Here is a 71,562-nt window from a genome sequence, read left to right as displayed (position 1 = left end):
TCTCAACTTTGTATCAATATTTTTCCATTGACCAGGATCATATATATTTATAGAAATAGAACTAGTTTCATTAAACTCTACACTATCCTTATTTATCCTATCTTCATCTAATTTCTTATTGTGTTCTTCACTAGATATTGTTTGGTTGTCAATCTCATTTTGTTTCGTTCTTTTTATATCATCTTCTAACTCTATTTCGTTTTGAGTTGAACTTGATGTAGTGTTTTGTTTATTTGTGACAATAAATCTATCTAAAGCACCTTTTTGAGATTGAATGAGTTTTTCGATTTTTCTTTTCTTTTTGAGTTTTTCATACCCACATTCAAATTTTCTATTAGACATTTGAATCCAAAAATAATATTATCAAACCAAACAATTAAGACAATCACTACAAACAAATCAAAATAGAATAGAGTTGAAAATGATAAAACCCGAAATGCCAATAGAAGCGGTGCCGGACTCGACGACGAACTCAAGTCCCAACAAGCGGTGCCGGACTCGACGACGAACTCAAATCCCAACAAGCGGTGCCGAACTCAATTTTAATGGAGACCCTAGACATGAAAAACTATTATCAATTTTTAAGAATAGACATAAAATATATTTTCAAGAATCCGACAATAAAATTTTTGATAGCATTGAATGATTGAAATATAAATAGTAAAGTGGAAATGGGTGCAAAATGGAGCTATGTAAGACTGTAACAGAGAGTATATCATGACATTAAGTTTAAGAATGTTAATTGTAGTTTTTACATCATTAATTGTAACACTAAAAATAGGTTATCTCTTCATTCACCATAAAATGAAATAAATAATTTCTATAATTCTATTCTCTCTTCCTCCTGGCTCCTGCACAACTATCAGAAACAGGGAAAAAATGAAAAAAGTAGACCTTGGCCTATCAGATTAACCATTGAGTGAGTTCTTTTTGATAGGTGGTAGGGAGATCGCTGCCCATGATTCCTTGTGGTAGTTTAAGGCCTCAGAAGGAGTTTTTAAAATAATATCTTATTTAATCTAACAATTAGTGTGTTTTTTTTTTCAAAAGAAAATTCTGACTACAATTTATTGTCTGCAATGGTTATGACTGCAAATAAACAACTTAGATAAATCAATTATCAAACAATGTTGGCAATACACATGCTTGTGCAAGGAGGCAAAAAATTCACATCAGTCAAGTTTCAGTTCATTGAAACAAATGAACATAGGAAGATCGAAGCATGTGAATATTTATCTAAGATGGAAAAGATAGACGCATAGAGTTTAATGGTTTTCTTACAGAATGTAATAATAATATTACACAGTAAACAGTTATAAAATAGGTGGAAAGAAACAGTTGAAAACCCTCCATCCTGAGGTTCCATTGTTGCGAAGAAAAGGCCATTTTGGCTTTAGATATCATGCAAATCACGGCAATAGATTAAAAAGATAGTTTCTGAAACAGTGAAACCCATTCTACTTCCATCTTCAAAGCTAGAATTGCAAGTCTCACCGCGGAAACAGGGGAAGGAGAACTCACCGCGGAAACAGGGGAAGGAGCTGGAGAAGCCAGAGAGGACCGAGGACGGACTGCGGAGGCGGAGCCGCGGAGGGCCGAGAACGAGAAGGAGACCTGGAGAAGAGACGCCGGCGTCAAGTCTCAACTCTCAAGAACCGAGTTATCGAGATTCGAGATTCGAGGAACGGGGTTACGGGAAGCCGGGAAGGAAGAGGAAGAAGACGGTGGCTACGGGCTAACATTTAAGAAGTAAGAAGACTGAAGACGGTGGCGTGCCGGTGCCACTGTGCCAGGCGGATGGTTGGATGGAGAAGACGGGCTAGTTGGCTACGGCATGCTAGGGCTTGGGCAGCTGGAGAAGAAATGTCTTGTCCCGTACCCGTTGCCGTTGGCCTGGATGCCGGTTGCGGACCGTTGGTCGCTGCCCGCTGGTCGCTGGAGCCTGGAGGAGGAGGCGAGGAGCTCTCCCAGAGGCGGAGGCCGGAGGCCTTCCTTTGGTCCGAGGCCCTAGGCGACCGCCTCGATCGCCTAGGGCTCGGGCCGGCACTGGATTCATTACATATATGTGATATTTTGCAGTAATTTGCCAATTCTGCATGCTATGTAGATTATTAGATAACTACTAGATTTAGAGACATAATAGATCCCGTGGGAGTTTCGAAGGTGAATTTTGATGGTTTAAGGAGAGAGCATGAATCTGCTGCCGGTTATGTCGTTCGTGACAGCATATATCGTCTCATTTATGCTGGATGTCGTGAGTTATCTAAATGCTGTGTCCCATTTGCTGAACCAACCACTGCATGAGAATGTTTATGTTTTGCTCTGCTTGAATGTAAAGCTAATCAACTGTGGATGGAGGGGGACTCTCCAACTGCTATATCTTGGCTTAATGGGCAGGAGCTTTATGAACATCATTCTAACCCATTACCACAGGATGTTGTTGGCAGCTGATGCTTTTGGTACTTGTTTTGTAAGAACTTGATTATCTATAGGCAGCATGTACTCGTCATAGCCTCCAGCTGTATCTTTCGTGCAAAAGAATGATTGGCCTTCTTTCATGTCATCAACTGCTGAATCGCGCAATAACTACTTTGAAATCTTTGCACAAGGATGGAAGAATAAGATTGAAGTACTTTGAGATCTATGCAAATCTACTTTTTGATTATCTCATCAGTTCGGGGCATGGATGTTCTTCGGAAAAGAACAAAAATTGTTTTACTAAAAAAAAAAGCAAAAACGAATGTATTTAAACCAATAAAATCATTATGAGATAATCAAAAAAACTGACCATGCTGCACTTTTTTTTTAATTGCATACTAACCATGTCCTTTTGAATATAGGAAGTTTGAGAACTTGGGATTCCACCTGGCTATCTGGCATCACACTTTTCAGCTCTCCACAAAACTATAATTTGGTCACCAAACATCATGTCCTATGCAAAGAATAACATCCAGGAGTGTAACAAATTGTCGCATGTACTCTAACATGTTGTTAGGAGGGATTTACGGGCCGATAATCTTGAGTCAAGATCTTTTCTAACTCGAATGTGAATCAAAAATTAACCTATCATACTATGCTGGACCCAGTCAATCATGGTTATCATACAATATTAGGATAGTGCCATTATTAAAATACCGGAACTTTTATATCTGAAGTGGAGAGGACCCAAACTCTATACCCTTTTCATCTCGAATTATTAATGATATAGAAGTTTCTCCAAGTACCATTACTTTTATTGGAAAAATATATTATTATAACTTACAATATCCATAAAATAACTTGAACTTAGAGCATGATACTTCTTTGTTATAATTTAAGGGTTTTTTTGTCAGACTTTTGTATGAGCTCAACTCATTAAAATGTTAATTTGATACCATAAATTAATTTTACTTGAGAGCCACCACCTCCCTGCCTTCTCAAGATTTCGATAGTAGGGTGCATGATAAAGGGGCATATGATGGAGCAAGTTTCATCATCAAGAACCATAGTTGCTTCTCGTTGCGGTAGGTGTTTCTTGATTCTAGCATCCCAATGATTGAATTATGCGACACATGGCAAGAATTAGCCTACGACTTCGAAGGCCTTCCACAGTCTTCTAAAAAGAAACTTCTCTATCATAGTGAAGTGATTATCTATGTTTGTGCCCAATCATGCCAATCATCACACCTCTAGTTTTTTGGCTGGTGGTGGCTAGTCTTTACTTTTTTAAGATAAAGCATATCTACAGAAAAGCTAATAACACTTCCAACTGGATGGCCACTTATGTGGCTAGTCACAGTGGCTATACCATATAACTCTACTTCTGCTACTCCACCCTAGCTGATGGATCTTTGAACTCTAGCACTTATGAATATATCTATATTAGAAATGCGTAAAACTTCCATCATGCTCTAAGCAAAAAAGATATTAATAAATTTAAACATTGTTGTAGAAACTGCGTCCCGATAATCATGAATTCACCTAACTTTGAAAAATATTTTAGTTTCCTCATAGTTTTGTGGGCATGAACGGACGGAAAGACTTCGCAGCCCCATTCTGCCAATACGGCAGCCAGGCAAGAAAGTCAAGCGTCTTTCTACATAATCCTATTCACGATGCAACACAAGTTGGGATCAGTTATGGCCTTCAACGGGTTAGAAATTAAGGAACAGCCCAAGTGATGTGGCTGCCAAAGTTTTGTCGTGAAGGTTCCCCATAAATGCACCCCGTTTCTCTTTGTGCTCCCACCCATTCCTTTGGTTATCCTTTTGGGGAGGAGGTCATCACCAAGGCTGAGGCTTTGTCTTGGAGCAGTGAACAATCCAAGTGGGGTAAACAACCTCCAGCCCAATGATTGAAGAAATTATTAGATGAATCAAATCCAGTGAATCAATCCAAAAATCACTCACCATATTACCTTTTCAGTATTTAAACCCTTCAAGATCAAGGATGAAAATTTATCATGTTGTCCACCATACATAGCTTCGGGATTTGTATTGATTCGCTAGACCTGCTCCATCTAATAATTTCTTCAATAATTGAGTGAGTACTGTCATAATTTTTTCTTTTTTTAAAAAAAAAATATTAGGATAGACAAAGTTCATAAAAATTTTGGATTATATGACCTCTATTTGTAAGTGTTTACATCTTAGCAAATATCTTAGACCACAAGTCCCTGTTATAACTATCAAGAGATCGAACAAAAAAACCTATAGGCAGCCTTGAGCACTATCACTCTAAGAGTCTACATAGTAGCTGTTATTGTAGTTCTGAAAGGCTGCCATTATATGATACATTTATTAGATGGAGAATTTACATATGGCAGTTGTTCAATAAGTACCTTTTTCTAATATTTACAATTTGATGTTTTCATTATCTGTATCTCAAATTTTAATATCTTTTAGTGTAAAAATATATTCGTTAGGTGAACAGTGACATAATTAAATAACAACAATATTTTATTCTTATTATTTATGGTTTTATTGCAACAAACCATAGCACTTTCATAATTTAAAACCGAGTCAAAGCTCAAATGAAAAAATAATAGCTATTATTTCAGCGAAAAAAAGAGGGAGATACGCCTGCAACATAAGATGCACCATCTAAAGATCAAACTCAAGACCAGTTATCAAGTAGAGGGTGCACAAACCCTAGATTGTCTTAGAAAATACATTTAATTACCAAAAGACAATGACTTTATCAAAATTTTTGATCACAGAATTGAATGTTCTTGCTTCCAGGGCCACTGTGCCATGGATGTATGAAGGGCGGAGCAACTTGTTGAAAACTTCGAAAAATGGGCACTGTGGGGTCATTTTCGGGATAAAATGGTGAGCAAGACCAATCCAAATGGGTTGCACCCATAACTCACGGTGTGAAATCGCCCAGTGCACGAATAATGTCAACGGATGTACGTGGACTTGCGCACACGTCAGAAGATCAGCGACACCCATGTGGGTACGGTCACCACCAGGGCCGTTGTTGACCTTTCCAACTGAAAGCTAATGCTCATTTAAGCACAACGGGAAAAAAAATTATATATTTTTGATGGTAGATAACGATGACTAACCAACATGTATATATTTTAATCTTCCTTTTGTGAAAGAAATGATGGGACCTTCGCCAACTGTAATTATGCAAGTTAAACACTTGAGAATCAAGATTATATTATTATTTTACCAAAAAAAACCAACATTATCAAAAATTCGAGCTCAAACTCTCCTCAGCAAATTAATCATAGTTAATTTTTGTTACTCTTTTATTAACAGAGTCTTGCGAATCTGTTTTAGTGCCCATATTGGATAATTGAGATTTGGATAATCCTGGCAATCGATATAATGTAAAGCTAGGAGTAGTGTTACGATGCATTTCTAGCTCGTAAGTTGATGAATTACCCATGCAGCCTTTTTTTTGTTTTTTTGTTTTTTTGTTGAAACGGATGATTTATACATTTTTGGTATGGATACATTCAGTAAAATTAGAAAATAAAAGATTACAGAGCGCTGTAGGTAGCTCTCCATTTGGACCCACAGGGTGCTTCTGGAGTGATTGGTTACGTACGAAGCCACTCAATCCGCGGTCCCATTTGTCTCTCTGAATACATGATTGGCCTGCAACCTTTTTCATAAATAGTTACAGTCATGATATATGCCGTTTACACTTTACAAAAACCGCATAGGTGTTTGCATGCTTATCTCTATTTGATAAAATATAGGCAAACAACATGCTAGAATTTTCTAAATTTTTAGCTTAATAAAACAAATTGTACAGATAATGAACCAATATATAGTACCCAATACGATGGCCATTAGATTGTTTCAAATATTCTATTATGGTATTAAGGTTCATCAAACATTTGCTAGATCTACATTAGCCTCAAATTGGCTTCCAATCGACAACTTTGAACCTAAATCCAACCAATCTATTAAATAGGTCTAGCCATGTTGCTGGAACCTCTCAGACCCTGATAGGATGGATATAAGTTTTCTTGATACAACTTAGTATATGGGTAAAAAAATTATTGTCCAATTGGTAATAAAGTGCTTATAAGGCCATGTAATCGGGATGAAACATTAAAATTCTTGAGGATAGCTTGAAAGCAGAAGGCATGTTGTTGAGTAAAATTTGCATCACGTTCCTATCAATAGTTCCCTAGACTTTCTCTGCACTCCATTAATGCCTAACCAAAAAACCTTCCCTATTTGGTCGTGGGGCCAACCAATACCTGCTCTTCTAAACTGTAACAACGGTTCAACAACGGCCGTAGACGACCAAAGTCATAGATGGCTGGCAGTCTTTATTAAAAAGCAACAAGGGGAGATAAAAGTATGGTAAAAAAGAAGGAAATTTTGGTGTGAAACTTTGTCTAAAGTTGTTGAGGTCACAATCTTCCTTTGCTCTTCTTGCACGTTCCCTTACCAAGACTTTTGTTTCATTTTTAACACCCCCAACGCCCTCTACCCCACACCAATATAATACTTCCCTCTATCTCTATCTCTATCTCCCTCTCTCTTTCTGCATTTGTTTTCTTTCCTTTGGCTGTGTGTATATAACTACTTCAGGGCTCTTTCCTGATGTGCAAGCCCACCATCTCTTCACCCTTATGATGGAGGAGTCAATCCATTCTTCTTTGAACAGGTCTCTCAGCTCCAAGGAAGGGGCACCCTCTTCTGAGGAAAGTGGTTGGACCATGTATTTTGAGGACTTCCTGGCATCAGAGAAGAGGGAAGAAGATGGTTGCTCTTTTAGCATGGGGGGAGGGTCTTCCATCATATCTGATGCTGCTTCATGTGCTGCATGGAAGCCTTTGGCCGGCACCGAGGCCACGAAGAGCTGCAAGAAGCTCAGATTTAAGAAGAGGAAGGCCGGTGGTACCTTGGATGATGATCCTTTGGAAGATACTGCCAGCTCTCCGGTTAATAGTCCCAAGGTTAGAAGAACCTATGTTCTAATTTTGTTTCGATGCTTTCTGATTCTAAAATTACCATGAGTCTTCTATTTTTTAGTTTAGATGGTTATTTTTGTTTCATGTTGGTGTAGGTTAGTTATTTGAATCACTCGGATGTGCAACCAAGGGAAAAAGCTGATGATCATAATAAGGGGATTCCTCAGGTAACATAATTTGTTTGTGTTGATACCTTTTTTTCCCCTTTTGAGTGAGAAAGAAGGTGTTCATATTGTTGTTGTTGTTTTTTTTTTTTTTTTTGAACAAAGCTGATGTTCTTGTTGTTGTCGTTATTTGTTTCTGTTGGTTCGAATTAAGACCAAGTTTTCCCTCTTTGGATTTTGTAGGAAGAAGCTGTTGGTTGTGGGAATGGCTTGGAGATCAAAAGTAATATTGTAAATGATTTGGGTTTTGTTGAGGGGACCAATGAATGTACAGAGCTGAAGAAAAGAGGGCTTTGCCTCGTTCCTTTGTCCATGTTAGTAAACTATCTTGGATAGATCTTCCAATCAAATATATCCTTCTTAAAAAAAAAATCCAGCAAATATATGGAAACTCTCTCTCTCTCTCTCTCTCTCTCTCGCTCGCTCGCTCTCTTGGTTTGCTCATATATCTTTATCTTTGTAGTCTAATCTATATTGTCACATATCAATGGCTGCAGCCAGTGGCATGATATTGAACCCTCAACTTGAGAATCCCCTATTTAATAAGCAAAAGGTGCAAAAGGGAGCCACATGCTGGGAAGCAGTTAAGAAAAGAAACCAAATGCCTAAATGAAAAGGCCTGAAAGCTTAGTTTCTATAGAAATGACAATGAGCATCATGTTGTCTCTTCATGCTCCTCTTACATTGTTTATCACTGTAATTCCGATCCTTCTCCTACATTTTTATCTTTGTAATCCTAGTGGACTGTAGCAGTAGTATCTCTTTTGATGTAAATGTTGCACTAAATGTTATGCGTTCCTTGAGAGCCTGATATCTAAGTCAAGCCTACATGGAGTGTAATAGTTCATCACCCTTTACCTTCTCCATGTCACTGGCATACTAGACCTATGGAGATGAAGACCAATCTTTTTTGATGTAATGAAGACTGCATCCAAAACAAGAGATTCTATCATTCGAATAGCTAGTGATGACAGCAAGCCTTATCCCATCATGTTTTACTTTTGTTTCATTCATGTCGAGGGCCATATCATTCATTCAGGTACAGTAATTAAAGGTGTCATTATGAAATCACCTTCAGCTTAAAGTATACATGCTGCCACAAAACTTTACCTCTTTTTCTTCTCTTTTTCTATTTTCGAAAATACATTGAGAATGCGACCACTAATTAGATTCAGACATGGGACCTGTCCCCAGACCAAGTACTTAGGAGAGGGGTGCCAACCAACAGACCCAAGTCCTCCTGGCCTACTGCAAACTAATTGCAAACTATATTGCCAATGGCGAGAGTATTCATCTTCTTCATTGTCTTAACATGAGCATGGATGAAGAAGTTTTTCGAGTATGAGCTGCATTTTCAGATATCGAAGACAGATCAGTCCTCAGCAAACACACAGCTTCATTATGCTCTTTGTCAGGATTTTGTTTCAAGCCTAACACTCTCCATTTCTTTTCCCCCAGTACAGCTTAACATTTCCCATGACCATACTAAGAAGTATCTTCTTGTGACTCCATGCAAGATCCAGTGAGAATTTACACCGGAATAAATCTCTTGCATGTTTCAGTGTCCTTAAGCCAAAGCTGCTCTAATTCTAGTAGAGAAGATGCAAAATGCACTCTTCAAGAATATCCCAAACTCTGGAATCTAGAGTACAATTCAATCGATCATGCCAATTGGAAAACCTTAGATGAAACCAATATGTTTCTTAAAAATCCAAGGATGATTTGCTCAGATTCCCTTGATGTCAATAAGCCAATTAATTATTCAATTGTTGGTATATACCATGCTGCAGTTGAGAATTTAATCAAGCTGACTCTATTATAATATCTTAATTAGAATTTAAAACCTTCTCTATCCATAACTAAATCAATATTACACTCTAAATATAATAATAATAATAATAATAATAATAATAATAATAATAATAATAAGTCAGCCACTTGCTTGCCTCACAACATATAATTACATGTAAGAGATGTCCAAAAGAGAAGACCCCTCCATGTGCAGCTCATTAAGGTAGGTGAGTACAAAAAAATAAAACTTTGAAAGATATCAGGCAGGAATTCCTTAAATTTTTCAACTAGAACTCCATTTGGAAGCATTGTATCAAGACCTTTTCATCATTCTCCATCCATGGCCCACAATTACAAAATATTTTGCATAATAATCTACTTGGTTTCTTAAGTAATCAGAACATTAGGTCCAAACTAATAAATGGAAATCAAAGCAGGTTGATAGTTTCTTTGATGCAAACAAGAAAGGATAGATGAATGTCGAACAAAATGTAGCGATAAATGTACATCGAGGAGTGGTCCAATAGCTTTTCATTATTATCACCATTGAACAATTTTTTATTGTGGCAGTAATTACAATCACTATGGAAACCTAGGATCCCACTGCATCTACTTTTCCAGGCACACCACATGGTACTACTGGCTACATGCCTGGCTTTCTTATTAACATGTCCAAGTACTACTGTGTTTATTTATGTGGATCTATCCCCCAGAATATATCCACAAGATAGTATGGTTAAAATTTTATTTTATTTTTTCATATATTGGAGGATCTAAATATCATGATTAGCTCTAGTGGTTATTATATCCTATAAAACTTCCCATGCACAATTAAGTATCGCTCGACACTGTAAACATACTTATTTGCTTGAAGCTAAATCTTTAGTTTGATTTAGGGATTTTTATGGCTGCTCTCCATCTATCTTTGGTCTTTCATTCGATGATATTTTGTTCTCTAGCAAAAGGCTAATTAACAATGGCAGGCTTGTCAGAAACTTATATATGGCTGGTCATTAGCATGGGGCATACCTTGCTTGAAAAGCATGGAGAAAGGACTTTGGCAGGGACAAGCACGTGTGCTTGGATCTTGGTAGCTTTTGATGCTCATTTGAGCTCTCAGAGTATTCCCATGTTGCATAGTGTCTTTGGTTCTTTCTTCTCTGCCTTCAATTTTGGCGGGGACTAGCTCAGAGATGCATCTCTCAAGTAGGGTCCTTTGTTCATCTCTTCGAGTTATATGGATGTCATCAACATCCTGTTCCCATAAACAAGTGTAAACATAACAATCCCACAAAATCTTTTATGTCATTGTTCTCATTCTCTAAATCATATAGACCTTCTCACGGCCACACATTTAGAAAGGGAAAAAGAAGAGCTGTACTACTTATAAAATAAGATATAAATTATGAACCTCAAAATGATTGATGAAGCATGAGGTGGTGTAGGAGGGAACCAGAGAATTTATAAAAGATGGTAGGGAAGCATATAGTGATGTAGGAGGGGAACTGATGAATTTTTAAAAAGGAGATGGGAAAGGAGAAGGAAATAGATAAGAAGATGGAAGCTAGGAAGGACACACAAGTAGTGGCTTCATCTCAATCATTGTCGCATCCAAAATGATGGATAGATATGTAGGATCTGTGAAGACCATGTTTGTGGCTTAAGAATAGGATTCTGCCCTTCTCCCCCTACCAAAAAAAACAGAAAAAGAAAAGAAAAAAACTTTCGAAGAGATCATTGATTATCTATGTAAATAAAAAAATCTTTCTTGGAATTAAATATGCTTGAGGATCATTTCCTCCCAAAAAAGTCTGAGAAACACAAATTTCCGTAGTATTATTGCAGTAACATTCATTTTTGATGATGGCCAGCGAGGAGATGTTCATTGTTTTGCTCAAGGTTTCTACATGCAAGAGTTTCGAAGTTTGCTTATAGTGGCAGAAAGCAACCATGAACCTGTCCAGCCTTTTTGTCATCCATGTGCTACCTAAAACTATGCAATCCATGCAGAAGAACCTTTTAACCTCAAAAGCATTCACCAACCTAAGCAATTAGATGTGGATTTTGTCTATTTCCCAATAGTTAGCTTGTTACTAATATCTATCTTTTCTACTGCTTGATGACCCACTTAATGATTTAATGCCATTCATTCCTGCAATATTAATTTCCACTTTTTAGAGTATCAGCCAGTGATTGAATGCAAGTCCTTCACAAAATACCTGATACTGCAGATCAAATTTATGCAAATTGGACCACCAATGATTTCAAATTTTAGTTTTGGGAATCAAAAAATCCTATTCCAACACCTATATTTGTGTCATGAATTTGAATTTCTTGCTCGAAGGCCGCAATTAACTATCTTTCTTCAAATTTCAACCTTCAACATTTTGGTTCCACCTAACATTAATTGAAGCAGATAAGAGGATGACTTTGTTTTCCACCCATTGGAAATTTGGACCAGTTTCACGACATGAGTTCAAGAAGAAAGGCATGAAAAAAGAACCGTTATGTGATGGGCAAAAATGTGATGGAATTGTGAACAAAGATAACTTGCAGCAGATTTGATGTAAGGGATATGTCTATCAGACTAGCTATATCAGTAAGCTTGACAGAGAAGTAAGAGAAGGATATTGGTTAATTTAGTTTAATCGCCATGACCAGTCCAAGCTACAATAAAGTTTAGTTGGGATGTCATGCTGCTTTAATGGGCATAACTAACCTTTCATAGTCCTGTCTGGTTGAGCAAACTCCTCCACTGCTGCTTGCTACCAAAGCATGTCCTTTCCTTTCATGCATGAATATAAAAAACTGAGTCTATGGTGTGTTATGAATGATTTCTAAGTCTCCAGTCCTGGCATTGCATTCCTAATAAACTTCACCTAGGCCAATGGATCACCCAGCTTTACAATGCTGGTGCATATTCCCATGATGCAATTTTGAGTTACAGTGGATTTGGTTTACCCTTTTCTACCCTGTACCCACCCCACCTCTCAAGATCGGACTCTGAAACCCTGCATTTTTGCAAGAGTAGCAAGAACTGATACCATCCAAGCGAGTACTTAGCGGTAGGAAATGTTCTAGTTTTAGGTAGTATTGCCCCAGTTGTGGATTACTCTTCCACCTAGAGAACTCTGATACTTTCATAATTGCCACTAGTTCAAAGAGAGTTCTCTGTATTGCCCTTAACTTATGCAGTTGGTTCTACAAAGGCAGTCCTGTTTTCCTTGATACCTGATGGCATTCTATAACAAAAATTTTGCGTAGTAGCCTGACACTGCATGCAGACCAACTAGCATGGGACCTCACACACCCACACAAGTTTTTTTTTTTTTAAAAAAAAAGAAGAAGAAGAAAAAAGGAAAGTAGGAAAACCCATGTAGTGGTTTCATTGCATGGCGGTACATCTCTTCTGCGATGCACAACAAACAGAACAAGGAAACAGTAGGATCCTGTTTGCTAATGTGGGTCTTGTGGAACCTTTTAGGTAGTTCCAAAGGATCTAATTTGTAATATATAGGTCTTGTTGATGATGGATTCTCTAATTCTGGTGACCTGGGGATAAAATAATTGGCAGCACATACAGTTATCAGTCAAGCTTGTCAAAATATTTCATGGTACTTAAGGTAACACCTATTTAAGCTTCACCAGGGTGCACCTTAGGTTGCAATTTTTGACAGAATTCACCAAGGGCTATATGGGATATAGATGTTGATGACAGACACTTGACACAGAGAACCTAATATTAACAAAAAGGCATATTGGGATAACTAGCATCCTACATGATCATTTAATCACCTTCAACAAGCATCGAGGAGCCAAGTTGCCCTATTATGAACCTAGTCTAACATCGTGCCATCACTTTTGAGTGCATATGCGTGCGCGCACACTCTCTCCCAGCACCCCAAAGAAGTAGTGTATATGAGAAAACATCACAAATAAATAATTTTATTTAACGATAATATTGGTGATGCCTACCTCTCCTTATTCATTGATCAAAGTCTATTTACAAGGATACTTTAAAAATAACAAGTCTTCAAACTTATGCCTCCATAAAAGCTATAAGGCAGATAGAATATTGTAGATTTAAAAATAGGTTAGGCTAGAGATCCTTATCAAATAACAAAAAACTTGTTAGTTTTTTGTAAGAGCCCGTAATTGTTTGGGTTGGGCCGGCCTGGGAACGGGCTGGACTGGCGCTTGGGCCGCCCAACGTGCGCTGGCACGTGTAATGGGGGAGACTCCTGATTGGAGCCGTCTTCCTCCCCAAATTCATCGCGGAAGAGGAGTCGTAGGGCTCGCCGGACTCTGGTGAAAGCCCTAGGACTCCGTCTATAGAAGGCACCTCCCCTCTTCCCTCGAGCCCTTGCTCATATATCCCAAACAATCCTCGCCGGATTTTCTTTCTTTTCTGAGTTCTAATTCTAGATCCTTCTTCCTTGATTCGTCGCCGGAGAGCCGCTAGAGCGCCTTGACGGACCGCAATAATGCTCCTCCTTCTCCTTCTCTTTCTTATCTTATGTTTCCGGCCTTGTTCACCGTGCTTGGAGCCAGTCCATCACCAGGAAATCGCTGAAACAGGACCCCTATTTCGGTCTTGATCCTCTTCTTTTTTGCCACTGCCGGTTTGGACAGGGCTGTGGCCGCCTGTAATAACCCCAAAATATTTTTTTTATATAAAAAAGGATAGAATAGTCCTTTAAAATTGATATAAGGGGTAAAATTGGAAGGAATCAAAAGTTAATGGCATAACCGTAGATATGTTGAAGTGTTAGGGGCAAAACGGGAATTTAATAATATTAAACAAAGGGTGAATAGTGTCTTGATGTGATTTAATTGGAGGGTTTGAGCTGGCTTTTGGAATCAAACCGAGAGAAAGAGGGAGGGGGTTCTCAGGCGTGAAACAGAGGAAAGAAAGAAAGAAAAAGAGAAGAAGAAGAAGAAGAAAGAAGAAGAGGAAGGGGATTCAAGGAGGAAAGGGATCCCGGTTGCACTTCCAGCTGAAGGAAAAAACGTAGATCTCCTTCCCCTCTACGCAAGGACCTCGATTTCCAAAAAGAAAAAGGTAAATATCCATCCCTATCTAGTCTTTTGATGACATTAGGCTATACAAAGGGTGGATATAGTCTAGAGGGGTCGGATAAGGGTTGTAGAGGTGGTTAAAAGAAGAAGAATCGGATTTTGACAAATTTTTCCGGCACTACGGAAAAACTGTGTCGAAGTCCCAACTTCGGCAAATTATTTAGGGGGTCAAACGGCCTCCGATGATGATGCATGTTATCTCTTTGGAATCCTCTGTGAGTGTAGAATGTTAGGTAAAAATTTCATCAAATTTGGAGTCCTGAAAGTGGATCAAAACCGGGATGAAGTAACCCACTGTCAGTTCGGGTTACTGTTCATTCGGGTGGAAAATAGGGGATTTCATGCTATAATAGGGTATTAAGCCTAGATCAAGCTAAAAGGGACCTTGTACTCATGCAAGGGAGTCCCTAATACATATAAATGATGAGTTAATTAATAGAAAAAGAAAAAGAGAAAGAAAAGAAAAGATTTAGGGAACGGGGGAGTTGAATTAATTAAAGTCCCCTATATTATAATTGGCACGTAGATTATAGCCCTTGATACAAAACTAAATGTATTGTAAATGCATGTCACAGTTGGGCAAGAAGCTAGGGAACAAGAGGAAGAAGTTCCCCACTGCCAGCTGTAGATTTTTGGAGGCGTATCAGGGCTGTGCCAGATTGACAGGTGAGTGGGAGTCATGTACTTTGCACTATGAGCATTCTTAATTCATTTTCATGAATGTCGCCAAGTGTGAATTGATTCCACTTGAGCATATTGATTGATATTGTAGTAGATTCCTCTATAATCTTGATTCTCCATGCTTGATTATTCTGTACATGCATGTGAGGGAACATTGAGAGGAATTACGAGGGGTTGATGAGTAATCAAATTGATTCCGAATTGTGAAATGATTTCTTTTGTAAATTGATTTCATTTCCTCTATTTTAAAGACTTGTGAGTCGTAGCTTGATTATACTCTTTTATGAGTAATTAAATTGGTTCCAAATTGTGAAATAACTTCTTTTGTAAATTGATTTCATTTCCTCCATTTCAAAGATTTGTAGAGCCCTTTTCAGTGGTATATTGAGTTGCATTGCACACCCTTGACCCCTCACTCCCAACCCTAATGTTAGTTTATGATTGGGTCGGAGTCGAGTGAGTGGTAGTCTTAATTATGCTCCTTTTTAGTAGAGTATTGGGAGGGTGCATTATGGCATTTATGCATGGCTTGGCAGTATCTGCAGGACACCTATAGTCGATGGGGTTGAACATCGGCCTTTGTGCACATAGTAGCCTTCTGGGTGGGCGGAGCCCAGTCCCTTCCTAGGGGGGGACACGGCCCTAGGCGTAGGATCGGCCGGTCCTACGACTTATATTCTGCTTGCCGCCGGGCATAGTAAGACCCCGCGAGGTGCAGTATGGCTTTCCGCGGATGTAGAATTCCCGCGAGGTGCCGTTTAGTATGTAGATGTGAGATGGATTTCTGTTCTGGATACTGGCCAGCATTTATATGATCAGTGTGGTGTCTTATCCTGCATATGCATGTGACAGTAGGGAGTTGTTGCTGGTTCGCCTGGGGCGTAAAACCCACCTCCCGATAGCTGTCTAGCATTTATGTTATCGGTATGGTGTCTTATCCTGCATATGCATGTGACAGTAGGGAGTTGTTGCTGGTTCGCCTGGGGCGTAAAACCCACCTCCCGACAGCTGTCTAGCATTTATGTTATCGGTATGGTGTCTTATCCTGCATATGCATGTGACAGCTGTCTAGTGATGATTTACATATTGGTGTGGTGTCATATTCGATGTATGCATATGACGGTAGAGAGTTGTTGCTGGTTCGCCTGGGGCGTAAAACCCACCTTCCGATAGCTGTCTTGTTGATGATTCAGCCTATTGACACCTGATTTATATGATTCAGTACTATGACCTGTTGAACATATTCATGAGTAGCATATATGTTGACTTGATTATTCCATATATGCTTCAGATGAGTTGATATTGATTGTGGTAATATTGATGATTTACTCCATATTCTTTATGTTGAGTTCATGTTCATCTTGTTATTGATCTTGAGATTTCATCTCGAGCCATGATTATATTCTGTCTCATGTGCATAGTACTCTCTACTCCACTCACTGAGTATTTATATACTCACTCCCCAGTTTGGTGTTTTTGATTGCAGGGCAGGTATTGTATAGAGAAGAGCAGGGTTAGAGATTGCCTGCTAGCTGTGCCGCTCCATAGTATAGTATAGTATAATGTAGATAGAGGTTTATATCTTTTGGTGTATTATAAACCTTCTATTGTATATAGTGCATAGTTACAGTCATAGATCCTGTTGTGGATATGGGTTTGACCATGGATGGATTGGGAAGCAGGTATATATATATGTGTGCAGATCAATTGTGTGCCTGTGATAATGTATTGCTATATATTGTCCAGGTTTATTATGTGACAGATTATGTGATTGCTGCTCTGACAGGTAGTGTGTTGTATGTATTGAGATAATCCTGACAGGTCACTATAGGAAAAGTGATCATTTTGTGCATGCATCATGCCAAATTTTTTCAAGATTTATTGATGATTGATAGGTAGTAGGGTTCTACGCGGTGGCTGGTGGCCTTATGCCTACCCGCACCCTAGGACCGTCGCGGCGGCCCGCCGGGAACGGGGCGGGGGTCGTGACACCGCCATCGAGTGGGGACCGGGCTACCATGGCCGCCGCCCCTTAGACCTATGAGGGAGAAGGGAGAAGGAGAAGGCCAATCGTGAAGAGAGAAAACATAGAGTTTCTCTCTCCTATCCCTCTTGATTTCTCTCTCTAGTTTCTCTCTCTTGGTTTCTATTCCTGTTCCTCTCTTTATCACTCTTTCTTTCTGTTCTTGTTCTCTCTCTATATATTTTAGTGGACTACTGGCGGGACTAGGTACTCTGTGAAGTCGGGCTGACCCTTAGAAGGGTTTCGGGCAGTATTGTGATCTAGAGGTCGAGTCAGTATTGATTTTATTCAGCGTTATGTAGTTGTAGGAAGAGTTTCGAGTTATATGACCGTATGAGAGGTCTCAAATTTTTGGAACTTCTCTCTGTCTTCTCTCTTTTTTCTCTCTAGTTGGATTATTTCTCTCTCTTAATTTCTCTTTCTTTATTTCTCTCTCTTCTTATGGTTCTATGGACCTAGCAGGAGGGTCCCAAATGTTTTTATTGTAGACCCATGTCGACCCCAATAGAGGGTCCTGGACCAGTGTCGTTGCGACTGGATTCAATCATCATAAATCCCTATTATGTTATTTGAACCATAGTCTGATTCATGTTTCGTGATTTGATTGGTTTGATTGGCCAGAGCAGACTGACCTGGATCGTCCAACACTGCTACCTAGTCGACCATGTCCATCCTGCACCCGACTGTTGTCAGTCACTATTGGACCCATAATTGATAACCCCTGATTTATTCTCTTGATTTGATATATGATTCTTGATCAGATGAATTAGATTACGTTGTGCTGACCAACTCGAACAATTGGGTGTTGTCATTTAACTGGCCTTATATACTTTCTGTACGAATCTATTTTCACAGTCAACCTTGGTTTTGAATGGGGATAAGGCCTTGTTTGGGGAAGCTATTGGCAGTAGAGCTTTTGGAAGTAGAGCTGTTGAAAATAGAGATTTCTGAAGTAGAGTTTTTAAAAAGCTGTTTGTTGTTTAGTAATTACATTTCTAAAGTGTTGTGCCATTTTAATATGTGTTTGGTAAACAAATTGAGAAAGTACTTTCGGTACAACAAAATGACCATAAAGGACATTGCATAGTATTATACAACAGAGCATAATAAATATAATATATATTAATACATAAATATATAATATAGTATAATATTATTATAATGTAATATAATATTATTATAATATAGTAATATAATATTGTATACTATAGCATAATAATTTAATATAATATTAAATTATTTAACATTGCATATCAATGAATTATGGTATAATAAATATAATATTATATTGATAGTATAATACAATAATAAATGTATAAAATATTATAATTATTAGTATAAATTAATTTTTCACCCTTTTGATGATTATTTATCTCTCTAACAAATTTTCTATCTAGGTCATAAAATTAGTTAAACAAGTACAAATATTTATTTTTATTTATTTATTTATTTATTCTTTTCTTTCTTTTTCTTTTCTTTTTTTTCTTTTCGTCTTTTTCTTTTCTTTTCCTTCTCTTCTTTCTTTTTCTTCCTTCCCGAAGCTTCTCCCCTCTCTCCTTTTTTTCTTTCTTCTCTTCCTCTCTCCTTTTTTCTTCCCTTGCCCCACTTCACCCGCGCGGTCATGGAAGGGGCAATCAAGCTCTCGGGAGGGCCGATCGAAGCTGGCGGCGAAACGACGGGAGGGTGGGCGGTAAAGCCGGAGATGAGGGTGAGGGCATGGACGGAGTGGACGGAGCGGCCGAGAGCAGCAGAGAGAGAGGTGGCTTTGAGGAGGAGGGCGAAGGAGAGGCGGTCGGGGGAGAGGGAGCGACAGAGGAGGGAGAAGAGGCAAAGGGCGTCGGGGGCAGCGGCGGGGGAGAGGGCCTTGAGGGTGGGCATTGAAGCGGGGTAGGGAGGGGATGGGTGGGAGAGGAAGAGGCAGCAGGTTGGAGTATTTTGGGAGAAAAAATGGACTTTTAAATGGAAATATTTTGATAAAAAAAATAGCTTCCCGACGTGGCCTAAAAGTACTTTTTCAGAAAGCTTCAAAATGTAGATTCTCCTAAAAACTGTTTTCAGCTTTCTGGAAAAGCTAAAACACCTTTTCAAAATTTTTGCCAAATACTCTTTTTTATCTTAAAGCTTTTGGAGGGCCAGAAAGTGCTTTTTGGCCCTCCAAAAGCTCCCCCAAATAGAGCCTAAGTCTTCCGGACAGAAAAAAGCCCAACAAGATCTTATACTCTAGTTTCTCTTTCTTCCTATGGGTACTTTCTCTCTCTAGCTCGATCTAGAGAGATCATTAGTTGTGAGGGTTGCTGGTTAATCCTGAGTTGCTACGTGATGGTGGAGCCTTTTAGTGGATCAATAAAGAATTCTAGATTGTCGGATACCTCGGATAATTTTTTATATTAATTTAGTTCGGTAGAAAAACAATTCTTTAGACAAGAGGACGTTGAGAAGAGTTCTATACACCCCGATTGGTCAATCACGATATGGGCAGGTGATTAGCTTGTCTGGGTTGTCAGCAAAGAGGTAAGAATTCTTGTACACCAGCTTGCATAATATAAATATTTTTGTATTTATATATGCATGATATGCTATGATCGGAATGTTTTAATGATGGTTTTGGTATTAAATCATATTTTGATATTATTTGCTTATGATAGATAGTATGATGGGTGTATATATGAGCACAACTTACACTTGCATAATCAAACTAATAGATGTGGCACTAGACTAACCATGTTATATTGGTTTTCCTATCACAGGCCAAAAATGTGACCGTGGTTAGTCTTGAAAGTGAATCCTAGGTTCTTCGGTGTTTAGCATGCTGATTTTTTTTTTTTTTGAAAACCATGGCTGAACCTGATCGGGTTGCCTACGTACCCCTTCATAAGGGGGATCAAGCCATACATAGTTCTTTTTAAGTTTCAAAAATGCAGCGAAAAAATCGAATCAAACAATTTAATTCATGCATGCTTACAAGATCAAATCTAGAAAGCAACACCTTAAGAACACATAGGATTATGCCGGAATCGTTTAAACAATTATGCTAAAACTTTCATGCATGATTAACTATCAGATCTGAAACTTAAGAACTCTATTCCAATTAATCTCCGAATATCCATCAAATGGATTCTGGAGATATCTCCGTGAGGAGCCCCAAAAGAGGGTAAAACCTCGAAAAATCGGACCTAGATCTTGACACCGTAATAAATGATTAATGCTAGATTAATACCTTTTATAATGGATGAAAGTTGTGGATCTGATCCTTGACTTCGTAGCCACACACACGAATAGCCTCTACGAGAAGTACACGCGAAGTTTCTGAAGAGATCCAATCTTGCGGAAGTGCTAGCTTGCGCAGAATTTCTTGAAGCTGAAATTTGATCTTTCCAACGCTATCAACTTTTGATCCGCCTTCTTGGAAGAACTTGGAGGAAAGGTTTATAGGGATTGAAGAGAACTTAGATCTGATCTAAAGATTCTTATCAGGGACCCCTAACACCAATGGTACGATGGACTTAAAGGAGGAAGAAGTCAGCTAGATTGAATGCAGAATTTTTCCATGCATGAACTAGGGTTCCTCTCTTTTCTTTTCCCCTTTTTTTCTTCTTTTTCTCTCTTTTTTTCTTGAATTCGACCACCAGCTGATGGAGGTCCTTTTAATGTTGCTATCCCCTCTAACTTCATGCCAACCATCCCATATTTGTGGAGGATTTTGTGGGGTTTTGAATTTTGAATTCAAAATTCAAGTTCATGTGCCATTACATGATGAAGCTTGATTTAATCTAAACCATTCATCATGTTGCCACTTCCCTCTTTCAATTTCGAAATTCCCATGCCCCCAATCAGATTAGAGGGTCATGTGGTGATTTTGTGGTGATTAAATTCGAAATTCAACCTTAATTAGAAGTGAGATAAAGATAAGGATGACATATGCCATGAAGAGAGAGAATTTGATCTTATCCAATTTTTTTCATGAATTTATCTCTCCATTTCGACCCATCTAATGATGAAAGAGGTCACTAATGTTGCCAAGTATCCCATGGCACCATTAAATAAATTAAATTAATTTTTAATCATATTAAAAATCAATTTATGGCGCCATGCATGGATATGTGACAAGTGGATTTCAAGATCCGAACAGTTTCAGATCAAACCCATTTAATTTAATTAAATCCTAACAATTAGAATGATCCAATTACCATGGGTTGAACCTAATCCAATTTGGTCAATCTCTAATTAAGCACAAATTTAATCTAATTTAATTTGGTCAACCTAAGTCCTCTTGATTCAGACCTAATCCAATCAGGTCAAAAACCCTGATTGAGCCCAGAATTGAATCTAATTCAATTTGGCTCATCTTTAGTCTAATTACTCAATCCAATTGAGTTCATTAGCAATCTAATTACTAATTAATCCTCCGATAATTACTTTAATTATTTTATAAGATAATTTGCCTATCGAATTGACCAAATTACTCCTGAATGATTCTTAATCATTCATCAGCCTTCTTGATCAATCAGGAATCTTCTATACGTGTGACCTCATAGGTTCGAACCTAAGCCGGTAGTATAGGAACGACTTCCTACACTAATCGATGTGACCATTTAGCAATGGTACCTGACGTCCGGATAGGCCGAATATATGCGAAGCAAATATTCTAGAACCCTGAACTATGGTTACTGTATAATTCAATCCCTTTGACTCCTAATGCCAGGATGACTTAGTGCTTACTGTCAACCCTATAATTAGTACATCTATTATGTGATTAACTTTAGATATCCCGTGACTCCTCACTGAGATTATCCTGGCCAATGTTTTGCTAAATTAATCACAAGACATTATCTCCTGTTTTCAGGAGGGGTCAATTCCATCTCGACTCACAACTGACTACGCAAGTACTTGACTGCACCCAGTGACCTTCCGTCACTGAATTAGAAATTCAGGTAGTCCGGTACCAAAGTACAATGAGTTGCTTGCTAGTCACATGTTGCGGTCTCAGGTCAGAGGGCCAAACTTATACCCATATCTACTCGGAACATCTCTTGACAGTAGAGCATTCCGAAATTGGTCACGTTCAGTGAAATGTACTCCTACACTTCACCTGTGTGGCATACCAGTGTCTTCACACTCCTTGGTTAAGAGGACAACCAATGTATGTGTCACACAATGACCTAATCTCGATAATGCTGTCATCCTTGTAACAACATATCATTTGGTCGCGAACTAGTTTAAGGACTCGAAGATAAATCCTCCTTTATCATTAATAAGTCCTAAGAACTTCATCATATAAGAGTTCATTTGAAGATGTAAAATGATGAATAATGCCAAAAAAAAAACTTTATTGATTTGTCAATTCATTTACAAAATTCAATCATCAACATGCTGACGATTGACATTTAGGATATAATTCCCAACAAGTCTAAGCCGGAATAAAATTAAAAAGGAATTGATGTGTGGATGTGAACTGATTAAAAAAATAAGGACTTTGGGCTTATCTCGTTATTTTTTTTTTGGTACAACTATCTCGTTATTATTGATTGCCCCATCACATGATAGAAATGTGATACTGTTGATTGCCCCATTACAGGCTATACTATTAATTGCCCCATCACAGGTTGGAAATGTGAAACTACTGGTTGCCCCATCACAGGTTGGAAATGTGATAGTATTATTACCTCATCATAGACTGAAAATATGAAACTACTGTTGTCCCATCACAGGCTGGAAATGTGATACTATTGATTGCCCCATCACAGGCTGAAAATATAAAAGTACTGGTTGTTCCGTCACAAACTGAAAATATGATACTATGATTGTCCGTCACGGGTCGAAAACGTAACCGGGATTTAGCCCAAAGTCGAAAAAATAATTGATCTTGTTAAGTTTTTTTAAAAAATGGAATGAAACGCATTGAAAACACTAATGAAGATTTATGAAATATTATATGATATATCACTCTTGAGTGGATGGATTTCTATTGATATTTGATGTACGTATTTATATTGATTATTCGAGTATTATTGATAGCTAGTTTGTGATTTCATGATATGTGCAACATTTTCTTGTAGTTTTCAAACTTATATTATTATTATATTGGTGTAGATGTGTGAAGATTCTTACTGGGCTGTAAAGCTTACAATTGCTTCCGCTTTCTCTTTTTCAGTGTTGCGGGTTGCATAGTATATGACAGGTGGAGAGAATGATACTAGTTGAATGATTAAATTTTGTAATTAGACCACCTTTATTGTTTGATATAAATTGAGATCATTGTTAATTACGGATATTAAAGTTACATAATATTTTTAGGCCTTGCATATTCTTTAGGGCTCTGCCCTAGGGAGTGTATGGTTGTGTCGTATGCCAGACACGGGTGCTGGGTTCAAGGCGTGGCATTCCTTCCATCACAAAAACTATCTTAGCCAAAACTAGAGATAGTAGGTAGTTACCTACCACCTGTAATTATCTTACAACTAAGCCATACGTATGTGGGCCAATTACATCTTGCAGAGATGTGGCCAACATTCTCTTAGTTAGCCCACATGACGTAGTCAGACAATCCTTGTAAGTGATAGTTAACATAATAGGATGGTCACAATCACTTTATTACAACTTAACTAATTAGCTAGTTATGTAATTGCTATCAAAATAGAAACTATACACGAATCATGATGGCCATGCTCTCTAGATGAGCACTTTCTTCCATGTATTACAATGTATGATATTTTCTAATTGAGTACCTCATGATATTTTATGAATGATTTTCTTATAAATCATTTAGGGTCCAACTTTATTGATCCAAATGGATCACGATTTTGTACATGACAAATTGTTTAATATGCACAATAGACATCATGCCATTAATTAACCAAATATGTTTAAACATGCGTAATAGTTAGAGAACTAAAAGCAATGACTCAAAATGAGCCAACAAGCCCCATATGGCATAAATGATCCCTAAAAAACTTAGCTAGCAAACCTTTAGTGATAGGATTAGCATTCATTAACTCGGTATTTATGTGCTTAATGGCCACTTCTTACTTTTTAATATTTTCTCTGACAACTAAATATTTTATATCGATGTGCTTACTTTAGCTTCCACTTTTGTTATTTTTAGAGTAGAAAACTGTAGTCGAATTATCATAAAAAATTCTTAATGGCTTGGCAATAAAATCGACAACCTTTGGGCTAGATATGAAATTTTTTAACCATCATGCCTATCATGTAGCTTCATAGTTGATCCGATTGGGAAGAAGAATATTTTCTTCAACCCACTCAACTCGAATCTCTCAAAAGAAAACGAGAAGAAGATGGAAGAATTTCGAAAGTAAGGCTTTAAGTCCTATTTTTTTCATTGATGATTAAAAACAATGAGGTACATAACCTCTATTTATGATATGAGGTTTACCCTAACACAATTTGGATCAGATCCCTCTTTTTAAACCTAGTAGGGCTCTTTTTTCTAAAATAGACATCAATAGTAGAATTTTTTTTGAAAAAGCTAAAAATCTCGAGAAGGTATATCTCGACTTTTATATTAACTGTCTTTTGTCGCTCCACCTGATTCTTCTCATATAGAGAGCTACGCCCAGTCAAAGTCTTACCCTAAAAGAAAACTTTTGATTTGACTGGCTCATTTTGGAACCTAAACGATGGAATTTCTACTCGATTCAAGAGGTTGGCCCAAAGTTGTAGATCTTGAAAAGATATCCATTTTTTTAAAAAAAAATCATTTCAATCGGGCATCGTGTGACCAAGTTATGGTTTCCTGATGTTTGGCCTGCGACTCGATTTTTCTATGTGGTAGATTTTGCTTCTGAACCTTATCTAGGCCTCACGATAGGGTGGAGGAGAAGACTCCCAACTAGAATCTTCTTTCTCCTTCAATTTCGTCGGACTCCGTGAGTCCTAAGGCTATCCCAACACCAGCTAGAACTCGAGAACTTCCTCTATTTAATCCTCCTCTTTTGTTAAAAGCCATCCACGATAAATCTAGGATCTAGCCAGCAATTTTGAGTTTTGTTTCTGAGTTTCTCCCTTGATTTCCGCTGAAAAAGGTCGTTGGAATGCCTTGTCGGGCTCATGTAAGGGTCCTTCATCTTCTTCTCTTTCTTCTACCCATGTTTTAGCCTTTGTTTGCTTTGATTGAGCCGACAATCGCTAGAATTTCATCCAAAATAAGGTACCCATGTTTTAGTCTTCATCTTCCTTATATGTCGCCGCCAGCTGCCGGTTTGGCTAGGGATGCGCCGCCCGTGACTGCCGCCGAGTGGGAGCCAGGCTACCATACCTGCCACCCCGTTGGACCTACAAGTGAAAAGGGAGAAAGGAGATGGGTCGATCGTGAAGAGAGGAGAGAGAGAGAGGATTTCTCTCAACTTCCCTCTTATCTTCTCTCCTCTCTCTATTTCTCTCTCTAGTTTTTCTCTCTTCTTTCTTCCTCTTTCTCTCTCTTAGTGTCTCTCTAGTTGATTCAAGTAGGTGGTAATAGGGATTCGAGGGGTCTAGTGATGGACTCCTAGCGGACGCCGGTTGGCGATCTAAGTTATTAGTTCACTGTATGACTTTTTTTGATAATAGAGTTTGATTTTGTAGAGACAGAGTCATCTGCGCAAGAAGATTTTGATTGGGGTACTCTGCATCCCAGCTCATAGACTGTGAAGCGAGTCAGTGATCATTGTGTTTAATCAGTCTTCGGTAGAGTTTTTTGGTTTGTACCACTGGATTTGCATTATAAGATTTATATTGATAAATTTGGTTTGGCATGTGATGATATATTTTATATATTTGCTAATACAAATATATTTATATGGTTATTATACGTATCAAATATTGAGAACATGATTATGTGAACAAAGATACATTGAATTTGAGAAAAAAATTATTGTATAAATGGTAACTAGTTTGATAAGAGTAACATATAAATTAGACAAATAAGATATAATTTGGACTAACCTTGTCACGGGATAGCCTCTATGAGTTTATGCAGAGGATAGCCACCACGAGGCGGGCCTTGGAAAGTTTTGGAATAAGAAGTGGGAATTCGCAGATCCTCCAGACGTAGAGCTCGTAGGGCTTTGAAACCAAATACATTACCCACAATGGAAGTAAACATGTTAGTAACAGAACCTTCTTCAAAAAGGTCTAAAGGATAAGCTACATAAGCAATATATTGATTTTCCTCCCCTACAACGGTTTCGATGTGGTAGCATCGTCCTTTGTAACGATCAAGACTGGTAAGTCCATCAGTCCACACAGTTGTCCATGTACTAGGATAAGCGGTATTATTGAACCATACGAAACAACAAGCGATGAAACCAAAAAACTCATAGATGGTTATCTATCTTGATGGTATATTTTGACGTCTTTTGCTTATGAAAGAAAGGTAACAAACAATAGGTCTTATCTTTTTTTTTCCCTTATAAAAAAAAACTCAATCAGAATAAAATTATCTAATCTACAAGAACGAAATTTTGTTATGTTTAATATCTTTAGTTTAATCTGCATCTGTCTTAATTCTGTCTTTCGGAACAAACAACTCCCCCCGAGGGGGACGAGGCCGGAGGCCGAAGGGGGGTATAATACCATAACATTGAATCTATAGATTGAGGATATTGGAATAGCATTTATGGGCTTACGTGTGGGATAGCATATAGGAGCTTATGTGTGGGATAGCCTTTACGGATTGTAGGTTGCGTAGTATTTGGCTATAGTTGAGATCACAGGTGGAAGGGATTAATAGATAGAGCATCACTGATATTAGTTGGATGATTAATTCTGTAATTGGATCAATTTTATTATTCATTATGAATTGAGGTCATTATTGTTTACAAATATTGAGGTTGTAATAAATTTTTTAAGCCTACTATATTCTCTAGGGCTCCTCCCTAGAGAGTGTGCGATCGTGTTACGTGTTCAGACTCGGGTGTTGGATTCTAGGCATGACAACAAGCGATGCCACAATTATGCAGTAAATGATTAAATGATTTTCCTAATGATAATCCTAAGGAAATTTAATAAATAAATGGTTTGGCAACCTATTACTCCTAGTTGGAACACCTTTAGCGCATAGACAGGAGCCAAGTAGAATGGCTAAGCCTACTATTATATGACCTGATTTCATTCCCCTAATGTGCGACAATGTGTGTTTACAATTGCATGGAGTTGTCAAATTTAATTCAAGAACCCATCGATGCTACCTATTTCGAGTAACAGCTGAACATATCATACACGTAACATGGAAACTAGCCTCCATATATAGATAACAAGCTTTTGTGTTAATGCAAGCATTTGTCATGGACCTAATGAAATGTGGTAAATCTCAAATGACCTCAATTTTAAGTGCTACATGATGTTTAGCTCTACGATGCTTGGCCATGCAATAATTAGGTATAAACATGGACAGATATGTATGGTTGGTGAACGGAGGCTGTGGTCATATTTCATTGCTTAGTGACCAAGGATTTTTAGGTTTGAGTTTCAGTTAGTTGCATTCCCAAGTATTTGGGCCTAGATATTTATAAATGGATCTTGTTTCCCTTTCTCTCAAAAAGATAAACATATATGATTATGGTCTCTTAGTCGTAATTAGAAAAGCTTGAATATATAAGACCTCTATGGAGTTAATTATGATTTGTCACTATGACTAATGGATTGGTAGCTAGAAGACTTTATTAAATGAAATATAAACTGTTGAACTACTTCGATTAGTCTTCCTAAGCTTATAGCCAAGCATGGTCAAATTCAAAAATTTGTGTTGGCCAGTCATCGGATCATTTGGAGAGAGTAAAACACCAAAAACTTCTTGAAGGATCAAACTCTCTCCTTTTAGGACCAGAAAGCCTATTTTTCTTTTTTGGTGAGGTGGCCAGGTTACACAGCCCTTTTGTATATACAACTCGATGCATCAGAGTATAGTAAATCCTGTTGTAGTTCTAGGACCAACATGGAAGAGTCCCAAAGAACCGGCCTCGTGTGATTGGCTATATGTGTAGTAACCTAGTCCATAGCACTATTGACCTCCCTATAAATATGCATTGCACTAAATGACCGTAATGTGGATGCTAGTCTCCTTTGATCCACCAACACTGGATGTCGATCATCTTGAATAGCAGCACCCTCCAGTAACTAGCTGATCACCGTCTTTGTGTCCCCCTCCAACACTACATCGATGGCTCTAAGCATAGTGACAGCAAAGATCAGGCTTTTCTATGCTCCTCTCAACTCTACCATGGGTATTGTGATGTCGTAGATATGGCACCCTCCAGTTGCCAACAAGCATGGTCCCTAATTGCAGATCATGAACCCTACTCCTCTCTTTGCACCACCATCCAAAATACTGCCGTTGAAGTTGATCTTGAGGAAACAAGAAGGTAAGGACTCATAGGTAAAACACATCACTCTAAAAGATGCAGACGATGCAATATGAGAGCTCCAATTTTCTCTGGCTGTCTTGATCAACTAAGTGGTCTCAACTCAGGTATATTCAGCTGCCTACGCTTGTGCTTTTAAAAATATGGTGAGAGGACTCTGATTCACGTTCTCAAACATGCAGGCATTTCTAGATGATTTTGTATCTCCTCCTTCACGTGCTCCAAATGTGGTATATTCATGTACTCCTTTTGTCATCTCATAATAAGCAAGAAGATATATGAAGCTCTTCCTTTGTTTATGCCATGATAAGTGGAAAGGCATTGATTTGGATTGGTTTGTCTTGCTTGAGGCAATCCCTCTTCTACTTTTCTTGGGGACATTTTCTTTTAGACTTACGTCAAATCACTCATATGGAGGATGATTGAGCGGTGAAGAGAAAGTGACATCTTTCTTATTTAAAATTGTCAAGGCCTCGCAACTTCTCGAAATAAAAAAAGGTACACTCATTTTCCTTCACATATTCGACATTCGTTCCCTGGTTGAATTTTTTTTTACCTTTTTTAATCTATGATCCAAGGGTCTTGCTAATTGATACGTCTCTAAATTGGCTGTAGCCCACCAAAAGATTCAACTAATTAAAATACATCACGATGCCAATACATGGTGGATCGAGAGCGGACACTAGGTGCACCCAGCACCATACCGTCGAGCTTGCATATTAGGAGCTCCCCACAGTTGGCCGCATCCTAATCGGGGTATCCAGTGATCATCGAAATTTCACCGATATGACAGGCAGGACATCTTCTGTGTGCGAAGCATCCACGCTCGATGTGCAGGCTATACTCAAGCTAGTCATTTTTAGTCGACCCACATTCCCTAATTTTCTAGTGGTAGGTAGGCTCGCCCACCGGACACTCACAAAAAGAGAGGATAGAAGAGATAAGAAAGGAGAATGCTTTAACAGATAAAAAGACAACCTTCTTCTATTCCCTGATTACCACACTGATATAGGTATCAAAGGGTCCCTCGCCAGATGCATTCTGGCGAGGACTTATTTGCTCTATGCTATTTTAGGTTGGAGTACTGCCATCCGACGAGGATCTTAGCTGCAACGACCGAGCACCACTCGTCTTTTTCAATTTTGACCAGAGTAATCGACAACCGAATTCTCTAGCATCGTCATGCCTTTCGCTGCGGTGCTTAAGGCCAGTCAATTCTCAGCGGCAACACTAACAAATCAAACTCTTGAAAGCCCTATAAATTGCAATGGTACATATTCCATTCAATTAGCCCATGAGCATGAGCTTAATTAATGTCAGGCTCTTCATTTAAAAACTATTTCTTCATAAATGATCTGACCGAGGAGAAATTTTTTTTTTAACCCGCTCAATTCAAATCTCTCAAAAAAAACTAAAAAAAGATGACTGATCTCGAAAGTAGGGCTTTAAGTCATCTTTTCTTTTATTGTTCCTTCACATTTCTTAAATTGAGGAACATAGCTCCTATTTATAATAATAGTGAGATCTTTCATTTCACAATTTGGGTTGGTTTCCTCTCCTAGTTCGAATAGAATTAGATATCCTAAAATACGTATGATTAATAACAATATTCTAAAAAAACCTAAAATTTAAAAATATTTTAGAAAAAAACTGAATTTTTTGAGAAACTAGATCTCAACTTTTACGTCAATTCTACCTTATGTCGCTTCATTTAATTCTTCTTAGATAAATAGCTACGCCCGGTCAAAATCATACCCAAAAATAAAACTTTCGGTTTGACCTATTCGCGTTGGAGCCTAATGATAAAATTTCAGCCCGATTCAACTTTAAGATTGGCCCAAAGTTGTAGATATCAAAAAGATATTCATATTAAAAAAAAATTCCCAATCGAGCATCGTATGACCAAGTTATAGTCTTCGAAAGTTTAGCATGCGACTCGGCTTTCCGATTTTGCGGATTTCTCTATCCAGCCCTGTTCGTAGTGGCCAAAATGATTCATATCGAGTCTAGTGATCCTCCTACATATCCACAGTGGCCAAAGTGTTCCACATCGAGTTTGGTAATATCTTTGGATACTCGCAGTGGCCAAAGTAATCCACATCGAGTTTAGTGATCTTTTTGAATACTCGAAGTGGCCAAAGTACTCCACATCAAGTCTGATGATCTTCTTGAATACTCGTAGTGGCCAAAGTATTCGACATCGAATTTGGTGATCCTTTTGAATACTCGTAGTGACCAAATTAGTCCACATCGAACTCGACGATCCTTCTGGATAAAAAAAATACTAAGCTTAATCAACAACCATACATAAAAACATTTGGCTATATTCATCTAGCACCAATTATAAAAATTAGATAAAGAGATCCTTTCAAAAAAAAAAAAACTAGATAAAGAAAATATTTTGAATAAATCAACATAATGCAATTAAGCTTTTGCACATGGTGTCCAATAAAAACGTTGAAAAACCATTATATAATAATTAAACATATGCAAGTTGAATACGTAACCTATTGTTTGAATTTTGGGGGCTCATCACTTGGTTGCTTTGCAAATGTAACTAACCCATTACATCTATCTTACGGGAAAGTTGGCAATTGGTTCTATTTTATGTTGACCTTCCTGCTTGCTATAGTGAAGCGATTTTTAGCATCTTCTCGCTTTCTAAATAGATTATGGATTTTTTTAGTACCCAAAATACGTTATGAATTTGAATGCCGTTCAACGTTCTTGCAACTAGTAATCTAAGAATGTTAATTTATGTTCACAGGTGGGAAACGAATGTGCTGCCAATGGAACAGCGCCACTTGGCCGCGTATCTTAAAAGGTCCCACCGACTCCGTGAGATTTTTACGTCTACTCGCTGCCAAGGGAACGGTTCATGCTCCTGGGCACAAAATCCAGCATTAAGCCAGCGTACCGGGCAGCCGAAAACATTTCTACCTCGCCATTCCACTTGTTAGATTCAAAACCTTCGTCGGCTCGGGCCGAAGTCGCGGATCGTCTCTTTCTCTCTAATTCTCTCGCTGGAAACCATGTTCTCCGCCAGCAAGCTCAAATCGGTCGATTTCTACAGGTCAGATCTACAATCCCTCTCCGAATCTCGTCAAGAATCGCCCGCTTCCTCTGTCGAAAATGCCGCGTCTTCATCAATTCCCGACGAATCGGTGAAGAAGTAGGCGATTCTTGTCGGGCTTTTCTTGATCTTGCGATTTCTTTCAAGATTTTAGTTTTTCCTTCATCAAAATTTGTTGTCGGTGCTGTTTTCTTAGTCGTTCTAAAAGAATCTTGTTTTCTTGATGATTGGAAACTTTTGTGGGTTTGAATGGTACTGAGAGTGAAAAGGGTGGATTTATTTGGCCGAAGGATGTAATCGAGATTTGGAGGGCTGTATGCTGCTAATGCTGTGGGTTCCATTGATGTCTCGAGATGGTTTGTCCTTGCACCAAGAGGGCCACTTACTAGGGGTTGTGGAAGTGGAAAAAAGGGTTTAGAGTAAGGAGCGGTCAATTAGGATTCATAAAGCTGAAACCAAAGAAATGGAATGAGGCCTATTGTTTGTATTAATTTATTGTTGGCAGTGCATTTAGGTTTTTAGCTTTTCTTTCCTTTCGAAGATTTTAATAACATGCTAGCAGTGCTGCGAAAATTTTTGCATCGGATAAAAACAGGAAAACCAAATTCCCACCTGATAGTATATACCAGGTTCGGGGCCAGCTTAGTCTGATATCAAACGTTGATGGGCCAGGTGCAAATCTTGGATGAGGCCTGGTGCACACTGACACACATTGAGAGAGAGACAGAGATTGGGGGTTGGAATGTAGATAGAAGCTGGAGGTAGGCATGATCAGGCAGGAAAGCTAGCTTAGCAACTGGGTTGTAAGTGTAGGGGCAAATTGGGTGGTGTTGGTGGACTATGGGATATCAGGGCTAACCAAGCAAGGTGCATAGGCAAGGTGAGGAAATGGATATCAGGTAGGGGTATAGGCAACATGAAGTTGTGGGCCATGCTATGCTGATAGTGTGTTAAGACGGTTTCATAAATTAGCATGTTAAGCCTTACTTGCTGTTTCTGTGTAGGAAAAAGAGGAAAACAATCCCTTTGAACAAACATTTATTCATGGTGATGTTTGACAACAATACCAAGGTTATGGGGTGATTGTTGTGTTATTTGGCTAGAAGTTGTGTGCTAATGTACAAATCATGTAGCATGGTACAATATGGACCAACACTTCGATTTTTTTCTTTAATGTTTGTAATAATTTTCACATATATGTTTAGGAAAGAATACATTATGTATATATTTATAGTTTTGTGCATGGATAAATTTAGTATAATATGAAGAAATAATTGATGTTTAATGCTGCGATTATGTTTCTAAAAAATTATTATGTGAATTTTGTTTATTGTAAATTTTAGGTGTTTTCGTTGTTTTATATGATAATTTAGAAAAGTTGATTATTTTTTCTTTTCCAAGTAATTTTCTCCCCCTAAAGAGCAACTGCGATTGCTGCTTTTGAATGTACAGTATCTAACACCTATTTTCTGAGCACAGGAAAATACCTAGAGACTTGACGGAGGCATCACTTTCAGGTGCTGGATTATCTATCATTGCAGCACTTTCTATGATGTTTTTATTTGGAATGGTGGGTTCGTTTCTTCTCTTCTTACTTTTTCTTATGAGATAATAATATGATCAATATAGTGTATTAATTTGTGAATACTGGGAAATTCATCAATAAATTAATTTGCTGATTTTAGGAAACTTTTTCCAGTTCTTAGCCTTTCCACTTTTTTGAGCATTGTTGCATATAAATTTCAATTTACAACTAAGTATTGTACTTTCTGATAATTAAATTCTGACAACCTCTTATTGGTTGGACTATCTGTTGAAAAAAGAAAAACATATTGTTAGTTTTTCTTAATTGAGTTGGATGGTTAAGGTGAAATGCCCATGAGGCCTCTGGTTCATCATTAAATAGCAGCTCTCTGTGGTTGAGTGGGTGGGAAGTTGGAGAAGAAAAACATTAAAGGAAGGGCGCAGTAATTATTTAAAAGTTTAAATGGAGATACTGCTGGAAGAACACCCATGAAATATTTCACGTTTTTGACATGATTAAATGTCAGGGCTTGTTCTGCAAATGGCTGGATTTTCTGAGGTCAAGTTAACTATTGGGAAGTGAGATTTTTAATTGCAGTCATATAGGTGGTTACATGCAAAAGTCCTTCTTTTCTCTTTCATCACACTTTTCACATATTAATCTACTCAAGGATCGACCACCATCTTCATGATCAATGTACTGATAATATTCATCAAAAACATGTAACACGGTTCAATTTTTTTTGAAAGAAAATTTCACTTTTACATGGTACTTACAGAGTTAATAATTTCTAGAATTATTGAACGGATTCTTCTTTTCCAGGAGCTGAATGATTACCTTACAGTGAGCACATCTACATCAATAATTGTTGATAAAAGTACAGATGAGGAGTTCTTACGCATTGACTTTAATATAAGGTAAAACCATCTTTGTTTTGTGTTGTCTAAAAGTACTCATCCAGTTCTTTGAAGTTGTCAGCATTTTGTGCAGATATCTTACTTAGTAAAATCTGTTTTGTAGTTTTCCTGCACTCTCATGCGAATTTGCATCAGTTGATGTCAGTGATGTATTGGGAACAGTAAGTGGCTATTCTTTGTTGTATATTACTGCTGCTTTCATTTTTCTTGCTTATGGTGATATACCTTAGCAGGAATGGGAATGCCTTTTACTTGGACGCAGCTCATATAGCTTTGGTAAAGATGCTCTTTTTATGTATGCATGCATGCATGCATGGTTGCGTACATGCATATTTACATGCACATTTATATGTATGTAAATAAATATAAAAATCCATGTATATAAGAATTTGTTTGCTAGTGTGTATATCAATATATGCATGTAAGTGTATACATCTACCTTAGTTACCAGAAGTGTGTTCAGTACAGGTATGCGGAAGTGGGTTTCTTTAAAAAAATTTAGTAAGAAAATACCTAGGAAGCAAGCATAGCAACAAGTTTCCAATGAGATTCGGAAGTGAATGCACCACCCTAAATGGAAAATTTCTGCTACTAAGGAATCAGATGTATAATTTTGTATCTAGGTATGGTACAATAGACAATCAGTTACATATTTGGTGGGATAAAGTCATTTCATCCATTCTGTGTGATAAAGTCAGTGTAGAGGTCGGCAGAGAAGAATAGTTTCCATTGTCTTTTGATGCTATACAAAATGGCTTTAGGTTGGTTCATTACTGTCAAAAAGGTCAGCAAATGTCCTTCCAAAATACCCTCCCCCTCCACAATGAGTTCTGAACATACATTATGCTGCTTAAAGCTTCAAATATATCTGGACAGAAATGTGCATTTAAGTTCTACCTATTCACCAGATGCTAAGTATCATTGGAGTAGGAAATTCCATGCCGAGCTTTTTAATCATATATTCTCGGATTATATGCTAATGCACTGGTAGATCCAGCATGTCAAAAACCAATGCTGTTGGTTGCAGCAGTCATTTAATGTGCACTCAAACTCATTTTAAGCAAATAATCTGGAATTTTCTTGCACCTAACTTCATAATGCTGAATTGCCGATGGCTATTAATATATGAAACATCAGCACTTAATAGGCACCTTCTATTATGTCACCGAGAACTGAATACAACCAAATTAACATAGTAGTTGTGAATAAATTTACTGAGTCTTTCATCCATTCGGAGTGCATTGTCGCATGTCTGTGTGTGGGTGCCTGCCTGTATTATTTACTATAGAAAATCTATCAAGGTAAGGTAATGAGCTTGCTATTGCCAGCATATATTGGATGATGACTATGAAAATATAACAATAGTATTAGATTTGATCAATTACGCATGTGAGGTGCTTGCATGTCTGTCTCTTGCAATTTTTTCATTGCTGTGTTTTGATATAATAAGTGTACCATGGTGCTGACATATAAATGATCTATCATGATCTAATATATGCTTGGCTTGATTTTATATGCTGCTTTACTAAAATTGCATTTTGTTAGAAGGAAAGATTTCTTGAAAGGTAAGACATTATCATTGCAATTAGCTGAGAGTGTTTGAGACCATGAAAAATCTAATTATTGTGATGACATTGGAACTAGTGCAAAACGAGCATGAAACAGTCCTCATGTCTCAAGATCTACCGACAATTCGACATTCATTAATCCTGCTTCTAGATTGTATGCTTTTTATCTTTTAAAGTAAATATCTGCACTTTGTTCTTTCAAGAGTTTCAAGTGTAAAATGGTTTTGTCTGAACAGTTATTTATTTTTGTTACCAAAATTGAATGCTGATAACTTCTATATAGGCTATCCTTTCTTATAGTTTAAGTATTAACTTGAGTTCACATTCAATAATTTGCAGAACAGGTTGAATATTACAAAAACTGTTCGCAAATTTTCAATAGATCCCAATTTAATACCAACAGGATCCGAATTCCACCCGGGACCTATCCCGAAAGTAAATAGACATGGAGATGATACTGAAGAAGAATATGGTGACGGTTCAATTTCTTTAACTGCCGACAATTTTGAGAAATTTGCACATCAGTAAGTAGGCAGTTTTTTCTCTTCTGTGGTTCCTGTGGTATCATAGTTTATTTGGGGCATTGTAGTTCTTTATTGTGTCTTAGTGACATTCTTATAATCCTTGCTTTTGAATGCCAAATCCATCAGTAGGATTTTGCATTTGCTAGTTAGCATCTGAATCTGTCACGAATGCAGTTAATGCTGTGGTGTTATTAGTAGGTCATCTACACAATGCAAGCTGGTGTCTATGCAATAATATTGTCAACCAAGGTTTTAAATACCAGCACAATATTGTTTTTCCATCAGAACAGAACAGTTTCGGTATACCAGTATCAATGGTATGTACCAAAACTGACAATGTCAAAAAAATAAAAAACTGCTGGTACATACCGATATGGTACCATCTGCACGCCCTGGAAAACAGGGTTTCAGCGTCCCAGCACTCATGCCGATGCCAGTTTCACACCAGAATGGAACAGTACTGGTTGTACCTTTCCGTTCTAGCAGTTTTTGAATCCATGTTGTCAACCAATTGTGGTTAGACTAGAAAATATCTCTCTTTATGCATTTAGTCAGAATTGCATAAATTTAATTTCCATATGAATGTCTGAATTGCTGACTGAAAAAGCTAGTTATTCTTTTGCGAAAGTGTTTGTGGAGATGTTCTATTTGTGGTAGTTAAAGGTAAGGTTTGAGCTCAGTTATACAGGTATTCAGTCTCGGTAATGGACCTTGTCTGGTAAGTGGGTTGGTAAGGTATACTCCTACGTTGGCACATGCTGGAGGCAAGACCGCAGTTTTATCATGTGTGAATGGAGTATCGTCTCAAGACCTCATTTCATACTGGTGAAAAAAAGTCAGCATGGTGCACCTGATATTGAGCAGTACAGGTTGCTATAGAAAACCTTAGTAGGACATATAGAGTCCCTCATTATTCTTTCTAGAATAAACTTTTCAAGAAGCCTTAAACATTGACATGTTGACAAGTAGTGCACGAGAAGGTTGGGTGATTTTGTCTCAAAATCATGATGTTGGCTTAATAAAGAATAGCATGCCCTTTCACCTTACGAGTTGATTACCAAATCTTTCTAGTCATGAGTTCTTGTTATCCATATTTTAAATGTTCCTAGACTAATGATTATGTGATGCATTAAATCAGCATGCAACCACAACTAAGCCTTATTGATTCAAATCTTGGTTAAAAAGTCATATGATATTTTACCTTCAAATCATGGTTTAGAATACTGGCAATACCAGCTCCTTGCTGGCTGGGTGCTGATACACAGGGGCTGTGCATGCCTCTATTTTGGCGAAAGAAGCCCAAACAGCCTGGTTTGTGCCATATCAAGCCCGGACTGCTCAGTCTTGTTTAATATCGAACAAGATTCCCTCTAAAGCTTTTTTTTTTTTAAACTTTTTCCATAATTTAAAGGTGGGAATTGCAGGGAGGCAGTGGAGAGATCCTTGCAATGATGATTTGTGCCTTTGGAGCTGGGATTGCTTGAAAATTGTCAGAGGCTATAGAACATGGTCAAAAACATGGTCCTTGTTCAATAATATGTTCCATGTATTCTTTGTTCGTTTGTCAAAGCAGTGCTAGTAGTATAATTCTGTCTTCACAATCTTCAGTATTATAAATTAGTTCACTGATTCGATGTGAACTTCGTATACTTAAATTGTGAATGCACAAATATAGTTGTTCAACGTATTCTTTGTAATGAGTCATGTGAGGTCACCTAACAAAAAAAGAGAAAAGAATGGCGATAGAAAAGCTTCAACACCCACTGAAGAGGATCATTAATGCATTTAAATTAATACATTTACCATATTTGTGCGTAACCTGGGCCATACCAGTAGTTGGTGGGCCGATTCAAGCTGCGTCGGCTGGTACAATGTGCTGATATGATATGCAGTATGACACTTACCATGCTGACATCTTGACAATATGCCTCTATACTTTGATGTTTGAAACTTCACCTCAGAATAAACATACACTCAAAAAACATGCATGAGCGTATGCCAACACATTCTATTTATATCTATATGTGCGGAGAGAAATTGATAAAATTTGATTAAATCATTGATGATCCATTCAATTTGAAATTCCATATCAAAACATAATCACAAAGTTCTTGTGCTTAACTATAAAAGCCAAATATTTTGGAGAATTCTAACTAATGCATCAGGTTGTCATTTGGAGATGAGATACACTAATTTGATTCGATTTATGGCTAAAAAACATCCAAGCCTACTTTGTTTTAGTTTTTATGGCTTTTCTTCTGAGATGTCTATGTCAAGATCCATGATATGGATTGTTAATTTGTATGGCGCACCATATGTTTTGATACACTAGCCTTACCAAACTGTCCATTTCGTGCCCACTAATTTCATAGGTAAGAAACCTTAAACAATATTGCCCTTTTGCTTTGTGGCATTCTGGATGTTGCCAATTATTATTAATAGTGGAAGATGTTCAATTAATTAGAAAAATGTTGCTTTGCATTATGAGTATTCAAGCTCTAATTGCAGTAGCATGGTTCTAGTTTAACTATTTTCCTCTCTTACATTCATATATGAATATATAAGTACATGAATAGATAATACATGTACTCTTATATATATATATATATATATATATATATATATATATATATATATATATATATATTATATAAAGACAAGGTTCGTTGTCTCAATATCGGACTCTATACCGGTGCCACACTAGCACAATATTGGTACGGAGTTTTTTTGGTATACGGAGTACCGGTACGCTACCTGTATCGGGTACCGGTATTGAATCGGTACGATATAGTATGCTTCATACCATCCGGTTTGGGCCGGTACGGCGTACCTTATATAAAGGATTCTGTCTTTGCTATTAGGTTAATGCATTTCATAAATCTTGAAACTTCTGCTCTCTGAGCGATATACAGTTGAATTTGTAAACTGAATTAGTGCACCATCTAAATTGTTTTTCTCTATGTTCTATTTTGATACTTTATTGAGCCTACAATATGAAAAATATTCGTGCAGTACAACATTTCATCTAGTAAGCATCACAGGAGCATAGTCATTTTACAATTGATTACTGTATTTCATGAGTGATCTCCTTATAGCTGACTTTAAGCATCTCTTTTACAGGTATCCTGTTTTGGTTGTCAATTTTTATGCACCTTGGTGTTATTGGAGCAATCGCCTGGTAATTTTTGCATTTTTAGTGTTGCAGTACATATGTTAGGTTTAAATGTCAGGATATACCTTTATGCTACACTATCGTGGGGAATGTAAATGACAGCATTGTGATGGTAGCTTCATTTTTAACAAGGAACAAATTCTTCAGTGGCCTGACAATGCTTTGGATTTAAGCTGGACCAGAGCTTATCTAGGACCATCCCAATAGTTACTACCCAAGTAGTGTGCAAGATGGTAGATGTGACCAAGCCTGGACCATAAATATTTGGAATTCTCAAGCATGTCTGTTAAAACCCTGTTCACTTCTGATTCAGCTGACTCGAACGTTGGTATTATATCCATAATGGCAATCTGACCATGCTGTCTTTTACGGGGTTTAATTGTTAATAACAATTGATTTGGCCAACTTTGTGAGATCATGAATGATGGTGAGAGCAAGTTTTTGAGGAGATTCATATGTATGAATAAGTGAGTCCCTGTGCAGTTTTTATGTGGTTTATTGCTTGATCTTCAATAAAAAATTGCAAAAAACTCATCATTTTCCTTAAGTTAATATAATGCATAGTTTGATATATCTTGGTCGAATAACATTTTAGTGTTTTTTGAATCACTTTATGATCTACTAGTTGGAAGATATTAGGCCAGTTATTTAAACATCTAAGTCTGGTCCAAGGATATCCCAAATTTTCATTTGGACTGGCCTGATGACCCAACTTCAACATGGTAAAATGTGGCCCATGGGCTGACCCATGTGCATGATAGTTTTGTCACAAATAAACTATCTTTATCTTGACCTTACTGAGCAGTCAAATTAACCTCTCCAATCCTTGATCATATAGTTCATAAACCGCCAAAATTTTTTATAATACTTACAACTTGACTATCTATGTATGAATCATGAGTTCTTTACTTTGTTTCAAACTAAAAAATAGATTACAAATGCAAATTAAATTGTTTTGTTAGGACCCATGCGGGCATGTGTTTAGTCCCACATTAGCTATACATTGGGTAGATTTTGGATACTTATATATGACAAAGAAACCCAAATAACACTTTCTAACTAGCCTTTTTGAGTGAGTTCCTGTGGTGTCACAAGTGGTATCAAAGCAGATCCGGTCCATAGCCTATGTGGACTAAAGGAATATTGCAGCACAGATCCATTTATTTGTGATTGAATGTGGTGATTATGCATATGAATGGATTTGGACCCTTAGCATGGTGAGGATGCTAGAGCTTAAATGCGGGAGTATGTGAGGATCTGTGTGGGCGTGTGTTTAGTTTCATATCGACTATACACTAGATAGATCTTGGATACTTATACAGGACCAAGGAACCCAAATAGTATCTTTCAACTAGCCTTTTTATGTGAGGTCTTGGGTTGTTACGTGTTTTAACATTGAGAAAGGCATGCTTGCTACTTACCTATTGTCAGTAGTGAAATCCTGCTATTTATCATAAATTAGTAGTGAGGCAGATATATAGACACTAGCATCTTCTGAATGTCATGTATGAGCCATTTTTTCTGATCTCTTCCTTCATCAGGCTACAATGGTAACACTAGCAACTCGATGATCTGTATAGTGTAGGTCACTTGGTTCTGGTATCAGCTTCAAAATTCTTGTAACTTGCCAGATTTGCAACTCATATCAAGAAATAGAACACGAAACATCTCTTCAAAATAAAGTATCTGTTTTGATCCCATAGCTAGGCTGTCCATGCAATTGCTTGAAAAGATGCCTGCATGCTTATCATTTCATTTGGTTCCTAACAATGCTGCCTGCAATTGTTTAGTAGCACTTTATGGCCTACATATGGTACAAAAATTAGGTGTTGTGCTATGAGACAAGGCCGGCTGTTTACCTCATTTCTCTACTGCTTAGTTACCTGAATTGGGAAGGGGAGATGGAGCCAGGAGCAAGCTCTCAAAGAGGAAAGGGGGGGGGGCAGTAACAACCTTGAAAGGGGTACATGTTCATGATTGCAAAGAGTTTTTGAAGCTGGTGTCGCACTATAGGTAGAAGATTCTGGCTCAATATTTGTATTGTAAGCATGGAACACTTCCATCTGTATCACTATCCTGTGTGGAGATGGGAAGATTTTACTTCTACAAAGTCAGAAGCAAATATATATTTACAAGTTGGGATGCACTTTCTTCACGAACTTCTTCCATCCTCTTGGGTACATTCAGGGAACAAGCACCATCCAGTTGAGTTAAAGCCCTCCAATAGTGGTTAATGAAATTATGGTAGTTATTCATCCCCCATAAAAAGCCAGAAGCTGGCGCTAATTTGCATTTTTGAAGTTGTTTCTCTTATCTTTTCCTATGCATGGGTTTCTATGCAGCTTGTTCATTCTATTTCCGATAGGATAAGTAAATAGGAGTTAAGTCCTTGACGAGTTCTTATATTGTTGCTCATATGTTAATTACTTATAATAGTAGACTCCTGATTAATTGCTCATACTTACGTTATACAATCTCAGAAGTACCAACATTTACTGCAAGATAGTTATCAAAGAAAAACATCATTGTGAATAAATATTTTGAGTTGTATTCACTTTCAATTTTGGGTTTTTAAAATTTGACAATTTGCTCTAGAAACCATCATGGGAGAGGACTGCTAAAACAATGAGAGAAAGGTATTCTGCAATCTCCTCTTCTGTTCCCCACTTGTTTAAATTGAATATTCTTTACCTGTTCTTGGGGAAGAAAGTTGTCTTTAGCTTTTGTTTTTATTTATCTCCAGATATGATCTTGAAATGGATGGGCGAATTCTCTTGGGAAAGGTTGATTGTACTGAAGAAGGTGGACTGTGCAGGAGGTATTTTCCATATCAGTATTTACTCATTGTGATGCTAGATCCATGTGCATTGAATGCAAAGTTGGCATGTTGTAGTTCTTTCTTATATCAGTTTACATTGGCATACAGTTCTTTATTCTCCATTCCTTAGGTATATCTTATATTATTTCTCTTATTAGAAATTGAGAGATCAGCAGCTTCTTTACCATTTACCTTGCATAAGTAGCTCTGTAGGTTATGTTTTACATCTGTAGCTTAGGGTGTTTTAATTTTTTAAGTATGCCATGGGCTTTGAGTGCCTAGAAACTCATACTGATTGGGAGGAGCTATTTCTGCTGTTACCTGCAACAGATATACCTAGTCATGCATCCATAAAGCTTATCAGCATTACATTTTTTTTGTTTAAATATGAAACCGACGGATTCGCAATAAGACAACCTGGAATGCTGTATTGTACTTATCATAATTAACAGGAGTAGTGAAATTAAACTCGAAACTTGAAGCCTGCTTGATGTTTAACCTTTGTTAAATTGATAATGAAGATCAAAATATGATTCTTCGCCTAGGAGAGATTTTAGTTGGAGATAATCTTAAGGTTTTCATTGTCTTTGGATTAGCTAGACAAATTACACTGTGTATTCTTGTCTGAAATCAAGTCTAGATGACCCTGCTGCTTGTAACGGACATAATCCTTGTACCAGCATGTTGCAATGCATCAAAATTTTATGTTTTGTTTCATAATGTAAAAGTTATAAATAAGATAGTGATGGACCTTTGGATTCCTAAAGAAGAGTGCAATCACAACTTGGGATACATTGAAAGATGTGATCGAGGAGTATGACAATCCCGCTCTAAATTGTAAGGGTGCATATGTTTGGATAAAGGTCAAGAAATTGTCCTAGAAACTTCAACTTGCTTGATGTGAATGTGTCACACACCTTAATGTCTGGATACAGATGTTAAGGCTCCGTGTGCGCCCTTTAGATGTCTCTTCTTATGAGGTCCATGCATTTGAGAAGTCGAACATATTTCAACAAACCATTATTGCCTCCATATATATAATTTAAATTTAAAGCATTTTACTCAGTCTTTCCATATCGTATGGTAGGGTCTCGATGTGCTGCATTGGATAGTTTTTACTGTATCCTGTCGTATATTTTGGAGGATGTGTCACATGTTGGAATGTGATATTAGATGCATATCCTTGTCCTTGACTGAATGTCATCAGTCTCCCGCTGACAAGACAGGTGCTTATTGACATTTAATGCCCATAATGTGAGATGAGTATGTTTAATTGTTACACATTCATTCTTACATTGGAAACTCTGCTTGCACAGTCCTTATGTTTTCCACTTTACCCATATTGTTAAAACATTGGAAAAATTTAGGATTATTCATGATGTTATTTCTTGTTTGAATGGTTCTTTAAAATTCTTATTCTGTTATTCATGATCTAGAATCATCAATTAGTGATGAATTTCATGTTTCATTTGTGAATTTTTGATGACTAATTTCAGAAACAGTTCATGCATTATAAATATAAAAATGTTATTCTGGCGTTGTTATTGTATTCCCCCGGGCTGTTGCTTATTATTCTTGCTTCTTTCTCACTTGTTTTTTCATGTTTTTTTCTCTTTTTTTGAGAAATAAATTGGTATACTACCTTTCAAGTTTGAACTTGAAACTTCTCCTTATTTATGTGCTGGGAGGTGCGCTAGTTATTGGACTCAAGCTCTATTGGCTTGCCTTCAAATGAATCAATATATAAATATTTCAAGAATCATGGGTTTAAACTCTATTACCGACCCCTGTAGTGGTTTTCCATTGGTACAGTATGGTATAAGTATGGTTGGGGCATAGATATAGAGAATCGAAAAGCAACCAGTATTGACTGGTATGGTTGGTACAGTACCATCTGTATTGGCTAGTACAGACTGGTACTTTCGGAATGTACTGTTCCAACTGATTTTGGCATCTTGAGGGTGGTACCTATGCTGCTGTTCCGTCAAAATAGCATGGTACTGGTGGTACCGTTGCGACAGTATTTGAGACCTTGTCAAACAATCTTATATTCTTTACTTGCGGTAATTCTTTCCCTAATTTTTAGTTATTGAACTTCTTTCCATATTCTTAGCAATTTCTCTATAGATCTTTTTCCCTCTGCCAGATTGTTCCTGAACTCTCATCTTGTGGATATGATCATGTCTGAATGATAACTGCCTATTTCAGTAGATATAGAGCATTCCCCTTCTGCACAAATAGCTTGTTATTTAATCTGGATTTGAATATGGAATAATGGAACTCTTCATGCAAGATGCAGGAAAATTAAAGCTAATGTTATGTTTCTAGTCTGAAAATTGATGTCGGAAGCAGTGTGGAGCATTGAGTGCTGAAAACTTGACAAATTTTACACTGCGAATGGCATGCCACTCATTAGCGATCACCATGTAATGAAAATGCTTTGCAGGAGAGAGATTAGAATTGTAGGAGATAAAATTAGGAGGAATGAAATCACCTAAAATAAGGATTTAATATGCAATTCTGACCTGTAGATTGAAGTGCTGGTCAGCATGGTTGGTGTGGGATAATACATGCAATGCTAGATTGCCAATGCTTTTCAGGCATGCAGCACTGGGACAAAAGCAGCTTCATGCCTGTGCTTGGCATGATGCGGTGCTTTTGCATGAGCACTGGCATAATAGCACATAATATGGTATATCTGGTGCGACTGCAAGGCTGGCATGCTGCCTGCATGCGGTACCTCATTTCTTGCTCTGCCAAAAAACAATCATCGAGCTGCTTCAAAGTCATGGCGGCAGGTGACTATATCCACTCATGATGCTCATTTACTTTCTCTCCATGTTCTTGAGTTGCCTAAAAAGTTGTCAGCACACTTTTAATAGCGAAAAATGTAAGGGAATTCAGATTTAGCAAAGCTGAGAACAGAAGGCAATTAAATGGCATATGAGCAGGACTCCTTTTAACAGGTTTGACTTTGTTGGAAACATTAACCCTGCTCAAGAAACCAGATATGCTTAATGCCTAACTAGAGGTCTTCTTCCCCATATCACTGTGGTTAATACAAACAAAATGATTTTGTTGCTCTTACAATGTGCATAAATTGGAGATTACTGGTGAAAAGGTACAATATTGTTGAGGCTACTTACTGGCCTCATACCACAGCAAAGAGAGGCTTGTAAATCTAGAGAGAATAAATGTTGTACAGCTGGATGTCGCATTCAGTCTAGGATATGACCAAGGAAAGATCCGAAAGAATCACACGGCAATGCAGCTAGTGAAAGGTGATCAATCTTTGATTTGAAGCCCTTGCTATGTCAAATCCATTTCACTTCTACTTTTGATAAACTAGCCTATTTAGAATATTTTTCTTGAGATCTCTAGGCTTTTGAGTTGCTGACGATTTAAGTTTGCGTCTAGCTAAGGTGTTTGGCAGAGCTTATGTTCACATAGATGGTTGATTTACCATCATTGGTGACTGTGCTTATCTGCTGGTATACTGTCATGCCTCTCCTATATTTTTGAAGTAATGAAACGCATGTTCTGTGGGATGCCTTAAGGGACCCTGCATGAAAAGAATTTCTGCAGGCCTTATATTCCATTGCTTGCATTTACCTCATGGAACAAGGCTTTTTTTTTTTTCATGTACTAAAAGGCTTAGAAACTCCTTTCCACCTGGATATAGAGCTGATATGTTGATTAAACACTTGACAGAGGTTAGAGTATCACATACCATACTCATGCTAATAAGGGATTGGCAGTCTACAATTTCCATATTGTAGCATGATGATACCATACTGATACTTCATGTGCACCAGCAAGAATTATATGCGATATAGCAAGAGGTACACCATAAGAATGCTAGGAAAGCTATTCCTTGGCATTTAGGTAATTAGACCAATCCTTATAGCTTTTCTAATAGGAAGCATACATTTTTGAGAACAACATATATTTATTCTCCCATTATGCGCACGTTATTGCTGATAAATACAATGTAAACATGCTACTGCTAATGAATGCAATATAATCCACAAACTAGCATGATTGGCTGGCAAAATTCTTAACCATGACAAGGAACTTATGTTTTTGTATGAACTTACAGTTTGTTTCCCCATTTTTACTGTTTCATAGTTAATAATTTTTAGAAATGTTTTATGTTTGATTTCCATTGTATTTAGTGGATGCATAAATTTTATCAATGTTTGTCCAATGGGGTACCATGCCATGCTGACTTGTGCATCAAGGTGATATGAAGAAGTATAGGCTAACACAAGCTGATTGTCATGGACAAGGACCGATACAGGATATAGACCCATGCTGCTATCCTTGTGAAGGGGGTATCCATTGTATGACATACAATTGGGCCCACCCTTGGATCTAGTGACACTTTTTTTCGATGTTTGGATAAGAAACATAGCACTTTATGCCAATAAAAGACTGACAACCATCATAAAGTGTGCTTAAGAAAAATATGCTTACAAGTTTAACCATACATTGAAATAACAATTATCAGGCTGTTCGAACAAAAGCTGAAACATTCAGGACAAAATTTTAAAAAAAAGGAGACATACCAATTTTGAATAATCTGATTTTATTGTCCTTCATGTTGCATAGTGTGATTGTCTAGAAACATCTTCTCTTAATCAAATCTTCATATAGAGGTCTGTTTCTTTTATGTACCCATCTCCATATAGAGATCTGTTTCTCGTATGCACCCACCCACACACGGACATGCAAAAAAAAAAAGTCCACCCCATTTTGAAGAAGTTATTGAGATCCGATTCAATACCAATGCAAATATTCAATACAAATTTAATCTATTCATTGTTGTTTAACTACCCTGCTCTTTTCCTTAAAAAAGTGAATTAGAACATTCAGAGGAAGAGGAAAGGAAAATTTTTAGAAGACAGAAGAGGAGAAGAGCAGAGAATAAAAGAAATAAGACAAATAGCAAGAGAGGACAATAGTTCAAAAAGAAACTGTGAAATAGTATCATAAGAATTACGGAAAAGGATTCTTTAAAAAATCTTCTACTTTCATCCCATTGTAGATGGAACTCTGGAATTACTGATTTGATCTCCTGAATTAAGAGAATTTTTTTCATTAATGAAGTTGTTCTATATCTTGTATGAATAAAGTCGTGTAGTTGCAAGTACACAAGCATTTAACATGATCATGCAATGGCAAGTTATTATTGCAGTTTCTTTCAAAGTTGCTTTATAAATTTTGTGTTTGTGTAATTTTGCTTGTTGAAGATTGAGCATTATTTGGCCATTTGAAATCTGTGCAGGCATCATGTCCAGGGCTACCCATCTATTCGCATTTTTCGCAGAGGGAGTGATATTAAGTAAGCAGGACATTAAGCAAAACTGGCCATTTCTTTTGATGATTATTAATCTAATAACATGTTTTTTACTCGTGCATTCTCCTTTAAATAGGAATTGCAGTTCATTATATATGTGAGTCTCATCATGCTCTCCAAGTAACTCTTCTGTAACTCTTTAATGTCACCTATTATAAGTCAGACTTCGGAAACAATGAAGATGCCAATATATCCTATTACTGTTTTATTATTATTCACATCATAGTTCTCCTGAAAATAAATAATGGTTTAATGTAAGAAGTACTCTTTGGATAACTTTTAATGTCACCTTAAGTTCAGACTTCAGAAAGAATGAAGATGCCAACCTATTGCTGTTTGGTTAGTAGTCACATCATAGTTCTCCCAAAAAATAAGGGTTCAATGAAAGAAGTATCAGGAAGAGAAGATTATTTAGTTTTCTTCATGCATTGAATTATCAGTGTTAAGCATGTCCAAATACCCTCCTTTAGAACAACCATCTACTTTAATCCCTTAGATGGAGGAATTTTGGCCTATGATATTTTTCTTTCTTAAACATCCTCACCTCTGCTTCCAGATCTATGGTTTTAGAAGCAATTGTGCTAGTACTCTTCTATTTAAGCCTTCATTTAGTGCAGCATAATTATTAAAAAAATCCTGTTATACATTTATGGAGGGAGAAACAAGTAAGCAATGAGTAAGCACATAACATTATGCACAACTTGTCCTGTGAGCTTGCATAAGTAAAAATGCCTGCAAACTCGTTTTTATCTTTAGTAGTTTTGATATGCTTAAAATTGCCTCAGTTATTTCTAATTCTGTCATTCATGTTTATAAAATTTCAAGCACTGCATTTTTACAAGGCTGAATTAGCTTTTGTCAATGCTTTCTATTAATTTCTGCTGTTCTCCAGTTTCCTGGGCTATCAAAAATAGACTTTTATAATATTGAGAGTCACTTGGTTATATCTTAGTTGCTGTTTAGTTCAATAATTGTCATTACTGTACCATCTACCACAGGGAAAATCATGGACACCATGACCATGAATCTTATTATGGAGAACGAGACACGGAAAGTTTAGTTGCGGTATGCTTATTTTTTGAATTTAAATTAGATGTGCAGTAATCCATCATTACTGTTATTGCATATCAATGTTTTACAGTGTACAAGTCTATCATCACAGTTAGGTATATACATTTTCACTTTATTGGCTAGTCCTGATACTTGTTTAACTGCTTGTTTGGAGTTCTCAACTTTAGGCAATGGAATCTCTGGTTGCACCTGTTCCAAGAGAGTCCCATAAACTGGCATTGGAGGATAAATCCAATCAAACCACTGATACAGCAAAACGGCCTGCACCATTGACTAGTGGATGTAGAATAGAAGGTTTTGTGCGTGTCAAAAAGGTAAAATAAGTTTCTGCACTAAATTCATTCGCCATTTTAAGTTTGTACCATGGGCTGTTCAGGAAATAATTTCAGAAATGATAATTATATAATGTGTGCCAGAGTGACCTGTAAATGACGTAATGTGATACTTCTTAACTTAGTTGTTTATAATAAATATGACTAGAACCATCAAACCTTTTCTCATCTAGGTAGGATGTTGTTTTCTTTGTTGAAATTAACAGCAACTCAGCACAGGTGCTGTGCAAAAATGTCATGTATCGACATCAGGTGTCATGCAACTGTTGATTTTTGTAATAAAATTGTTCTCGGAATGATAAGAATAACAATTAATTTGTTATCTGGAAGACTAGTGTGATGATTTGGCAATTGTAGAAATTCTTCCTGGTTAAATTAATTATTTTCTTCCAAGTACATTTGACTTAGGTGTACTTAAGCTGGTGCATTATATATATATATTTTTTTTGCCTTCTCAAGATTAAAGAGAATATGAAAGATATAAACACGAACAAGAGCAGGAATGCAGGATATCGGATTATGTTAAATGCATAAAGAATGAGATTGGTGGAGTACCTAATATGAACAGTCTCTGTTTATTGTGTTATTAGAATTAAAGATGCCACAACAAGGAAGAAGGGGGTTAGGTCTGGTGGATAGAGCAAAATGATGACTTGTTATGTGTTTTATTTAATGAGATAAAAAGCTAGAATGATGTTAGCCATCTGCCTCTTCATGATATTTGCTGCATTAGATTGACATAATTGGTAGCATTTGTTTTCTAGCAAATGTGCTTCTTCCTTCTTGTCAGCTCCTCACCATATTATAAGCTGGCACTTGTATTATATACATCTTCCCAAATTTTTGAAGTCCTGTCCCATCATGTTTTGCTATCCTCTTGTTCCAAACCAGTGTATCCTTTCCATGTAACGGAAATCTTGATTTTGGTCTTCAATGCTTTCCAAGCACTAATAAATGTTCTCTGTAGCCCAAATGATTTGTCAATTCTTTTAGCATTTCCAAACCTAGAGTAAAATGCCCTTGAACAGATCCTGTCTGAAGAGGGAATTGGATTATGGTCACTGGATATTGGAAGAGGACAAATACCAAAATAGGACCTGGATGAATGACCAAGCGATGAAATGAGATGACTAAATCCAGCTCAAAGTACTTTGCTGAAGTTTGTTGGTTTATGTTTATCTTGGTATCACCATCTGTTTCATTACAGATTTAGTGCATTTGGTGTTGGCCTGAACATGTCAGCAATGAAGTTGATAGACCATGGATTTACTTGTTGGTTTTGATGTAGTGTATAATTTTTTTCTACCTTCTGATTATGCAGGTTCCGGGCAACCTTGTCATCTCAGCTCACTCAGGAGCACACTCCTTTGATCCATCCCAAATAAACGTGTCGCATGTCATTTCGCAATTTTCATTTGGTAAGAAGCTCTCCCCAAGGATGGTGTCTGAACTGAAGAGGCTAACACCATATCTTGGTGGAAGCCATGATCGGTTAACAGGTCGATCATACATAACTAATCATGCCGATGTTACTGCAAATGTTACTGTAAGTCTCCCAACCATTTCTAAGTACTTAAATTTTTCTTGTTGATCAGCTACCTTTATACATTTTGATGCTTCATCATATATCAGAAGTCAATACATTGTTTAGCGTTAGCAGCATGAACTTCAAGCTATAGATTATTTTAGGAGGGATTGGACAGGAAGTGAATATTTACCATATGTTTACGCTGGTTGATATTTCCGCTGATGATCACCTGTCAGATAGCGACGAACGGGTGTGATCTAAATGTAGCACACCTATTATGGAATAAAGGCTGGGCAAGGAGATCTAAATGTACCCTTTGTTTGGATTTGCAGATTGAGCATTACCTTCAAATAGTAAAGACTGAGATAGTATCAAGAAAATCTTCTCAGGAATTTAAATTGCTAGAGGAGTACGAGTATACGGCCCACAGTAGTTTGGTGCACAGTTTGCATATTCCTGTTGCCAAATTCCATTTTGAGCCCTCTCCTATGCAGGTTGGTATCTGACACTTGCATTCCCATTTACCAAATTCAAAACCTGTGCGCTTATTTTTATTTTGAATTTCAGGTCTTGGTAACTGAAGTTCCAAAGTCCTTCTCACACTTCATTACAAATGTTTGTGCTATCATTGGAGGCGTTTTTACGGTTCGCACTAGATCTCTCTAGATGATTTCTTGGGTTTTCTACGGTTGAATACACATGAAAAATTGATCTTTTGGCTTTCAGGTTGCTGGAATACTGGATGCTATCCTGCACAATACAATCCGGCTTATGAGAAAGGTTGAATTAGGAAAACATTTGTGATGGGGAAAGGTTCAATTTTGATTGCGGAGGGGGCCAAAATGTTGCCCATTCCCCTTGTTAGCAATTCTATTTTATTGTTTTTACTCAGCAGATGAATCTTATTGTCACAAAAACAGAAGCATTGGCCACTGTAATCGAAACCTAGCAAATGCATAAATAGAAAATATTCTTTCCCAGAATCGCTCCTGGAATTCTCCTCAGAGGTGACAGATACAAGTTCATTATTTGCATCAAGAGCGATGCTTCCCCGATGGGCAGGCAGGTGTACCGTGTGTGCGTGCGTGCATGCAGTGTATGCCCATGCACAGGTACGTGCATGTTGTAGAGCAGGGTTGAGAACTGAGGTTTGCATTGATGAAAAGGCGCAGCCCTTGTAGAAATGAGAGTAAATGGGATTCCTGATTGGAACATTTTTCTTCAGTTAACTGTCATTTTCTCTCTGCTGCGATGGAGGGACCATGAGACTCGGGATCTATACATTCTTACCACTTATTATGTTAGTTAATGCCGCTTGAGATAACATTCAAAATAGAAAACAGGAAAAAGTAAAACCAAGTGAGATGGAAGGTTTGGAAATAAGTGTTTGTTCCAATTAGGCCTCTTTGATACTGTTGTTTTTTGATTTTTGTTACTCTAAATTAGTGAAATATCGAAGGGAGATTGGTGTTGGAGATAGTATTTTCTTTCTTTCTTTTATCTTCAATAAATCTTTGCTCTTGAGGTTTTGCAGATAAAATTTAAAAATAGAAGGGTTTCATAATACATCTTAGTTAAGTCTAGTCGAATTTCCTTGGATTTGTCGACACAAAAACAGAACAAAAGCAGCAATGGACCTTAATCGTCGGCTGAAACTAAAGTGACCTGCCTGCAGGACGATACTTTCATCTTATTTAGTACAACTGTGAAGACTAGCATAAGCCAAGCAATTAAAATTTACAAAATAATAGAATAATCTCTGATGATCCAACTATGCTTATTTTTGACTTCCACAATCTCTCACTCAAGCAAAGTAAATAAATTTCACACACCTTAACTCTCAACAAAACAATCTCTCACTCAACCCAAATAAATAAATTTCACAAACCTTCACCCCAACAAACGGCACTTATAAAACATGATATAATGTCACGAGGAGAGCACCGAGCGTGCTTACAAAGCCCACAGCCTTTACAGAAGCCCTGTTTGGTCGAGGGGGAGTAGTGGACTCCTGACCGGCGGGAGCCGATGATGGTACAATTCCTACCACCCCTGAAGGTGGTGGTGCAGGAGGAGATGATGAAGAAACCGGTGAAGGAGAAGGTGCTAGGCTTGTTCCATTGCTACGGCTTGCCATGACCACAACCACTAACTTCTCATTCTTTTGGCAGTTCTCTTTGCTTCCACTGATGAAGTAGAAGGAACCTGATCGGGCGAACGTAAACACCGTGTTTCCATCATCGAACCGATCAATGAATGATGATGTGTCGCAACTATTGTATGCATTCGCATCCACTACAAGTACCGAGTCCTGGTCGGGTAGGTAGACAAAAACTGCAACATCAGCAAATATTGTGTTAACATCAGCTTAAAATTTTTCTATAAAATACATTAGCTAAAGATTTTAACTGTCTTCTCTTCTATTTGAGAAGGAACTGAGACTGATTGGTTTATTAACTTACGTAGTGAGTCACCAATTTGGAACCGATTTTTTTCTGCCCATTGGTTGAATGACATAGCATTGGGCTCTGGCACGGCCCATCCCTTTGAGCCTCCAACCTTGAACTGTGTTGCAGCAGCCATTGATGCAAGGAGAACGAAGCACAGAAGGACCAAGCAGTGGAAGCTTGCCATGAGGGAGAAACCGAGGGGAACGTAATGGGAAAATGAGATTATGATCAACTAAGTTTCAGGTTGAGCTCTGAAAGGTAGGTGGTAATGTCGAGGTATTTATAGGTCCTCCTTGCAACCCCAAGTCTGACCTTTAACTCTTTGTTCGGATATCTTAGCACCTGGAGAAAAGTATATGGGCTTATCTGTTGAGGGCCATCTAGCACTTGTGCGTCTACTTTTCTGTGGCATAGCTTCCTTGAAGTGATTCTTTGCTTCCAGCCTTCAGAATATTCATGTCTTGTAAATTAAGGTTATGGGGTCATACAACAAACTGTGCACCCAGAGTTTCACCGGGCTAGACTTGGTTGGGTTCAACTGGCGCTGGAGTTTGGCCCGGATTTCTTCTTTTAGCCTAATAGTAGGCTTTGAAGTGTTGGACTCGAACACAATACACTTGGAACACCTTGAACTCGACCTTGAATTTATATACCACAAATAATTTTATTCCTCAAAAAAAAAGTAAAAAAGTATTATATACCACACCTTGAACTCACGACCTCTTCCAAAGAGTACGAAGCAAGGTACCAAATGCTGAGTTAAGGCCCGGATGGTATAAAATAGACTCTTTTCTGAACATTAGTTCAAAATTTTTTCTCTCTAAAAACTTAAATGGAAAAGTGTCAGCTTGAGATTTGGCATGCAGAACTTCAAAGCACGAGCCAAGTTAGCAATTATTGTTCCTGGAATTATACAATTCTGGTGAAGTCGGGACCCATTGAGGCCTAGAGGTATAAATTGGGTTGGGCAAAATATTTTTGGCTTAGCCCGTCCTTACCAATTTGGACATAACGCTGACTTTCATATACTAAAAGTTTTCTACTCTCTTTTCAGATAGAAGTTGCCAGCTTTCTAATCTCACGCTAATTTATCAGCAATATTGGGCCCATCTAGTTGCAGCTTTCTGAAGCTACGAAAGTTCTGTGAGCATTTATGCTCTGATGAGGAGAATGTCGCACTAGTTTCTTTCTTTGCCCTCAAGCTAGGAAAAGAACTCCCAAGAAAATTCCCCTCTCTTGGAAGCAACATTTCCACTTCTGTGACAACAATCGATCCATCTATTCTATATGGGATGGGGTTGTATCTTTCGTGCGAAAGGAGGACTCACCTTCCTTCGCATGAACCTGTCATTGGATCGCATGATAGTTGCTTGGAGATCTGTGCAGTGGATGAAGAAGGAGAATGGTAGTGAAAGAAGACCAATCATTCTTTCGTGTGGAAGATGCAAACCAAGGAACATCACAAACTGAGGACATCCGCCATGAAATAGAAATCCAACTTTCTCAAGCTGTGTCCTGCCCCACTTTAGACCCGTTTTGAAAGTTGCTGCTCAAATTCACCTCATTATCGTCATTATTAAGTCACCAACTATTGATCATATTTGCATGTTCTCTTCATAAGATTGATAGACCCTTGGGTATAATTCTCTTAAACATCTACTGCCTTCGAAAGCAAGTTAGAAATCCAGGGCTAGTCTGCCTAATGATCCCATATTTAATCAAAACAGAGGGGCTAAAAAATGGGAGGGTGGAGTCTGACAGGTGGCCGTTCATTGAAGGATCCGTTTGTTTTGTGCTGATCATTTCTCTCATATTGCTTTTGGGTGTTGCCTGTCTTGTGGTTGGACAATTAGAGAGTTTGAAACATTTGAAACTGTTTAGGTTGAGGGCCTCTATCCACTTGAAACAGCCAGGGTATTCCCTGTTAGTATAATCTGTACTTTGGTTAGGCTGCTTTGTTCACTGACCTAGTGATTTTATGTGGCTTCTGACCATAGCAACATATAGAAAATATTGTCCTTAAAGATATGCATCTTGGTATTCAAAAAAAAAAAAAAAATCATCCCAAAATGCCACATCGAAACCAAGATTTCTCACTACAATAAAAACAGTGCCCGGGACAGCGATTAAAACTTGTTGAGAGTATCTGATTTTATCATCTTCAAAGGTTACACTGGAGATGCTTTCAGACAGCTTCATCGTGATCTGAAAGTGAAGACTCTAGACATGATGAATCCATGAGGTTCAGTTGCAGCAGTTCATATTCTATCACCCAGACGTTAGAAACAATGGATCTGCGACCTTTGATTATGCCCTACATCCTGTACACTCCGCTACTGTTGGAATCGAACCATATAATCCTGCATGCAACAATACAAACCTTAATAACCAAGTTTTTGGGAGCTAACAAGAGTCCGAGAATGACAACAATAAATGATACATCAGTTTGGCAGCAAGTTATTGTTGCCAACTAGTAGTAATTGTCCATCAGTCTAGAGATCACAAAGATAAAGTGTTAGTACTGTAAAGTTTTCATTTAATATCAATGAAACAAACCACGTGGATTAGTTTTTTATGTCTGCACTAAAGCAGTGCTTTTCCATCAGCTTCATTCGGATATCCAACACGAGGAATAAACAGTCAATCTCAAAAAAGAAAAAGATTGGCACATCATGCGGCGGTATTAACATATGCAATATAGGTTGGATGAAAAGCAATGACTAAGAGGATATGGCATTCAATACATAAAATTCAGATATTTTGTCTTGCATCAGATACCTCTAAGACAAAATGAACTTGTCCGAACTATGTCCAAAACATCATGATTCTTGTTAATCCTCAGCAATTCCGTATTCAAATGAAATTGTGATGGTATCATAACATCAGAATTCCAGCACCATAAGAAAACATCATCTTGATGGTACTACAGAAAAACATAACATAATTGAGATAATAAAAATATGACCTGTCCGATTTCAAGATCATGTAACTTAAGCAGTCTTAAATCCTAATAGCTTTGATAAAACACCCGCATCATAAACACATCATCAGATGAAAAGATTATTGAAAGTGTCAGACTGCTCTTCTGGAGATTTCAGCAGTGATAACCCCAAAGCAGGAATCGTTGTCCAACAAACAGTTCGAAGAAGAGAAGTTGCTGGAAAAGCATCTGATAACTATGTCAAACTATATAAAAAACGATGCTCTATGATATAGATTCTTCTCAAGTAGATGCAATCCTTCATTAGTATTGGTGCCTTCATTCTAAGATTCTAAAACAAGCATAGGATACCAAAAGAATTGCATATCCACAAGAAGATAATTTACCTGAACACGAGCAATCAAGTTTCTTGCATCAAATGATTATTATCCCAGTCAGCTAGCTGATACATGGGAATGCTACTGCATAACACCCATGTGCTCATGACAAAGTCATTATCCATCTTTTCCTGTGTCTTCCAGATGTTATTCATTGTTCTTATCATTCTGGTCAAACCAAGAAAAAAGATTTAGAGAAAGTGAAGCCATAAGCATAATATAACTTTGCTATTTGCAAGAGTTCCATGTAGTACATGGATGTCGTCCTTAATCCCACCTTTGATGCAAAACCCCATTAATCCAGCATGGGGAAGATTGCTACATTCCGACAATCCCCATTTCATCCTCCTTTTGATGATACCTTTGGCTTCTTGTGGTCGGACATTAGCAACAAATATCCATTAAGAATTTAGGAGTATGTTGCACTATAGAATTCTTCCTCATCTCATTTTGAACGGCACAGCAAACTCTCTGCCTCTTGGAAGACCCCCTTCCTACGAATTCCATCTGCAAGTACTCTATATGTGATACCATCAGGTTCGAGTCCTCTACAGATCATCTCATCGAGCAAATGCGCAGCCTGCTCAAGATTCCCTTCCTTGCAATAACCACATATCAATGTAGTGTAAGTGACTACATCCGGTCCAAGACCAGATCTTTCCATGTCACATAATAGCTCTCGTGCAACCTCACTTTTTCCAATTTTACAGTACCCATCCATCAAGGTGTTGTATGTGACCACTCCACGCTTTAGCCCTTTCTCAGATATCTCCTCAAAAAGCCTATAAGCTCCTTCCATATCCCCCATTTTGCAGAACCCATCAATCAAAGTATTGTAACAAACAATATCATCTCCAAATTCACTCCCTTTCATATGATTGAAGAGCCGGACCGCATCATCCAATCTCCCATCTTTACACAACCCATCGAATAGAATACTATACGTGAACTTGTCAGGATGGAGCCCTTGATGATTCATCACATCTATAAGTTCCAATGCCTCTTTCACTCTCCTCTCCTTGCAGAGCCCTTTAATGACCGTTGTGTAGGTGATCATGTCCGGGTCGATCCCATGCCCTATCATCTCAGTTACCATTTTTAAGGCATCTTCGAACTGCCCGTTCTCACAGAAGCCATGAATTAGAGTATTGTATGTCACAACATCCGGAGATACGTCCTTCTCCAGCATCTCAGAAAAAGCCATCTTCGCTTCCACCAAATTCCTCTCCCGGCACAATGCAACTATAAAACTAGTATACGAGACCACATTACCCACTACTCCCAACTTTGTCATCCTGCCGTAAAGATTCTTCGCTCCTTCAATTTTCCCTATCTTACACAGACTTCCAAAAACTAAATTATAAGTGAAAGGATTCGGTTCCAATCTTGACACCAACATGTCACGAATCAAACTCAAGCCCAGTTCGGGATTCGATTCGCCGCACACGGAACCAATGAGAATAGCGTAGGTGAAGCAATTCGGGCTCGGCCCCCTCTCCTTCATGTCATGAAAAACCCTTAAAGCTTCAGAAATCTTTCTTTCACGGCAGAATCCCTTGATGAGTGAAGTGAAGGTGACACAGTTTGGATTGTAACCGAGGGAGATAATTTGGTCGAACACCTTGAACGCAAGGCCGGTGCGGCGGGTCGCACAGTAGCAGTCGAGGACGATGTGAAGGGTGGTGAAGTCGGGCTTCAGGCCCGAGTGCAGCGAGGAGTGGTAGAGGGAGAGGGCAGCTTCGAACCGGCGGGCTTTCGAAAGGGCGGAGAGGACGGGGTTGAGGGCAGCTGCGGTGGAGGGGGGTCCGGAGGTTAGCTCAGCGGTGACGGTGGAGGAGGAGGAGGAGGAGGAGGAGTGGGAGAGGAGGTGGAAGGAGAGAGTTCGAAGGCGAGAAGGAGAGACTGGGATAGAAAGAGGAGGAAGGGTTCTTCTTCGAAGAGTCGCGGGCATTGGTCGCCGGATCCTCCATCCCATAGCCAACGCCAGATGTACAGTACTCTTAAAAACAAATAGTACCGGGATGGCAGCCCTGCTCCACGTCGGATGGTGGAAGGCGGAGGACTGCAGCTTAAAAGCAATCAGAGTTATCGGCCAGGCTGCCACTTATGCTGCCCAACTCACAGAAGAAGTTTTCTAAACGGGCCAGGGGTCGTTCCTCCGATGTTGAGTTATCTTTTTATTTTTGATTCTGCTGGTTGCACCTATGTTAGGGTAATATGAATAGCCATTATGGTGGAGGGTGGAGGATCGTTACTGAAAAGCAAACAGAGTTATCGACCAGGTTGCCACTTATGCTGCCCAACTCACAGAAGAGGTCCTTTGAACGGATCAGGAATCGTTCGTCCGATGTTGAGCTATCTTTTTGTTTTTGATTCTGCTGGTTGCAAGTAATGTGAATAGTCATTATACCTTAAAAAAAACAAATAATGCAAGAGTGTGGTTGCTTTTAGTGTAATTGAATAAAATACCTCTATATAATTTTCTATAATATTTTAAATTAAACTAAACAAATGCACATAGACATATTTCTCTCTAAATACTTGATTTCTTGCTTCCATTTCTAAATTATAAAATCTGATATACAGCTCTCAAATTACCGGGTACATAGATAAACTCTTGGGCCATGCACTCGCTTCGTCTCTCTCTAGCTCGTCTCCCTTCCACCTCCGTTCGCCCCATCCCCACTCTCTCTTCCCTCACTTAATGCTCATTCCCAGCTTCGTGGTCGAGAAGAAGAGATGGTGGTCGTTGGTGATGAGCCGGGGAGGAGTGGACCGCAGACGGTAGTGTGCACGATAACTAGAGAGAACTGATACCAGTAGCGGATGACTAAAGAGAAGGACCCGACTCTGGGTTCTAGCAGATAACTAAAGAGAAATGTTGCCAGTATTTACTCCATGCTTGTTAACCCAAAAAGCTCTCCATTTTTGTCGTTAGCCATCATTCAATCTCATTTCTAGGTCTTTTTCTCAAATTCATGGCAACTATTTTCTTCCCCTTATCACTCTTTCATCCCATGAAAGAATCCTAACCCATCACTCAACCCCAAGCCATATTGTCAACTCCTAATCTCTTGCCGTGCCTTCCCTCCGTTCTTTCGCCATAATCAGCCTAGCATCCCTCTTTGGCTAACCTCGTTGGATAGACATTGAAGTCAAGCTAAGCTTCTATGAGATTTTGTCTCCTCATGTCATGAATTTCTTCTTAGATCCTGTAGGATCTTCCCTAGAGTGGATGGTATCTTGTAAACTCTCGTTAAAGTTGTTGGTACGAAAGCCTAAAATGGGTATGAATTGGACTAATCTCCCTTTAAAATACCGCAAAGAGGCATAAGTCATCCCAAGTTCTAGAGTTCAAGAAAAGGGATAGCAACATTGGAGAATTCTGTTTCATTAGCACCCGTATATGAGGATTTACAGGATTTAAAAAATGAAGAATAGAAAGATACTCTTTTTTGCACTTCCGATTTTTCTATAGTTTCTTATAAAACTTGGCTCCTCTTTTTTTACAATTTTTATTGATTCATATGAACCTTTTTTTTTTGTTTTGTTTTTTAACTTTTGAGAGGCAGGTGGAAGGCAGGCACAAATATGAATGCCATAGCTTTAGCTAAGGAGTGAGAATGGCCCTGTGTGATCACAAGGGATCTTCATGGAAGGTGGATGCTGGTGGCTGGAAAGATAAAATTCTCTCTCTTTTTTGATGCTTCCTTCTACTTATATTCTAAGGATCTTATTAAGATCGCCGTGGCACTTGATCTGAAGAATGTCTTGGGCTTTAGAGAGAAGGTGAGTGGAAGAATCAAGAAAGACGTAGGACAAGAGGACCTTTAGACTATTAGGGCCTACTTTATAGAGCTTTAGCTTGGATTGTTTTCGAGATTCAGATTGTTTTTGCAGTTGTATTATTATATCTGCCTTTTAGGTAAAAGAATGCTATATCAAAGAAAAAAGTTTTGTGATCTGTATATTTTAATGAATCGAATTATTTCTTTATTCAGTCATGATTTGCAAATTGCCTTGATGATAATATTGTTCCCATAAATATTGTCTTGAAAATAAAAGTATTCTCTTTTTTTTTTCTTGAGAGAGCATGAAAAAGTATTCTTTAACTAAGAGATAGTTCGGTAAAATAAACTATAAATATCTCTATTAATATTTTAGTTGGATTTTTGTTTTCTTTTTAATAAACAAAGGAGCAAATATGTCTCGTGATAAGACTAATGTTTTTTTTGGTGCGAAGACATGTGTGGATATGTGTTTAGTCTTACATCGATTATTTGCAGAGAAGATCTTGGATACTTATACAGGACTAAGAAGCTCAAATAATACTTTCCGACTAGTCTTTTTGCGTGAAGTTCTGGATTGTTACACTTGATCTATCTAAGCGTAGATTCTAACCATGCTAAACCACCCAAAGTAACCCATTCGATCACATTACCCACAAAATCCTATAAGAAGCCAATTGGGCCAGGTTCCATGAACTATATATATCATGTGAGAAGTGATGCTACCATGGGGCTGCTACCCCATTGGCCAAATCATTCACGTCTGGCTCAAATTAGTTGCACCATTTCACCCACATGATGGCGCAATGAGCTATGTTTGGCCCCTCAATTTTTTTCAGCAATTGCCCAGATTCATGGTTACAATCTAAATGAGCACCATCATCCACCCTATCCACACCCCATGATTGATGCAGTTTGCACCATGTCTTGACTCTTGCCAGGCCAAGGGATGAGAAACCTGAATCTATAAGTACAAGTTTTCTTTCTTTCTAACCATTTCCTCTTTTGTTGTCTTTTTGTTTTTCTTTCTTTTGATAGAGAGAAGCAACAGCCTAGGGCATGATATTGATCAGCATTTCACACATAACTACAAGATTACTACAATCTAGATTTATAATTTGATGCGGCTGGAAGCGTGGGTTTGAGATTCACAAGCGCTGGATCTGAAGAACAGGACTTCCAATCGAGGAAGAAGCTTTGAATCCCAAGCAATCGCTGTTTGCTGACTCAAAACAGAGCATAAAACAGGAATGCTGATATTCAGAAAACAGAACAGAGTTCTTTGGTTTTTATTCAATGGTAGCTGAAGAAAAAAAAACAGAACGGAAAAAACCCCCTCAAGGTCTTCAACGATGCCTTATAGGCTACACAACCCCAACCCTTTAACCCAAACGAAACAAAGGACTCCTACTCCAACCGGGATTCAACCAGGATTTAGAAAATAAAACAAACCAAACCTAAACCAACTTAAAACAGAAACAAAAACTCATGACTCATTCGAAACAGAGTTCGAATTCAGAAGGACTCTTGACTAGACAAAACGGAAATCAGATGGTTGATCCCAACTCTTCCTTAATACCGACTTCATCCACGGTTGAAACATCTCCACAACTGCGACGTCCTCCATGATCAGCAACCGGTTCTACATCAGTCCCCTCCACTTGAGAACAACTCATCCCCGAGTTAATGTTGGAATACAACTGCTCCTCAGAATCATGATACTCATGAATATCAACAACATTAAATGTCTTCGAAATCCCCATATTATCTAGTAGATTAATTACATATGCGTTGCTATTGATCTTCTTCAAAATCATGTAGGGACCATATTTCCTTGGTTTCCATTTGCTATAAGTTTCCACCGGAAATCTCTCATTTCGAAGAAAAACCATCACCATGTCCCCCTCTTGGAATTCTTTATGCCTCCGATGTTTATCTACCTTTGCCTTGTACTTAGCATTCGAGTCCTTTAAGCGCTTCTTCCCTTCCAATTAAATATGGCTTGAACTTCTTCTGCAAGATTTTCTGCTGCCACATTTCTTCCAGGGACTTTTGGCAGACACACTAGATCCAAGGCGTGCTTTGGTGCCTTTGAATAGACAATGGAGAAAGGCGACTTTCCGGTTCCACTATGAATAGCATTGTTGTAAGCGAACTCTGCTTAGGCCAAGGCATGATCCCAATGCTTCGGATTGCCTCCACAAATACATCGAATCAAATTACCAAGTGTTTTGTTAATCACTTCCGTCTGCCCATCAGTCTGGAGATGTGTAGTGCTGCTGAATTTTAATGAAGTGTCGAACATCCGCCATAAGGTAAGCCAACAATGACTCAAAAATTTTGAATCCTGATCTGATGTTATGGAATGTGGTACTCCATGCAAACGAACAATCTCTCGGAAGAACAACCTCACAATATGAGATGCATTTGATGTCTTCTTGCAAGGGATGAAATATACCATCTTGGAAAACCTGTCAACCACCAGAAAGACCGAGTCTACCTCCCTTTGTATCGGGGAAGACCCAACACAAAATCCATCGACAGATCCTCCTAAATAGCATTTGGCACAGGTAGAGACATGTAGAGACCAGTGTTTTGCGACTGTCCCTTCGCTGTTTGACAAGTATAGCACCTCTGAACAAACATTCCAACATCTCTTCTCAGCCGCGGCCAATGATACCTTTCCATAAGACTAGCAATGGTCTTGTCCCGACCCATATGCCCACTAAGGCCGCCACCATGAAGATCTCTAGCAGCTTCTCTCACAATGATGATCTGGGAATACATAAGGAATTTCCTCGGAACAAGTAGCCATCCTGAATGTGGAAATCTTCCATTGCTTGATGACTTGTACACTTCACCCACGCATCCTTGAAGTCTTCATCCTCCGCATACAGTTCCTTCAAACATTCAAACCCCACAACCTCTGTCCACATAGTAGTCAGCAAGGCACTACGATGGCTCAGTGCATCAGCCACCTGATTATGTTGCCCGGATCGATGTTTCAACACAAAAGAAAATTTCTGCAAGAAGCTCACCCACCGGACATGCATTCGGTTCAGATTGCTTTGACTATTAATGTACTTCAAAGCTTGGTGGTCGCTGTAGAGGACGAACTCTTTCCGAATAAGATAATGCTCCCAATGCTTCAACGCACGGATGATGGCATAGAACTCCAACTCATAGGTCGTTCACTTCTACCGTGCTTCACTAATTTTCTCACTAAAGTATTCCATGGGCTGTCCTTCTTAGGTTAAAACAGTCCCTATGCCGATCACAAAAGCGTCACATTCCACTTCAAATAGCTTCTCAAAACTCGGTAATACTAGTATTGGTGCAGAGGTCAGTTTCTCTTTTATCAACTCAAAACTTGCTTTCTGCTAGTCCCCCCATTGAAATCAGCCCTTCTTCATGCATTTGGTGATGTGAGCGATGATGGTGCTGAAGTTTCGGATGAAACGTCGATAGAACGTCGCTAACCCATGAAAGCTACGGACTTGGCTGATATTTGTAAGAGTCGGCCATTCCCGTATTGCCTTCACTTTATTCTCATCAACATGTATACCATCAGCCCCAACGACAAATCCCAGGAACACCAAGCGTGTTGTAACAAAATAGCACCTCTTAAGATTAACAAACAACTGATTCTCTTGTAAAGCAAGCAAAACCACTCTCAAGTGTTCCTTATGGTCAATCTCATTACGACTATATATCAAAATATCATCAAAGTAGACGACGACGAACTTTCCAATAAATAATTTTAGTATCTGGTTCATTATCCTTATGAAGGTGCTTGGTGCATTGGATAGGCCAAAAAGCATGAGCATCTACTGGTACAGCCCATCCTTCATCTTGAAAGACGTCTTCCACTCATTACTAGGATGAATCCGAATCTGATAATAGCCGCTCCGTAGGTCAATTTTGGAGAAGACCTTTGCTCCCTCCAACACGTCGAGCATATCGTTCAAACGGGGTATGGAAAAATGGTATTTTACCGTTATCTTGTTGATCGCGCGGCTGTCCACACACATGCGCCAACTCCCATCCTTCTTCGACGTCAACGGTGCAGGCACTGCACACAGACTCATGCTCTCCTGAATCAGTCCCTTCTTGATTAAATCTTTAACTTGCTGCTGCAGAATTTCGCTCTCTTTAGGACTCATGCGGTAATGAGGCAGATTAGGGAGACTTGCACCAGGCACCAAATCAATATGGTGCTGAATATCTCGTATCGGAGGCAGTCTATCCGGTAACTCTGCAGGTGTGATGTCTTTGAACTCCATCAACAACTCCTTGAGCTGCTCGGGCACCTGCTGGATGATAGGCATGTCTGCTCCCTTAACAACCAGCACCATGACTTCTTCAGCCTCCTTAAGGTCCGCCATGAACTGCTTTCCTGAAACCGCAAAGAAGGACCTCCCCTCCACTTGAGAAGTTTTGGGGGTATGCTTCTCTTTCATAGGCACCAACAAGAATTTTTCTGCCATGCCATCAGAACATGTATGTGTTGTCTCGACCTTTGAATATAACATCCGTGTCATGCTGCCATGGATGCCCGAGTAGAACATGGCATGCATCTATATCTATCACATCACACACCACCTCATCCTTGTAGTACTGCCCAATGGACAATAGCACCCTACATACATTTTCCACTCTTGTTTCAACACCTTTCTTAATCCATCCAATCTTGTATCGAGACGGATGCCTTTCTGTCTTCAATCCCATCGCACGAACCAATGCGGAAGAAACAATATTTTCACTGCTGCCGCTGTCAATAATCACATTACACACAATTTTGTTGATGGTGCAGTGGGTTTTGAAGATGTTATGGCGTTGCATTTCCTCTTCATTTCTCAGGGCAAATAGAATTCGCTGAACCACAAAAGAGGCCAGAACTTCCTGAACCCGATTCCGGTTGGGTTCCCTTATGTTTTCGATCCGCAACTCGTTGAGTGTCTGCTGGATGTTTCGCATGGCGTCTTCAAGGTTGCGAACCACCACCCAAAGGGCTGGCATCCCATGATCTTCGTCGATGGGATGGACGCTCTCAACGCTGTTGTTTGCCATCGCCATAGGAAAAACCTGCTCTGATACCAATTGATGCTGCTGGAAGTGTGGGTTTGAGATTCACAAGCGCTGGATCTGAAGAACAAGACTTCTAATTGAGGAAGAAGCTTTGAATCCCAAGCAATTGCTATTTGCTGCCTCAAAACAGAGCATAAAACGGGAATGCTGATATTCAGAAAACATAACGGAGTTCTCTGGTTTTCATTCAATGGCGGCTGAAGAAAAAAACAGAACGGAAGAAACCCCCTCAAGGTCTTCAACGATGTCTTATATAGGCTACACAACCCCAACCCTTTAACCCAAACGAAACAAAGGACTCCTACTCCAACCGGGATTCAACCAGGATTTAGAAAATAAAACAAACCAAATCTAAACCAACTTAAAACGGAAACAAAGACTCATGCCTCATTCGAAACAGAGTTCAAATTCGGAAGGACTTTTGACTAGATGAAACGGAAATCAGATGGTTGATCCCAACTCTTCCTTAACAGCGATTTCATCCACGGTTGAAACATCTCCACAGCTGCGACGTCCTCCGCGATCAGCAACCGGTTCTATGTCATAATTGGACAACTTATGTTGCTTGTGTAGTCTCAACTGATGGTGCGATTTTTTTCTCCTCTAAGCAAGATTCTCCATCTTCCCTCATTTGTATGTTGCTATCAGCATGTTCTTTACTCTTTCCCCATAGAACACTGTAAAGGCCTCCGACCATCAGGCTTCCACCTAAAACACTGCAGCATCAACATGAGACTAGTAGCCAAACTTCTACTTTAAGCATGTTAATATAAAATTGAGAAAGGAGATTTTGTTGAGCATCGAACTACACCTTCCCAAACCAATTTGTTCTGCTAGGAGAAATGAAGAGAGTATCATGGTGATGACTAGAGTTAACGGCATGAACATGGCTAAGAAAACTGGCCCTCTTTTCTCAATGGTCCATGACTGCAAGTAATATGAAACTCCAATGCCAATGATGCTCTGCGCCATGCATCACTTAGACTATGAGTAAAAAATTGCTAGAAGAAATACAATAAGGGAAGTTGAAAAAATTAAGCAATCGTTAACCCTATATATTCCTCATTATTCTCTAGTGATATATATATTTGACATATAACTAAAGTAATTAAAACCATATACTAGTAACCATATACAAATCAGTCCGTCTCCTTTGGCTAATTTGATCATGTATCAGACTCGCTTTTATTTCTGTCAGTGATTAAGGTTGGTTTCATAAGATACCTATAGTAAATGATTAGCACCATCATAAAAGACATCAAAGTATATCTTTGAAATATTGACAAACTAGGCCTTATATAATTATCTAATATCAACTAGCTAAGTCCGCGACTTGCGTTTATCAGCCTAGCAGTCTTCCACTTTGAAGCTTAAAACCTTTTTTTTTCTTGAGAAGAAAGCTTAAAGCCTTGAATCTTTTGGACTGCAGCATAATTTCCACACATCTGTAACCGAGCAATGCTAGCTATGGCAGCAGAAATAAATTCCCTTGCTAGGATTCCTCTTTAAGTTTAGTTTTGGAAATCGATCATTTTTCTTACACAATGTTTCACTGGAACAAAACGGTGCACGCAAAAATATACTTACACCATAACCCACTGCGATTAGATTAATGTCGGAGCCCAACTTCCACCGAGAGAAGTCCCTCTCAGAAGCCAGTGCTATGAAGAATGATTGAGCGGTGCCAAAGTGGCACTGTAGGGTAGTGAATAGAAGCTTGGAAGGATACTCTTGCAACACAGGTCCCTATTTTGAAGTAAGATGAAAACGTTAGGGTGTCCATGTCCACTTTGAAGGATAGAAAGTATGATTAAAGCCTAGAGTCATACCTGCAGCACCATCCACAAAGACAATGTTGAAGCGGCAATGGTCATGAGGAAGGTTCCCAAGATCCATGTATTGTGAGAATGGCTGTGACTTCGATCGCTGTGGCTATGTCCTTGGCCAAGGAGGGAATGGTGGATAAAGGATTTCAAGTGAGGTCCTTTGTAGAAGGCCATTGTCAAAATACCGGCTAGGCAGAGCACCACTCCAGAAACTTTTGCAATCCCTTTACGACTCCTTAACTTGATAGCTTCCATTCTGTTATGTAGAGGCACTGCCCGATTGAGATTTTATAGTAGCATTCATTCAAATAATTATCGTAATTTGGTATTTCATTATGATAGCATGATCTCCATATTCTCTTTTTGTTCGGTGACTGTAACTCCATGAGTGCAAGGTTTGTGGCAGCCATTCATCTTTCTATTTTGTATACTATTGGCTCTCTCAAAAACAAAAATTGCATATTACCATGATGAATGGCATATAATCCTATGAACTCTCGCAAGGCCTCCTTGTCATGGATGATAGTCCTAGATTCCCTGTTTTTTTATTTTTTTGTTGAGAACAATAGTTGGTGTTCAATCAGAATTGTTTGGATTAAATTCTTCAGAAATGCTTCTTAAGTTTAGTCCTAAATCCTCTTCCAGATTGAAGGAAATGTGCAAACTGCTGAACTAAAGCATAGTGTGTGGATCCAAAGCTTCTCTATCCTTATCAATATAAAATAGAACAGTAATCTTTCTGCAAAAAATCCATTGGAGTAGCTACTTATTGTTAAAAAAATACTAGGACTTACGAGCAACGTGATCGAGCCATACCCAAATAGAACAGCCAAAATGAAGGTAAGCACAGGAATGAAATTTATCATTGCAGCTGCCAATGTTGCTGAAGTATAATCAAGAGCCAGGGAGAGTATGTTGAAGTAAACCGCAAGCCTAACCACACATGCACACACAAAAAAAAAGTTAGAAAAGCATGAATAACTTTAGTGCAATAAACTAAAAAAGAACTGTTAAATCCGCAGTATGAAGGATGGTGTCACATAAAAAGAACCAGTGTTTCAAACTAAAGTAGATGTGCAGAATGAAATTTTTGTGTGGATAAATGAGTAGAAAATTAGGAACGCAAGAAGTGATGAGTTCTTCAAAGACTAAATACGCAGCAAAGAGTAGTCGTAATGGTCTGAAGTTAATTACTTGATAGCTATCAAAAGCCAAAACTTACCCCAAGAAAGCTAGCATGAAAATCTTGAAGCAAACCATAAATGGTAGTGGTGGAGCTCTTTTCCTGAAGAACAAAATTCTTCAACCATCCATGAATAAAGTAACTACTAAAGAATGGAATTATACAAAAGGGGGGGGAGGGAGTACCTTTCAAGTACAAATGCGATAGGTGTCAAGAACAGAGCTGCAGATGCTTGTCTATAGAACACAAAAACAGTAGTGCTCATGCCTGTATTGAAGGCAGCCTTGGTGAGAATCTGCATGCCGACACGTATCAAACTTATCAGGACAGCAACCAGATAAACCTTTGCGTTGTTCATGACTAGAGCTTGGCTTAGAGCTTCTCAAGGTGGGGGGATGGGTAGAAGGGAAGAGAGAACTAGAAGTTGTTAAATGGATGTGCATGCAAAACATAGCAAAATAATATCTCTTCCTTTTTCCTCAATAAAAAATCTCGCTGATTTTGAGGACCAATCAGGAGCAAAAGGATGAGCAAGTGCTGTCTAAATGGACAAGATTCTTCGCCACTAGTAGCTAGCACTGACATATTCTATTTTTCAATCATCCAATCACAATATAGAGAACAAATGAGACAGGTTCCGTGTGTTGTCTGTGAGATATCATATGCCGTGCTTACGGGTAAACATAATTCTTCAGAAAATCCCCCATCCGAACTTAAACACATACACAAAGTAACCGTTGGATTCTCCGCAAACTCAAGCGCAGGAAAAAGAGGAGGTTGGAGGGGGGTTGGGGGAGGCGGGGGTGTGGAAGAGAAATCTGCTAACCAATTCCACAAAGCCATGCCGCGTGAGCATAGAACAATGATGTGCAATATGATCTAATTTCCAGCGTGGGAAAACCATGCATAAAACTATGATTACAAAAGAGTGAACATTAAGCATCAGAATAGAAACTTTGCCCCAAATCCGGAACATAACATAGTCGTGCTACCATGAGATGTCGCCCCCGATAACATGCATGAAGCCCAATATATATATATATATATATATATATATATATATATATATATTTATATATAATTTGTATAATAATAAAAGTGGTCCAATTTTTTACTAAACAAAGAGGTCCAGGTACATGGCATCTAAATATCCAAGCTACATAACCCATATTTTCATAGTCATAAACTAAATTTATTATTGGCTTGCTACTATGCTTTGATGCATATTATCTCGACCTCCACTTGAATTATCCCTTCTTGCACCTAACAACTTGTTTTGTCTAAAAAGAACAAAGAGAAAGATGTGATTCTAGCTCAGTAAGTAACCATGTACTATCTTATATAACAATTTATGCATCAGTTTTATATGATTTAATGTGTCATTGAAAATAACTTTTATTGCAAATCAAGCATTTTATAGATATAATTACATAACAATTCATGACATGAAAATCTGATCATGCGTGAATAAATCATGGAGATAGTTAAACCATTTCACCAAGTAATTAGAGCATTTCGTAACAACCACATAATAAAACAAGTTATAAAACCAAATATGTTATTGCATATGCAAATTCCATAAATAGTCATATCATGACATAAAAACAATACTCTCGGACTAAATGCTCAGGTCACCTTGTAACTATGATAGGGTCGTAATCGACTATATATCACAGTCTGCCAACTATTAAAACCACTAGCAGGGCCGTATGCCAACTATTATATCTATTGGTGAAGGCTGTATGCCGACTATTATACCTATTGGTGAGAGTTGTGGAGGGTTGACGGCTGCAGCCGGAGGAGCAGCCGAAAGTCTAGCGGCAAGACAATGGGCGGAACGACCATCAGATTGGTTTTTTTTTTGGTCTAATTCCAACCCTTTGCCAGATTCTGGCCATTGCTGGGTTGATCAGGATGGGAAGATCGAGGGAGGAAATGGGTGACCTTGGCTCTGACGAGCTTGAGGTTGTGGATCTGGTAGCTCAAAGTAGGGCACAGTGAGCCCAATAGGGGAAAGGAAGAGGAAGGAGGAAAGAGAGGGAAGAGGAAGAAGATCATGGTGGAGAGATCCAAGGGGGAGGAGGCGAAGTGAGGCTATGGAACAAGGAAAGAATTAGAGTGGACGAGGCGGTCTGCCAAAAAAGGAAAGGTCGAGCGCAGAATCAACAATTCCAACCGGCCCTTCCCTATCTGGCTTGAGGTTCTAGCTAGGCTGCTGAGCTTTTTTTTTTTTTTTTTTTTTTTTTTTTTTTGCTAAAGCGGGCATGTCAAACTATGCGAGTTCGGACACACCCAATAAAGTCAGAAAATAAAATATCACGGAATGTACTAGGCAAATCCGCATCTCGAGTCCACAATGTACCACCTGCGTGATTGGCCGTATAAGCGGCCATCTAGTCTGCAGCACCGTTAGCCTCCCTAAAGACGTCCTTTGCCTCAAAGGCCACTCCATCGCCGCCCATCGACCAAATATCACGCAGCAAGGGGTGGTCCCCTCTTAGACCACTCGGACCCCCCTGGATCCAACCTATCACGGTAACTGAGTCCCTTCCAAAATGATAGAGGTGGACTGCAGCACCCGTCGGGCGTAACGAATACCCGCCTATGCCGCTCGTAGCTCAGCTTCGGGAGCAGTGGTGTCTGAAAGCTGACAGCCACCAGCAGCAACCACTCGTGAATGCGAGTCCCTGATCACGAAGCCCGCATCCCCTCTACTCCCACCGTCGACTGCTAAGCTTTGATAGCCTGGTTTCTTCCCTAGGTAGCCCAAGTCGACTCGGCTCAATGAGTCGAGTCAGCTGGGTTTTTACTTTTTACACATCAAGCCTCCTTAAGTTGATAACTTCTATTTTGTTATGTAGAGGCACTGCTTGATTAAGATTTTATAGTAACATTCACTCAAATAACTATCGTAATTTGGCATTTCATTATGATAGCATGATCTCCATATTCTCATTATGTTCGGTGACCATATATCTCCATGAGTGCAAGGTTTGTGGCAGCCATTCATCTTTCTACTTTGTATACTATTGTTTCTCTCGAAAACAAATATTGTCTATTACCATGAGGAGTGGCATATAATCCCATGAACTCTCACAAAGCCTCATTTTCATGGATGATAGTTATAGATGCCCTTTTTCCTTTTTCTTTTCTTCAATGATCCATAAATATAGTAACTACTAAAGAATGGAACTATAAGAAAGGGGAGGAAGGAATAACTTTCAAGTACAAATGCAATAGGCGCCAAGAACAGAGCTGCAGTTACTCGTCTATAGAACACAAAAACAGCAGTGCTCATGCCTGTATTGAAGGCAGCCTTGGTGAGAATCTGCATGCCGACACATATCAAACTTATCAGGACAGCAACCAGATAAACCTTTGCGTCGTTCATAACTAGAGCTTGGCATAGAGCTTCTCGAGGTGGGGGGGGGGAGAGGGATGGGTCGAAGGGAAGAGCACTCTGCTAACCAATTTCACAAAGTATGCCATGCAGCATCAGAATAG

At 38.4% G+C, this 71,562-nt stretch overlaps 5 protein-coding genes across 7 annotated transcripts; 2 read left to right on the top strand and 3 right to left on the bottom strand.

Moving 5' to 3' along the window:
- Nucleotides 1-6,985: 6,985 nt before the first annotated feature.
- LOC120112594 (vascular-related unknown protein 1-like) lies at nucleotides 6,986-8,400 on the top strand. Of its 2 annotated transcripts, XM_039132177.1 has the most exons (4): nucleotides 6,986-7,408; nucleotides 7,519-7,590; nucleotides 7,771-7,901; nucleotides 8,085-8,400. In XM_039132177.1, the coding sequence occupies exons 1-4, from the start codon at nucleotides 7,082-7,084 to the stop codon at nucleotides 8,113-8,115; spliced, it is 561 nt and encodes a 186-aa protein (XP_038988105.1). In that variant the 5' UTR covers nucleotides 6,986-7,081; the 3' UTR covers nucleotides 8,116-8,400. The 2 variants fall into 2 exon arrangements, with proteins under 2 accessions (XP_038988105.1, XP_038988106.1); XM_039132178.1 differs by having other exon boundaries at nucleotides 7,771-8,400.
- Nucleotides 8,401-31,407: 23,007 nt separating this feature from the next.
- Nucleotides 31,408-51,390, top strand: LOC120112415 (protein disulfide isomerase-like 5-4). Its single transcript, XM_039131797.1, has 15 exons — nucleotides 31,408-31,591; nucleotides 33,071-33,161; nucleotides 33,939-34,033; nucleotides 34,137-34,194; nucleotides 35,941-36,125; nucleotides 39,246-39,303; nucleotides 41,893-41,933; nucleotides 42,041-42,115; nucleotides 47,403-47,459; nucleotides 48,473-48,539; nucleotides 48,713-48,859; nucleotides 50,199-50,423; nucleotides 50,738-50,899; nucleotides 50,973-51,050; nucleotides 51,132-51,390. Exons 1-15 carry the CDS (start codon nucleotides 31,551-31,553, stop codon nucleotides 51,207-51,209), a joined length of 1,458 nt encoding a protein of 485 aa, XP_038987725.1. The 5' UTR covers nucleotides 31,408-31,550; the 3' UTR covers nucleotides 51,210-51,390.
- A 665-nt stretch (nucleotides 51,391-52,055) lies between these two features.
- On the bottom strand, nucleotides 52,056-53,128 carry LOC103722448 (early nodulin-like protein 1). Its single transcript, XM_008813008.3, has 2 exons — nucleotides 52,868-53,128; nucleotides 52,056-52,739 (listed from the first exon to the last, which is right to left on the bottom strand). Exons 1-2 carry the CDS (start codon nucleotides 53,037-53,039, stop codon nucleotides 52,315-52,317), a joined length of 597 nt encoding a protein of 198 aa, XP_008811230.2. The 5' UTR covers nucleotides 53,040-53,128; the 3' UTR covers nucleotides 52,056-52,314.
- A 1,807-nt stretch (nucleotides 53,129-54,935) lies between these two features.
- On the bottom strand, nucleotides 54,936-58,339 carry LOC113463767 (pentatricopeptide repeat-containing protein At3g22470, mitochondrial-like). Of its 2 annotated transcripts, none has more exons than XM_039131795.1 (2): nucleotides 56,183-58,339; nucleotides 54,936-55,215 (listed from the first exon to the last, which is right to left on the bottom strand). In XM_039131795.1, exon 1 carries the CDS (start codon nucleotides 58,146-58,148, stop codon nucleotides 56,619-56,621), a length of 1,530 nt encoding a protein of 509 aa, XP_038987723.1. In that variant the 5' UTR covers nucleotides 58,149-58,339; the 3' UTR covers nucleotides 54,936-55,215; nucleotides 56,183-56,618. The 2 variants fall into 2 exon arrangements, with proteins under 2 accessions (XP_038987723.1, XP_026666333.2); XM_026810532.2 differs by having other exon boundaries at nucleotides 54,936-56,341; nucleotides 56,451-58,339.
- Nucleotides 58,340-65,234: 6,895 nt separating this feature from the next.
- On the bottom strand, nucleotides 65,235-68,866 carry LOC120112414 (WAT1-related protein At5g64700-like). The gene is made up of 7 exons (XM_039131796.1): nucleotides 68,244-68,866; nucleotides 68,098-68,160; nucleotides 67,692-67,808; nucleotides 66,879-67,131; nucleotides 66,637-66,795; nucleotides 65,861-66,012; nucleotides 65,235-65,765 (listed from the first exon to the last, which is right to left on the bottom strand). Exons 1-7 carry the CDS (start codon nucleotides 68,414-68,416, stop codon nucleotides 65,606-65,608), a joined length of 1,077 nt encoding a protein of 358 aa, XP_038987724.1. The 5' UTR covers nucleotides 68,417-68,866; the 3' UTR covers nucleotides 65,235-65,605.
- Nucleotides 68,867-71,562: the final 2,696 nt, after the last annotated feature.

This window comes from Phoenix dactylifera, chromosome 11 (genome assembly GCF_009389715.1).
Source record: "Phoenix dactylifera cultivar Barhee BC4 chromosome 11, palm_55x_up_171113_PBpolish2nd_filt_p, whole genome shotgun sequence".
NCBI lineage: Eukaryota > Viridiplantae > Streptophyta > Magnoliopsida > Arecales > Arecaceae > Phoenix > Phoenix dactylifera.
Note: the sequence above shows the minus strand (reverse complement) of the source record. Positions and strands in the feature narration are given on the sequence as shown.

Excerpts from the sequence above, each read along its gene's own strand:
- LOC120112415 (XM_039131797.1), top strand. The coding sequence starts at position 31,551 with ATGTTCTCCGCCAGCAAGCTCAAATCGGTCGATTTCTACAG. Across the intron at positions 34,195-35,940 it reads TCAGTGATGTATTGGGAACA|AACAGGTTGAATATTACAAA; the intron begins GTAAGTGGCTAT and ends AATAATTTGCAG. Across the intron at positions 41,934-42,040 it reads GCTAAAACAATGAGAGAAAG|ATATGATCTTGAAATGGATG; the intron begins GTATTCTGCAAT and ends ATTTATCTCCAG.
- LOC120112594 (XM_039132177.1), top strand. The coding sequence starts at position 7,082 with ATGATGGAGGAGTCAATCCATTCTTCTTTGAACAGGTCTCTCAGCTCC. Across the intron at positions 7,591-7,770 it reads ATAATAAGGGGATTCCTCAG|GAAGAAGCTGTTGGTTGTGG; the intron begins GTAACATAATTT and ends TGGATTTTGTAG. Across the intron at positions 7,902-8,084 it reads TGCCTCGTTCCTTTGTCCAT|CCAGTGGCATGATATTGAAC; the intron begins GTTAGTAAACTA and ends CAATGGCTGCAG.
- LOC120112414 (XM_039131796.1), bottom strand. The coding sequence starts at position 68,416 with ATGAACAACGCAAAGGTTTATCTGGTTGCTGTCCTGATAAGTTTGATA. Across the intron at positions 67,132-67,691 it reads ATTTTGGCTGTTCTATTTGG|AATGGAAGCTATCAAGTTAA; the intron begins GTATGGCTCGAT and ends TCTACATAACAG. Across the intron at positions 66,796-66,878 it reads CTTTGTGGATGGTGCTGCAG|GGACCTGTGTTGCAAGAGTA; the intron begins GTATGACTCTAG and ends ACTTCAAAATAG.
- LOC103722448 (XM_008813008.3), bottom strand. The coding sequence starts at position 53,039 with ATGGCAAGCTTCCACTGCTTGGTCCTTCTGTGCTTCGTTCTCCTTGCA. Across the intron at positions 52,740-52,867 it reads CCAAATTGGTGACTCACTAC|TTTTTGTCTACCTACCCGAC; the intron begins GTAAGTTAATAA and ends CTGATGTTGCAG.
- LOC113463767 (XM_039131795.1), bottom strand. The coding sequence starts at position 58,148 with ATGGGATGGAGGATCCGGCGACCAATGCCCGCGACTCTTCGAAGAAGA.